Source organism: Centropristis striata, chromosome 1 (genome assembly GCF_030273125.1).
Source record: "Centropristis striata isolate RG_2023a ecotype Rhode Island chromosome 1, C.striata_1.0, whole genome shotgun sequence".
Lineage (NCBI taxonomy): Eukaryota > Metazoa > Chordata > Actinopteri > Perciformes > Serranidae > Centropristis > Centropristis striata.
The window spans coordinates 45847970-45920058 of NC_081517.1; the positions used below are offsets into that span (position 1 = coordinate 45847970).

Genomic DNA, 72089 nt, shown 5'->3' on the forward strand with positions numbered 1-72089 from the left:
TACAGAGATCTACCTGCAGGTCTACCGATCTACTGACTGCAGCAGCTGGATCAATAGTATAGACACCGACAGATTTTCACAGAAATAGGTAAACATTAACAAGAACTGTGTAAATAACAGCAATAGTGTTTATCCCTTCAAAAGAAAGGGCTTCACATTTTCTTTTTGGTGGATTAAGATGCCTGAAAAGACCAAAACCAACAATGCATTTTGATTCTGAGAACCTTCTTCCTTTCCCAATCTGTGTCACTCAACCCAAACCCTGTTCATTCCTATGAAAAGCTTCAATCTGGTTCCATTCTTTCAAATGTTAACTTGGGTAATACACCGTGGTTTAAGAAGTATTCAGATCCTTTACTTCAGTAAAAGTACTAATACAACACTGTGAAATGACTCCACTACAGTAAAAGTCCTGCATTCAAAACTTACTGAAGTAAAAGTACAAAAGTATCAGCATCAACATGTACTTAAAGTATCAAAAGTAAAAGTACTCGTTATGCAGAATGAACCCAACAGTAATGTAAACAGCATATTAATTTTCTCAAGGTAGAGCTCATTTTAACGACTTAATATACGATTATGAGGTTTCATTTAAAAAGATGTCTACTCACTTTAAATTTATCATGTTTTTATGTTTAATCTCGACCTCAAAAGTAACTAAAGCTGTCAGCTAAATGTAGTGAAGCAGCAGAAGTACAAAGTTACATAAAATGGAAATACTCAAGTAAAGTAAAAGAACCTCAAAATTGTACTTAAGTACAGTACTTGGGTAAATGTACTTAGTTACTTTCCACCACTGGTAATGCATGATCCCTGATTTCCTGTTTTATGAGTTCAACCTATAAAAAACAAACTCGTCCTCGTTTCTCAGAGACATTAAAGAATAAAAATGCAGCTTTTCCACAAATCTGCACCAGTTTATTACCAACGACTGACTGGAAGTTTAGACCCCAGCTCAGTACACAGAGCATCTGAACAGCAGTAGTAGTAGTAGTAGTAGTAGTAGTACTGGACACATACCCGGTCCTTCATCCTCCAGCTCTGGGCCAAGGCCTTGGAGCCCTCAATCTTCTCCGAGTGGCGTTTCTTCATGAAGGCCAGAGGAAGCTTCCAGTCGTTCATGTCGGCCTCCTCTTCCTCCGCCAGGCCGACGGCCGGAGAGAGAAGCAGGTCGGAGTCCATTTTCATCAGGACCCTGCAGAGAAACGCTGTTAGTACCAGGCCAGGTTTACTGCAGTATCTATAACACAATGTATCAAGTTTACCAGGATGTGACGTAGTACTGGACGCCACAACAACACGCAACATTTGTAAAAGCCGGCAAAGCAGTGTTGCCAACTTAGCAACTTTGTTGCTATATTTAGCAACTTTTCAGACCCCCTTAGAGACTATTTTTCAAGAAAGCGACTGGAGACAAATCCAGAGACTTTTTCTGGTGTTATTGGAGACTTTTGGAGACTCGTTCTTACTCTTCTTAACGAATCGTGGGGGCCGGAGACTCTTCTTAACGAGCCGCGGGGGCCGGAGGCTCTTCTTAACGAGCTGCGGGGGCGGAGGCTCTTCTTAAGGAGCCGCGGGGGCCGGAGGCTCTTCTTAACGAGCTGCGGGGGCCGGAGGCTCTTCTTAACGAGCTGCGGGGGCCGGAGGCTCTTCTTAACGAGCCGCGGGGGCCGGAGGCTCTTCTTAACGAGCCGCGGGGGCCGGAGGCTCTTCTTAACTGATAATTCTGAATTTGATTGATTGATTTTTGATTGATATGAGAATCTGAAAAAACACAGCTTTGCTATTCCCTGGTTCATGTGAGTCATGTTTCATGAATGAAAATCACAACAGAAACCACATACACACACACACACACACACATACTCACACACACACACACACACACATACTCACACACACACACACACACACACACACACACACACACAGCTGCCTCTCTCTGCAGGTAACTGTCACCTGCATGACATCATGCTGGGCTAAAGCTGGCCACGTGAACACTGCTAGAGGTGTGATGAGTCTGAAGTCATGTAAACACTGCGGTACACAGACACACACACACACACACACACACACACACACACACATATAGACACACACACACGTGAACGCTGCTAGTTGTGTGATGAGTGTGTGTGTCGGAAGTTATGTAAACACTGCGGTAAACACACACACACACACACACACACACACACACACACGACTCCCAGCTGGTTTCTCTGTTAGCATAGAAGCGGCTGCAGCTAGCTGTTAGCTGCTAGCAGCTAGCTGCAGCCGGTTGAATGCTAACAGTAACCAGCTGGCTGCAGCTAGCTCAGAGCTAACTAGCCTAGCCGCACTAACAGAGCGGCAGGGAGCAGTGGTAATGTGGCTAACAGGAGGTGCTGCTGGAGCAGGAGGAGGTGCAGCGGGGTGTGTGGGAGCAGACCTGGGGCCGGTGGGGGGGCCGGGGACCCGGGCCGGAGCTCCTCTGCCTCTCCGGACCAGCAGGGACACGGTGGCGCACAGCAGCCGGGTGAGGAGGTGGTAGGGGAGGCTCCACAGCCGGGACAGGAGGAGGTGGTAGGGGAGGCTCCACAGCCGGGACAGCAGGAGGTGGAAGCCGTCGAGGCCGAGCTTACAGGGGGGGAACCCTCCGCGCTGCGCTACGGAGAGCAGCTGGATCCGCTGCAGGAGACCAGGAGGAGCAAGAGGAGGAGGCCCATCTTCACACGGACAGTCTGCCACAGCCACTAGAGACCCAGGGACCAGGAGGAGCAGGAGGAGCAGCAGGAGGAGCAGGGGGTTCTCCTGCAGACCACAGACCCTGCAGGAGGATCTGGTGAACCGGTTTCTGGAGGATCTGACTCAGTCCCGAGGAGAGAGGACCTGCTGCAGCACTACTGCAAGGGCGCCGCCATCTTGGGTTGCACCCACAATGCAACTGTTGAGGGAGGGGGGGGGGCATGACGTCACCGCAGCGCTCCTGTCAATCGAAGAATACACACACACACACACACACACACACACACACACACACACAGACACACACACACACACACAATGCAACTTTGGTCGGACTGTTCTCATGTCTTCATGATGTTTTATGTTATTATGAAAATAAGAAGTGTCTTCAGTATTTAGTACATTTTTTTCATTTTATTGGGAAAATATTTTATTCATAAGCAAAAATGTTCAGCCTCGAAGCCAACCTTTCCTCATTTTTTGGTAGAAATTAATTAATTTTATAAATCCTTAGCCCTGGTTATAAATAAAAAGAATACACAATTTTTATATTACTATGAAAATATATTTGATGTACCCTCTGGCATTTTATGACATAATGATATTTTATTAGATATTAATATTTATTTATTTATTTAATTTTTTTGTTTTTTTATTATTTAGGTTCTATCGTATCAGAGACTTTGGGAATATAAATTCATTTATTTTATTTATTGACTTTTTGTTTTTGTATTGTATTATGTGTTAATGTTTGACATCATTTGTAAATTGAATATTTAAATAAAGTTTTTTTAAAAAGAATACACACACACACACACACACACACACACACACACACTCGAGTTAAAACAGCATATAAATTATTTTCATCATTCAGTATTCCAAGTTTTCCTTAATTAGTTTGTTTTTGATCATCATACATCCTAATTTTTATGTTTTCATTTCTTACTTTTTGAATAAAAAACATTTTTGTATCACTACGCTTCTAATGCACAACATGGGTCAAACATTTCATTATGGTGCATAATATAAGGGAAAAAAATGTAATGAATTTTGGAATAAGGCTGCAACACAACAAAATGTGGAAAAAGTGAAAATCTTCCAGATCCACTATATGTGTGACAAAATGATACATAAACATGTTAAATATATTAAATATATGAGTGTTTGGCCCCTCTTACTGCTACAGTAACTATTTGAAACAAATTATTATTATTATTATTATTATTATTATTATTATAGTATTAGGTCCTTTCATTAGGGCCTCGGGGCAATCTCCCCAGCACTGGTCCCATCCAGCAATATCTGTAGGGACCAGTGCTGCACTACTGTTATACTGTGGATTTCTTCTTCTTCCTCTTCCGGACGCAATTTCGTCCCGCTACTAGTCCTACAACTTGAAGAGTTGCAGGACAAATTATATATCAAAACGTGCGGTTTGATCGGGATCAGTGTGAAAAAAGACACAAAAAAGACACAAAATGACTAAAAAAGAGACACAAAATGACCAAAAAAGACACAAAATGACAGAAAAAAACGAAATTACTTAAAAAAGACACAAAAAAGACACAAAATTACCAAAAAAAACCCCACATCATAAATATGTTCTGCGTGGTTCACTTGGTCTGTGATATATATAACTTTCCTTTACGGATAACTGGCTCTGGGTTCTTATGGGTTAAGTATAAGTATTCCTAAGTAGTAATAAAGCTGTAAATGCTGCCTTGAACAACATGAGTTGACGTGTTGTTTGCTGGTTGCTGCTGCACCAGTCGAGTGTTGCAGAGATTTGTCCTCAACATCCTTTGCTGTCAGACTTCACACTCATTTCTCAAGCAGCAGGAGCTAAAGGTTTGTTTTTGAAAGGAGAGTCACAGAGAGAAAAGGAGTCCCATCTGTCCACAATCACAATCTCACATGTTCCCAGCCGGCCCTGACATCACTGAGAGACTTTAATTGGGGGACAACAATCAACATGTTGACCAGTTTCTGCTGGTCAACAGAGAGATTAGCTCTGGGCCTTTATGGTTTAAATCAAGAACAACAGCCTGCCTGGACACAGAGCAGGACGATGCTGTGCTGAGATGACTAACAGCTTTCTTTGGGCTGTCAGCTCATCAGAAAACATGAAAATGCTCCACCAGATGGATGGAGCAGGGAAATATCCCTCTCAGAGCGTTGGCCAGAGCAGCAATCATTGCCGGGCGCTCGGCTGGGAAACCAACAGCAGCAATCTGCTGTTTAACGTACAGAGGAACATCCGACTGGATGTGTTCTCTGTCCACCAGCAGGAAACAATCCAATCTCAGGCTGATGGAGGTGGAGACCCGGGAACAGACGGAGGACAAGAAACAGAAGATTAGTCCAGTTTCTCCTCATCCGCCCTTTTCCTCATGTTGGGAACAAGGTGACAGGATCCTGGAAGCTGCAGCTCAAATCAGACAGAATCCTGTTTTATGGATTGATTGCAGCAAAGCAAGAGAAAGAGACTGATGGATGGATTTAAGAAAGAGGTTAACCCTTTGATGCTCAACATATAAACACCTTCTAACGCACAACATGGGTCATAAATGACCCGCATTCATTAGGGCCGAGCACTGGTCCCTACAGCAATATCTGTAGGGACCAGTGCTGCACTACTGTTATACTGTGGATTTCTTCTTCTTCCTCTTCCGGACACAATTTCGTCCCGCTACTAGTCCTACAACTTGAAGAGTTGCAGGACAAATTATATATCAAAACGTGCGGTTTGATCGGGGTCGGTGTGCTATTACTTTTCTCTACGGAATATGAATTTTTCACGACGTAAGTCGCGAAAAACTGCCCAAACTTTTGCATTGAAGTGAATGGGACGGCCGAAAGAAAATGAGCAAAAAAGAACAATAATTGGAGATTTTCAAACGTCTTCTTCTCCGGCATAATTTCACCTAGAGACTCCATTTAAACTTTAAACAGTAGACACAAGTCTTGTGTATCGGTGTATTAATCCACGTTTTGATAGGTCATATAGTTTTTTATCAATCCCTGTTCAATGACCATGATCATTTTTGGAGAAATTCTGAGATTATAATGGGTGTGTATTGCACGGAATGTTCGTGTCACAGTGTGTGACATCATCGCCAGAGTGTAGAGGGAGAGAAAAAACTGTCAAAAAATAAATTTGAAAACTGCGCTCCAGGCCGCAAATTCCACTCTACAGAAATAATTTATACATAGAAACGTAGGAAAATTAGTCTTCTCCCTCACAATCCTCTGGTAAAGCTGTCAGAGTTATAGTTTGGGCGTAGGACGCACAGATGATCCACCAACACCACCAACAGCCTCATTGGCTCCCATATTAAAAACGCAGGAAGATTTCTGAAAAAGGGAGATGGAACAGTTTTTTTAAATCGCTCTAACAAAGCAATTTTTTTGTTTTATTTAAAAAAAAAAACATATGTAGACGTTCAGGAAGAACTCAGGACGCTCAAAGTGAAGTCGGATCAATGATAGGTATTATGGTTTTGCCAAAAATGCTTTCTGTTGGAGGCCAGAAATTCCAGTCTGTCCACCTCTGGCTGCTGTCACTGTTCAGGAACATTCTACAGCGGCAGTTAATTCTGTTGATTGCTCTGCTCTGATTGGTCGACCACAAAACCTTTGATCCTTTGATGCGATTACAGTTACACACACATGCACACACACACACACACACACACACACACACACACACACACACACACACACACACACACACACACATTTTGAGGTTAAAGGTCATAGGTTGCTGTATAATAAATACTTGTAAAGGAATGCTTGTTGTAGGTGTGCTCCTTGTATTTTATATAGTATCATAACATTACTAGTATTAATTGTTATAAATCTCTGAAGAATCTCATCATAGTGTACACACACCGGCAGTAGTGGCCCTTTCACTATTTACCCAGAGGACATTTTCTAGTACCCCATGTTATTTCATGCTGGTGTGTGTTTGAATAACTTTTTTTTTTTATTACAACCGATCATTATATCCATTTTTCCTTTCATAGTTTATGAAGAAACATAGTTTTTGTATTATTACATCGAGTTTACACACATTGGTCAAAAATGACCTCGTGCATTAGAAGCGTAGTGATACGAAAAGTGATTTTTCTGTCATTTTGTGTCATTTTTGGGAAATTTTGTGTCTTTTTTGGTAATTATGTGTCTTTTTTGGGAAATTTTGTGTCTTTTTTGGTAATTATGTGTCTTTTTTTGGGGAAATTTTGTGTCTTTCTTTAGTAATTTTGTGTCTTTTTTTGGTCATTTTGACACTGCCTCCGGCGGCCCCCAGGTAATTTGAGTTAGAGACCCCTGCTTTAGAGCATGTTGTGCATCAAAGGGTTAATGACGCGGATCTTTTCTATCATGTGATCCTCCAACAGGACGCAGATAGACAGAAAGAAAGTGGAGACGAGCTGAGAAGAAGCATTAATCCACTTCTCTTGCTCTCATTTGTCATAAAGACGCGTGTTTTACAGGAACTTTCTCACTCAGCAACTTCTTTTTACTCTCCGCTGTCATCAATCAAGTTCAACAAGAATTAAAATGTTTTAGAGTTGGACACATTGAGCTGAAATCTCTCTTTAAAAAAAACACTCATTCAGATTCTTGTGAGAAAGTGTGAAGAGAGATAAAAGGTTACTGTGAACTTTTATTTGGATTCTGCTCTAATCATGCGTCCCGGTGCTGTAGTTTACAGTAGATGGATAAAAACTCTGCTGCTGCAGTGATTAATGCTTTGTTCTCCATTGCATAATAATGATCAGTATTTACTTTCTGAGCAGCTCCAGTGAAAGCCTCAGCCTTCATAACTCACACTCAAGGTTGACTGAGGATATGAATTGTAAATCTATCAAGTCCCCAACGGAGGTTTGTAGTGTGATTGCTGCAGTGTGGGCTTTAAATGCTGTTCACTAGAGGTTGATGGGTAGATACACATCACATCACTAGCCTGGCTGTCAAGCTGCAGGTTTGAGTTGAATCTGAATCTGAATCTGAATCTGAATCTGAATCTGAATCTGAATCTGCAGCTGAAGCTGACTGATGGCTGCAGGACATCAAGAATAAAGAGATGGCCGTCCCTGGAAGATGCACTGCAAAAACAACTGACAAAAAATAATAAATAAGTTACTAGAATGAAGCAAATACATGCTGGTCAAAGTCAAATTATCTGCCAGTGCAGTAAGTAAATGTTTCTTTGTAAGAATTCTTTAAATAAGTAAAAATATCTAGAAACTGGAAAAACAATGATGTCTAGAAATAAATACAAATGTTCTTATTTTGAGCAATTGGGGCTTGAAAAGCCCGACTGTAGTAACATTAAAATAAGCCAGAAATTAACCAAAAAGAAACAAAGAAAAACCAACGTAAATGTGATCTTGTGTGATCCTCTCATCAACTCTGGTTTTTATTCTAGTGGGACTCCATTTTATTTGGGTCTTGTGTGTTTAGTCTAACAAATTTAGTAATTTTGTGTCTTTTTTTGTGATTTTGTGTCTTTTTTGGCCATTTTGTGTCTTTTTTGTTGTGCCTTTTTTTGTTATTTTGTGTCTTTTTTTAGTCATTTTGTGTCTTCTTCTGTGGGTTTTTTTTGGTCATTTTGTGTCTTTTTTTAGTCCTTTAGTCCAACATAAAATATGATTTTGAATCTTTTTTTAACTTTCAAAACATTATCATGCTTAATAAATAATTTTAAATGTTTCAAATGTGAACAAAGGTGTCAAATCTACCATATAAGAGGGTTCCATCCAGTTCTATCATTTGATACTAAATCTATTTGAGCTTGTCTCCAGTTTTACTTGGTATATCATCATCAAACTGAAACTGGCCTCATGGAGTTTACAGCCAGAACTTTAGAGGTAAATGTACAGTAGGGCTCCACGCTGCTTTGTTTTCTAGTCTGATGGAGGAAACAAGTCTGGATTATTTGGAGCTTTTGGACTCCACAGGGTTAAAACTGAAGCGACCACTGTGTAAAAAAAGGAAGTGAGCTCTGTTGTGAGTGTGTGTTTATAACAGTGTATCACTCTGTTTCCTGGAATGAATCAGAGGATGAAGCCCTCCTCCCCCTGATCTCAGACTCAGCCAGCCCCTCGTGTTTCCTGGTTGCCTCCCCTCCAGATCTACCAGTGGATCGGGGGCGTGACCACCATGCTGCTGAGTGCCAGAGCTGTGAACACATGTTGTTTAGATCAGAGCTCACACTAGTTTCACTTCTCAGGAATAGAAACTGGGACAGTCGCTGCCTTTGAGAGGTGAAATGGCGCAGAAAGGAGTTCAGCTGGACCAGAAAACTTTCTCCTGTTCAATCTGTCTGGATCTCCTGAAGGATCCGGTGGCTATTCCCTGTGGACACAGCTACTGCATGGGCTGCATTAAAAGCTTCTGGGATGAAGAGGATCAGAAGAAAGTGTACAGCTGCCCTCAGTGCAGGCAGGCCTTTGCTCCGAGGCCTGTCCTGCTGAAAAACATCATGTTAGCAGCTTTAGTGGAGCAGCTGAAGGGAACTGGACTCCCAGCTGCTCCTGCTGATCTCTGCTATGCTGGACCTGGAGATGTGGCCTGTGATTTCTGCACCGGGAGGAAAACGAAAGTCTTCAAGTCGTGTCTGGTCTGTCTGGTCTCGTTCTGTGAGCAACACCTCCAGCCTCATTATGACGTGGCCAAGTTAAAGAAGCACCAGCTGGTGGAGCCCTCTGAGAAGCTGGAGGAGAACATCTACGCTGGTCAAGGTGAGGTGATGAAGATGAACACTGCAACAACCAACTGACAACAAATGAGAAATAAATAACTAGAATTAAGCAAATACATGCTCGAAACAAGTAGAAATTATCTGCCAGTGCAGTAAGTAAATGTTTCTTTGTAAGAATTCTTTAAGTAAGTAAAAATATCTGGACACTGGAAAAACAATGATGGCTTAAAATAAATCCAAATAAACTTATTTTGAGCAATTGTGGCTTGAAAAGCCCGACTGTAATAACATTAAAATAAGCCAGAAATACTAGAAACAAGCATGTTTGTTTTTCTCATTTCAGTATCTGTGGGTGGATACTGGTCGTAGAAAATGCTTTTTAATTAGCGTTCTACATGCAACTAAAACTCTCAACTGGAGCCAATATTTTAGGTAAAAACTCACCATATTCAACAGTTGAATAGATTGAAAAGCATGAAAAAGCTCACAATGTCAATCCTAAAAACAAGTCTTTAAACAAGACTGAAATCCCTGTGAAGAGGTTATTCACTCATTTTAGTTACAAAAAGACACATGTTCTTAAAATAAGCACATAAAGCTATGGTCAGTAGGTAAATTATAATCCAAACAAGGTAATTAAGATACTATTACTAGATAGAAGAAGACAATAATTGGTAAGCTTTATGTTTTTTTGTTTTTTTTGTTTTTTTCACAACGTCTCAGGAGCTGCAGCAGGAGTTTCAGTGCCACAGCCCACCACCAGAGCCGGATTCAGACAATATCTATGTGAAATCACAATGGATCCAGACACTGTCCACCCGTTACTGGTTTTATCTGAGGGGAACAGAAGAGCAGCAGTGGTAGAAACAGAGCAGCCGTATTCTGACCACCCAGACAGGTTCATGGGCTACCAGCAGGTCCTGAGCAGACAGAGTCTGACTGGACGCTGTTACTGGGAGGTGGAGTGGACTGGGACAGCAGTTGATGTAGCGGTTACGTATAAAACCATCGGGAGAGCAGGGAGGTCGCCTGGATGCAGACTTGGAGCCAACGACAAGTCTTGGGCGTTGAATTTGGACTCAGACGGCTACAGGTTTTGGCACAATAATCGTATTGTATTACATGTCCCAGGTCCTCTGTGCTCCAGACTGGGAGTGTACCTGGACCACAGTGCAGGCGTTCTGTCCTTCTACAGCGTCTCTGAGACCATGACCCTCCTCCACAGAGTCCAGACCACGTTCACCCAGCCGCTCCACGCTGGACTCTGGCTTGGTTCTCATGGAGACTCTGCTGAGTTGTTCACAAGCAAGTAGACTGAAGTCTGACTGACTTTACAGCTTGTCTTTGTTGCTTTGGTACATTTGTCAGATCAGAATTTAAATTCTCAAAGTCTCTTGTGTAGATGATAGAAACTATTTTTCACCCTTTTGAACAAATTGCAAGTGATCCTGCTGTTTCCTGCATTATTACACTGTAAAAAAAGGTGTTTAAAAACCAGATCAAACAGTAAATCTGAGGAAATGATCTTGCTGCATGGACAGATAATTGACCTTGACAAGATTTATTAAATTAAGATTATTAAATCTAGAAATAGGCATGTTGAACACTTAAAATAATAAATTAACTCTTAAAACCAGATAAAGTAAAGCTGCCAGCAGTGATGAACTGGCCCGAGCAGAGTGACCTGATGATTATTTGGTTCTTACCAAGATAAGAAAAAACTTTAGATTTAGAAGTGTTAGATCATTTATCTTGTTTGATCTATTTGGTCTGGTTTAGTTGGTTTAGTTGGTTTGGTTTAGTTGATTTGGTTTAGTTGGTTTGGTTGAGTTAGTTTGGTTTAGTTGGTTTGGTTTGGTTAAGTTGGTTTGGTTTGGTTTGGTTTGGTTTGGTTTGGTTGAGTTGGTTTGGTTGGTTTGGTTTGGTTTGGTTTGGTTGAGTTGGTTTGGTTTGGTTGGTTTGGTTGAGTTGGTTTGGTTGGTTTGGTATCATAACATTACTAGTATTAATTGTTGTAAATCTCTGAAGAATCTCATCATAGTGTACACACACCGGCAGTAGTGGCCCTTTCACTATTTACCCAGAGGACATTTCCTAGTTTATTTTCTTTGTGTTGTATTTTTTTTAGTTATTTCAGATATAAAAGTCTCATGGGAAATACTCAATAATGTCTTAGTTGGAATTACTTAAAAAGATAAATACAAATTGTTACAACTATTTTTTAAGTTGAGCCAGAGTAATTTTGTCAGAATGAAGAAGTTGACGGAACGGTCAACGTTGCTTCGTTTTACATCAGGACATGATGAAGCTCTGTCATAGACTCCAGACGGTTAAATCCTGTATTTTGTTTTTAAACTTATTTTGTCTCCTGTTTGTTGCTTTGACATCTTCTCATTAGTTGATATATATTTATATAATTGTATGTGCTGAAGGCCGTGGCTGCTCATTATAATGTTTGTTTACCTGAAGCTCGTCTCTCTGCATGACAATATCAACTCTGAATGTTTGATGAATATTAATATTGATGTGTTTGTGTTCTGTGTTTCCAGTGCAGGAGTCCTTTATTTAGTCCTTTATTTAGTCCTTTAGTTCCAAGAGAAACTATAGAACTGTAACGATCAGGATCATAATCAGTGATGTAATCCTTATCAGAGAACTGATAATATGTGAAAATACTGAAGGTTTATACAATAAACAAGGTTTTTTCTTTCTTCTTCTTTGAACAATATATTTTGTTATTTTCTTCATTCATATCATACAAAGCTGAAGGAGAAAACGTGAATCTATTATGAAATATAACTGAGGCAGTTTCCATCTAAAGTATCGATCAATATCAGACACACAGACATTAATAATTATAATAATAATACTAATTATACTGTTAACTCTGTGGAGTCTTTTGTCCATTTTTGAATCCTTTTCATGTCTTTTTTGGTCATTTTTTGTCATTTTTTGTAATTTTGTGTCTTTTAATGATTTCTTTTGTCATTTTGTGTCATTTTTTAGTAATTGTGTGTCTTTTTTTAGTAATTTTGTGTATTTTTTTGGTCATTTTGCGTCTTTTTTAGTCTTTTAGTCCAACATAAAATGTGATTTTGAAAATGTGATGTGATTTTTTCTTTCGATGGTACAATGTGTGGAATAATGACATCATTGGTGTTTAAATTGGTTTCCTATAATCTGATTTTACTACAATTCTGTTGATCAAATGTGAGCTGCAGGAGAATAAAGGTTCATTTATAACAGAAGGCCGTTCCCTATGAGTCGCTGCTGTTCTTATGAAGGTAATAAAATAATAACAGACACATTATTTCTCTTCTATTCTTCCTCAGTAGAAACCTTGAAACTCTGACGGAGGTTTGGAGGAGAGACGACATATTCTAGATCTCTGAACACGACTACTGCACTGTAAAAAATATAAAAAATGTTGTTTTTAGGGTAAAAACCAGCAGCTGGTTGCCAGAACTTTACTGTAATAAATACGGTGCAACTTTTTCTAATATTACAATAAAATGATATTAACACTGTTGATTTCACGTTTAAGATTGTCATTTTATTTCATATTTTACTGTAAAAAATAAAAAGTTTTTCCATCAATAGAAACGCTGTTCTGCCATATTATTGACCAGAAAATACTTTATAAATGCTGCATAAATTAAAGATTTTACCATTAAATATTACTGTATATTTCTGCTAGAGATATGGTGTTTAGTACATTTAACAGTGAGAAATAAAGTGTTTTTACAAAAAATAAATGCAAAAATTACAGTGGTGGCTTGTATATATATATATATATATGTGTGTGTATATATATATATTACAGTATATTTTTTGCTACAAACACGGTGTCAGGTCAGTGTATTTGACAGTGGAGTAACTTATTTAAAAAAAAAAAAACCTAGTAATTTTTTGTGTCTTTTTAAAATTAATTTTACAGCCTTTTTTAGTCATTTGTGTCTTTTGCTACAAACAAGGTGCCAGAGTATTTTACAGTGGAGTAATGTCTTTAAAAAAAAAATAAATGTAAAAAAAATCCTGTTTTTACTGATATAAACATTTACAGTGTTTCATTGTTACTGAAACTGAATTAACTCATTTATCATTTTACGTCTTTTACTGTCATGGTTTAACAGTTTTTCACCGTTAAACCTACATTTAGACATTTTTTACAGTGTGGCATTCGGAGCGTTCAGCTCATTTGCTGAAGTTGCTGTTCCTGCAGCTGGTTGCACTGATTGTAAGTTGCATCAACTAAATGAATGTGATGCACATGATGACTGTGAGTATTTCCTCCACATGCAGAAGCAGCTGAAGTCTTTAAAGCAGCTTTTAAATCTGGCCTGTCTCCAGTTAGAATAAAGAGTCAGAGAGAGAATTAAATGTGAATGTGTTCTGTGATGTTCTGCAGCTTCTGCTGTCAGCAGGATCGATGGTTCTTCCACAGCAGCTGTTCATTCATGACGCTCGCATGGAGCCACCAGCCTCCTCCAGCCTCCTCCAGCCTCCTCCAGCTGATCAATGATCAATGGCTTCATACGACTCAGGCAGCTGATGAACGAGGCGTCCACTTTATGTTCCTCACTGCAGAATAAATGTTGTTGAGAAGAGAGATGAGCTGCTTCAGCGTCAGCAGGTCAGAACAGGAAGATTTTACCAAGAAACAACAGTTTAAAGCTCACGTTCTTCCTTACATACTGTAAGATCAACTTTTTCCTCTTTTTCCTCCTTCTACAAGAAAAAAATGACAAATTTAAGAGAAAAAAATCTCAAAATTACAAGAAAAAAAATGGCAAATTTAGAAGTAAATTTTTTTTCAAATTTACGATCAAAAATTTACAAATTTGAGAGAGAAAAAAATCACAAATTATATGAGAAAAAAACATTAATTATGTGTGAAAATGTATGAGAAAAATACAAATTTACGAGAGAAAAAAATTAAGAGAAAAAAAATAAAAAATTTAAGAGAAAAAAATCTCAAAATTACAAGAAAACCCACCCCACAAATTTAGAAGAAAAAAAATTCTCAAATTGACGATCAAAAATTTCAAATTTACAAGAAAAAAATACAAATTTATGATGAAAAAAATCTAAAATTTATGAGAAAAAGACAAATTTACGAGAAAGGATACAAATTTTAGAGAAAAAAATCCAAAAATTAGGAGAAAAAAATCTATAATTTACAAGAAAAACACCCACAAATTTAGAAGAAAAAAAATTCTCAAATTTATGATCAAAAATTTCAAATTTACAAGAAATAAATTACAAATTTCAGAGAAAAAAATCACAAATTATATGAGAAAAAGATCACATATTTACAAGAGAAAAATACAAATGAATGATGAAAACAATCAACAACAAATTTATCAAAACAAAAACAAATTTATCAGAAAAGACAAATTTTATGAGAAAAAAAATACAAATTTAAGGGAAAAAAACCTCAAAATTACAAGAAAAAAATCACAAAAATACAAGAAAAAAAAATCACAAATTTAGAAGAAAAAAAAAATTACAAATTAACGATCAAAAATTTCAAATTTACAAGAAAAAAATTTCAAATTTAAGAGAAAAAAAATACAAATTTAAGAGAAAAAAATCCAAAACTTAAGAGAAAAAATCTCAAATTTACAAGAAAAAAATCACAAAATTTTCTATGATTTTTTTAACACATTTATTCCAGTTCACCCCCTTGTGTTGCCTGGACCTTTAGGAGACCTTTTCCTCTGAGCTGAGCTCAGTACAGCCTGTTTTTAACGGGACTCTTCTACCGTCTACTGTGGCCCTGGTGCAGGTAGGTAGTGGGGGGGGGAGGGGGGAGAACCAAAGGTCAAAGGTGACTAATTTTAACTTGCATATGTAAGTTAAGTTACATAACAAAGGTTCTCATCTGAACCTGAACCATGATAAACCATAAATAAACCCAACAGAGTGATGGTCTGAACAGACTGGAACCAGAAAACCTGACTGGCTCAAAATAAATAGATACTATTTTTCAAGATTAGATTTTTTTGGCAGGAAACCAAACTGATGAACTTTCCTGAAACATTCAGCATCAATACTTTAATTACCAACATTTCCTGATTATGTTAATAGAGAATATAATTCATGCAGCATTAATTATCAGCTGTAAATGAGCTGAATATAAAAAAGGTCATCTCTAGGAGACGGTCCATGTGTTTCTACTGGGAGATAAAAAACAAGTTTACCAAGTATTTTCTTCTTCTATCTAGCAATAGTATCATAATTCTCTTTAGAGTATAATTTACCTACTGACCATAGCGTCATGTGCTGATTTTAAGAACATGTGTCTTTTTGTAACTAAAAATGAGTGAGTAACCCCTCTTCACAGGGTGAGTAACCCCTCTACACAGGGTGAGTAACCCCTCTTCACAGGGTGAATAACCCCTCTACACAGGGTGAGTAACCCCTCTACACAGGGTGAGTAACCCCTCTTCACAGGGTGAGTAACCCCTCTACACAGGGTGAATAACCCCTCTACACAGGGTGAGTAACCCCTCTTCACAGGGTGAGTAACCCCTCTACACAGGGTGAGTAACCCCTCTACACAGGGTGAGTAACCCCTCTACACAGGGTGAGTAACCTCTCTACACAGGGTGAGTAACCCCTCTACACAGGGTGAGTAACCCCTCTTCACAGGGTGAGTAACCCCTCTACACAGGGTGAGCAACCCCTCTTCACAGGGTGAGTAACCTCTCTACACAGGGTGAGTAACCCCTCTTCACAGGGTGAGTAACCCCTCTACACAGGGTGAGTAACCCCTCTTCACAGGGTGAGTAACCCCTCTACACAGGGTGAGTAACCTCTCTACACAGGGTGAGTAACCTCTCTACACAGGGTGAGTAACCCCTCTTCACAGGGTGAGTAACCTCTCTACACAGGGTGAGTAACCCCTCTTCACAGGGTGAGTAACCCCTCTTCACAGGGATTTCATTCTTGTGTAAAGACTTGTTTTTAGGATTGACATTGGAGCTTTCTCATGCATCAAAACAATCACAAATTATGTGAGAAAAAAATCACAAATTTAAGAGAAAAAATACAAATGTATGATTAAAAAAATACAAATGCATGATTAAAAAAATCTAAAATTCATGAGAAAAAACAAACTGAAGAGAAAAAACTAAAAAAAAAATACGTGAAAAAAATCACTCATTTAAGAGAAAAAATATATTAAAAAATGAAAAGAAAAAAATCTCAAATTTACAATAAAAAACTGACAAATTTTATGATAAAAACTGTCCATGTCCCAGGTCCCGGCGCTGCTCATCCAGCTCCACTAGCTGCCTGTCGGGTTCTATGTGTTTCTATCCACCACTGGGTTCTACTGAGGTTCTCCAGCATCTCAGACTCATTCAGCTTCATTAGCTTCTATCCGTCACATGCAACATTTATCTGATGATCAGCTGATCTGAGAGGAGAACAAGATCTGATCCAGCTCACAGGACGGTTTCATACTCAACAACTCATTTACATCAACAAACCTCACATTCCTTCACAACCAGAGAGAGAAACAAAGAACCAGGACCAGGAGAGCTTCAGAGAGGAGCTCCTGGAGGAGGAGGAGGAGCAGGAGGAGGAGGAGCAGGAGGAGGAGGAGGAGCAGGAGGAGGAGGAGGAGGAGCAGGAGGAGGAGGAGGAGGAGCAGGAGGAGCAGGAGGAGGAGCAGGAGGAGGAGCTGAGAGAGTGAAGTGGCCTTGAGAGAAAGATGTTTCAGCGTTCAGGCTGATTTAAAGAGTCGAAAGCAGAAAATACAACCAGAGATCCATCAAATCTGCATTATAGTGTAAAAATGAGAGAAAATGTAACTGGAATCGGCCCATTCTGTTATAATATTGTCTTAAGAATAATATTATTATTTTTATTTCTCTAATTTTGCTACACTGGAACAAGTTGCTGTTTTATTAATAATAACTTTTGGATGACGACTATTTCAGTTGCACAATTTTATTGGAGTGAATAAAAATGTAAAGTTATTTTATATCTGATCCAAGATGAAAGATTGAGGAAAGATGGCAAGTGTAATCTGAAGATGCATTATTTATGTGTACCAGACGTATGCAATATGTTTGTTAAAATGTTCAATAAAAAGAATGCAAAAAAAAAAAAATAACAATAAGTTGTGAGAATGAAAAACATTGTGCTAATTAAACTGGTAACAATCATCAGTTAACCCTTCGCTCCTCTATTATTAATGTGTCGTTCTTTGCTGCTCCTCATTTGTTGCATATAAATAAACTGAGATCTCAAAGCTTTGCTCCGACATTATGAATAATTCACACATTTGATGTGAAAATGCACTCAAAGAAAATGTGAACAATGATGATACTTTAATGATACTTTAATGTAGCATCTCTGCTAACAGCAACACAATCAACTTCCTCTGAAGAAAAGACTAATTCATCACCAACATTCAGAAAACATGAATCTGACAAGAAATGTGTGACAATTACGTCCCGATAACTCCCCAAGCCGTTTAAAAACATTTTCCTGTCTACCTCTGAATGTTTTCACTACCATCAATCACACATTTAAGAGAAAAACTCACAAATGTGCAATAAAAAAAAATGAAAGAGAAAAAATCTCAAATTTATGAAAAAAAAATCACAAATTTATGAGAAAAAATATAAATTTAATAGAAAAACAATTAAGAGAAAAAAATCACAAATTTAAGAGAAAAATCTCACACATTTCTGAGAAAAATATCACAAATTATGTGAGAAAAAAATCACAAATATAAGAGAAAAAATACGAATTTTAGATAAAAACAATAAAAAAAATTTGAGAAAAAAATCACAAATTTAAGAGAAAAAATCTCAAATTTATGTTAATTAATTTTAAAGCCTAAATTTGGTTCCTCTCACACATTCTAACGCCACTATTCCATCTGAATCATTGCATATTTTAATGGATTATTGTAAAGGAGAATAAGATTCTTCTATGTTTTATTTAAAGCTCTTATTTTGACAGTCTTAGTGTAAATTCTGTGGTGGATTCTGTAAAAAAAAGCGGTTTGATTTATTTTGAAGTCTCTAACACGTTCTTACCGTAACGCCTCATGGTTTTATATTAACACTGAAGGTCAGAACTTGAAAGTCGGAACAAAGATGAAAATTCTGACATTCGTGTGGACCTTGAACGCACCATTAGCCGCCGGACTTTTTAAGGTAAACACCAACAGAACTTTACCGTAATAAATACGCTGCAACTTTTTCTAATATTACGGTAAAATGATATTAACACTGTTGATTTCACGTTTCAGATTGACATTTTATTCCATTTTTTACCGTAAACATAAAAAAGTTCTCCATCAAAAGAAACGCTGTTCTGCCATATAATTGACAAGAAAATACTTTATAAATGCTGCATAAATTAAAGATTTTACCATTAAATATTACAGTATATTTCTGTTAGAGATATGGTGTTTAGTACATTTAACAGTGAGAAAAAGGATTTTTACTAACAATAAATGCAAACATTACAGTGATGTATTGTATATATATTACAGTGTATTTTTGTTACAAACACGGTGCCAGAGTATTTTACAGTGGAGTAATGTAGATACGCAAAATGACAAAAAAAGATGAAAAAAAACCTGTAAAAAAACAAAACCTGTTTTGTCTGATATAAACATTTACAGTGTTTCATTGTTTCTGAAACTGAATTAACCCATTTATCATTTTACGTCTTTTACGTGACCACAAAAAGACACAAAATAACAAAAAAAGACACAAATTGACCACAAAATGACAAAAAAAAAGACGCAAAATGGCCAAAAAGACACAAATTGACCACAAAAAGACACAAAATGGTCCAAAAAAAGCCAACTGTAAAAATCCTGTTTTGTCTGATATAAACATTTACAGTGTTTCATTGTTACTGAAACTGAATTAACTCATTTATCATTTTACGTCTTTTACTGTCATGGTTTAACAGTTTTTCACCCTAAAATCTACAGACATTTTTTACAGTGTTTTGTGTTTTGTGATGAAATGTCTGGTCTCTGTAAACTGGGTTCTCTTCAGCCTGAGCCAACATTTAATCTCCTTTAGGGACGAGGGCAGCAGAGAGGACTGGGACTTGTGCTTTACAAGGACTCTTTGGTCCTGATGTAATAGAGAGACTCTCTCTCTGTCTGTTAGTGAGTTCTGCTGCAGATCTTTACAGGTTTCATCTCCGTTATTGAGTCCTAAAACACAGCTGCTCCCTGAAACACTAAACTCTGAGTGGTGACTCTTTAAGGCTGAGAGCTCCGAGGGACCTGGTGCTGCTTTAAAGCTGCACAACGTTTATTATTATTATTATTATTATTATTATTATTATTATTATTATTATTATAACGCTTCAGCTTTATTTCTGTCTGGATGGTTGTAGAAACCTCACAACCTCTCTGATCCATCCTGCCTGTATTCACCAATAAAACATGTTTAAATACCATGTTGGTATATTTTTCACCTATATGACCTGATAATAATAATAATTGATGTTTTATTCTGACTTACTGGATCAACATTTAGAACCAAAAAGAAACAAAGAAAAACCAACATAAATGTGATCTTGTGATTGTGTGTGATCCTGTCATCAACTCTGGTTTTATTCTAGTGGGACTCTGTTTGATTTGGCTCTTTGTGTTTAGAGGAACAATTTGGGTCATTTTGTGTCTTTTGTTGTGTGTTTTTTTGTCTTTTATAGTCATTTTGTGTCTTTTTTGGTCATTATGTGTCTTTTTTAACCATTTTTTAGTCACTTTGTATCATTTTATGTCTTTTTTTGGTCATTTTGTGTCTTTTTTGTCATTTTATGTCTTTTTTAAGTCATTTTATGTCTTTTTTGGTAATTTTGTGTCTTTTTTTAGTCATTTTATGTCTTTTTTTAGTCATTTTATGTATTTTTTTGGTCATTTTGTGTCTTTTTTTTAGTCATTTTGTGTCTTTTTTTAGTCATTTTGTGTCTTTTTGTCTCTTTTTTAGTCATTTTGTGTCTTTTTTGTCATTTTATGTCTTTTTTAAGTCATTTTATGTCTTTTTTGGTAATTTTGTGTCTTTTTTAGTCATTTTGTCTTCTTTTGTGTTTATTTTCGTCATTTTATGTCTTTTTTTAGTCATTTTATGTCTTATTTTGTCATTTTGTGTCCTTTTTTGGTCATTTTATGTCTTTTTTTAGTCATTTTATGTCTTTTCTTGGTCATTTTGTGTCTTTTTTAGTCATTTTGTTTCTTTTTTTTTAAATGTTGTGTCTTTTTTAGTCATTTTGTGTCTTCTTTTGTGGTTTATTTTGGTCATTTTGTGTCTTTTTTTTGACATTTTGTTTCTTTTTTTAGTCATTTTTTAAAACACTATCATGCTCAATAAAGAATGTTAAATGTGTCAAATGTGACCAAAGGTGTCAAATCTACCATATAAGAGGGTTCCATCCAGTTCTATCATTTGATACTAAATCTATTTGAGCTTGTCTCCAGTTTTACTTGGTATATCATCATCAAACTGAAACTGGCCTCATGGAGTTTACAGCCAGAACTTTAGAGGTAAATTTATAATAAAGATAAATGTTTTCTAGTCTGGATGATTTGGAGCGTTTGGAGACTTTAGAGGGTTAATAAAGACTCGGCAAGGAAAAAAAGTGATCTTTGCAGCTCTGAAACAACTTGTTGTGATAAAGTTACAAACCTCTCTGCTGCTTCAAATGTTTTATTAATGTTTAATGGTTTTTAATGCTTTAAATGTTTTATGAATAAAGTCCATCTTTGCAATAAAGTGAGATGTTGAACAGGGTTGTATAAATGATCTCCCCCTCGTGTGGATGTAAACCAGAATGTTAGAGATGAAAAACTTAAAAAGGATATTAGGCCATCTCATATTCACCAAATGCTTTACATTGAACAGAGGTGTCTGTAAACATGCAAATTAAAGTGCATAAATATAATAACACACATATATTAGTGAGTAATTACTTTAAAAAATCATCCAAACCACATTTGCTCTACATCCACCATCAAAAAATACACATAAAATATTAGTTTTTACTGATTCACGGCGATATATAATAACATTATAATATAATGAGACGACCAGTTACTTTGTAAAAGTCTCTAAAAGTGTGAGTGAGTATTTGATTTGGTTCTCAGGGTTCTAGGATCTAGATTATGTCCATTATTGCACCTGGTTCCAATGGGAAAGAAATGTTTAACCAACTGCTGGCAGCCATTTTTAAAAATGGCTGCCATGGCAACCAGGGTCAGAGTTTGTGATGGTCCAATATCCCGTTTTGTTCCCAATATAATCATCAACACATCTGGCAAATTTGGTGTTTTTATCACAAAATGAACTGTTGGTATGATATATTGAGCTCTGCTGCTCCATAGATAACCTATTGTTCATTTTGTGATAAAAGCACCAAATTTGGTACATTTATAGATTAAAATATTTAGAAAAAGTCTGGATGTTCACATTCTGATGACCACATTCAGCTGTTACCAGCAGATAGAACCTGCTGGTCACGTGTTTACAACAACACAAATTTAAGAGAAAAAATCTCAAATTTATGAGAAAAAAGACATTATATGAGAAAAAAACAACTACTTCTGTCACTTTAGGTGTAAGCAACAAGAACAGCATCACTAATTCTCTCTGTCAACACACACGAGAATTATACGTAGAAGCATCGATGGATTACTGAAAGGACTCCAGAGACCAAATACAAACTACAAATCAGACCACAAACACACACAATGAACAAAACAACCTAAAAGAGACACAAAACCACTACAAAGAGACACAAAACCACTACAAAGAGACACAAAACAACCTAAAAGAGACACAAAACAACCTAAAAGTGACACAAAACAACCTAAAAGAGACACAAAACCACTTTAAAAGAGACACAGTAACCACAAAGAGATTCACAATGACTAAAGAAAAACAAAATGAGAGGAAACATCTACAGACAAAAAACAAAAAACTGCAAAAGTCAAAAATAACTAAAATTGGACTCAAAATGACTCAAAGATACAGAAAACAACTACAAAGAGACACGAAAGGACTTTTTCATATCTGTTCTATGGGCCCATTAGAGTCACATTGGTAGTGTGTCTGTGGTTATCTGGTGACTATAAATCTTCTACCTGCAGCATCTCAAAGGAAGTGGTCAGACTTTTCTTTCCTCCTGTTCTTCCTGCTTCGCTCGTCTCGTCTCGTCTTCTGTCTTATACTTTAAAAGACTCTCTCCAAACTAAAACAAAGCATGGCTTTGATCAACTGGTCTCTCAACGCAGGGAGAGGTGGAGAGTCATGTTCCTGGTGGTTCTCTCTGTGGAGGACATAGAAGATCTCTATCTATAAAGAACCTTGATAACAGGGTTTTTACTGATTGGATCAGGCTTTGCTCTGGTTTATCGAGATACACAGTAAACAGTGACAGCTGTCCAAAGCCCCATCAGGCTGCTGAGATGATTGATACGATGGGCAGAGCTGTCAGAACTCAGACTGTGGTCACAAACAGAACTTTGGATAAAATCTTGGAGCGACTGATCGCCCTGGAGAAGCAGTCTGGACATTATGGACAAGATGAGTAGCAGAACATTGCATGCTCCCACTTTCGCCTAAATGGTAAATGGACCTGCACTTATCTAGCACTTTTCTAGTCACTTTGCGACCACTCAAAGCTCTTCACACTACAGACTGACTCATTCACACATTCATCCTGGTGGCAGAGGCTGCCCTAAACCTGCCACCAGCAGGAATTCATTGATGAACGCAGCATCAGGAGCAATCTGGGGTTCAGCATCTAGCTCAAGGATACTTGGACATGTAGCTGCCATGGTCGGGGATCGAACCACCAACCCTCCGATCACTGGATGAATGCTCTACCAACTGAGCCCAAATCCCCCCCCCCCAACCTCCCACAGACACCTGTTGACTGTCTGCTGCTGTCTGGGGGCTAGCAAGGTTGTCTCCATAGCAACCGCTATGTTATCGCTTTTTGTCATTCTGATTTTTGACATTCTGAGACGGGACTGGTTAGGTTCTGGACAAGGTGGATCTCAGGCTAACACACTCGAACTCCCACATATATACAGATACGCACACTGTTCCTGTTGTGAAGTGTATTATGTATGTACGTGTTTATGTTGCTGAGGTTTTTTCTTTGTATTTTCCTCCTTTCCTCTCCTCACATTGTCCTGTATTTCCGTTTCTTCATCTCTGTCTTCCTGTCCTCTTCACCTCTGTCGTATTGTTTGTGTGTTTTATACGTTTTGGACGGGTTGATGGCAAATTTCGTTGTACTAATACTTGTTACTATGTGCAATGACAACAAAGGCTTCTGATTCTGATTCTGATTCATGTTGGTTTGTCTGTTTGTCAGGAGGATTCAGGAACAGATCACTTCTCCTGAAGAAAAAACTTTTTCAAGTTTTTGTCTGTAAACTCTGAGTGCCCTTCTAGTTAATAATGCAAATACTTTTACACTCAATAATATGAGCAACAAATAACATTTTTCAACTTGTGACTTGCCCTATATTGCTAAAGACTGAATGAAGCCTTTAACATCATCAAATCTATCTTTGGATTCTGTTTAAATCTACAAAATGAATCTATGAGCCGTATGTGTTCACTTCTCTCCCCACAATGATTCAGCACAGTAAAACACTGGAGCATCCACACACTAAAACATCTCAAATCTTTCATCCAGGCCTGAGAAACACAATCATTCCACTCCCATGTTAACCCACTTCCACTTCTGGACACATTTTGGCCGCAAACTCGAGCAGGCGAGAGTCTAATGGGGAGGAAGTTGTTTCTGGAGGGAGTCCAACGAGGCCAACACAAGCTGCTTGATAAACAGCGCTGTCGTAGCTCGCCGTTAATGTGCAGGCTTTGGAGAATTATGATGAGGTTAGCTTAGCGCCTAGTGGAACACATAATGCCACCAGTATTTGTTTATGTCACTTTAGGTTTTAATGAGAGGGGGATAAGTTAGTGAATGACTCTCTGGTGAGGCTGGACATCAATAAAACAATGTTCCAGTCTGAGAAGTTATGAGCAATAGATTACAGAGCTAAAGGTCGAGGCCGAATCACTCACATCTACATACATGGACACGGTGAGGGCAGTAATGGCTCCAGATGAAGCCGTCTGCAGAGTTTGGTCAAACTGCTGCTGTGTGCTATCTGTCAGGTCGGGCTCTTTAAAATCTCTTTATTCAAAAATACAGCAAGGAAAACCTCACAGTGAAAGAAAAGGGCTATGAAACTCCTCCCTCTGAGTGGAAATCTAACAAAGAAACGTCGCTTCTAAGGAGGAAAAAACACTGAAAACTATCTACACTAAATAATATTAATCTAAGATAAGGGGAAAACTCTCAAGGGGAAAACGATAAAATAAAAAAAACCTACAAACGATAGGCGCTCCAAAAGGGAGGAACAAAACCTGATAGGAAAAAATAAAAGATTCTACACGTCACACAATATGATCGTCTGTACGCTTCAATGGGAGTACAATGTGATTGGCTGTAGTCGTAGCAACCGGCTGTAGTCATAGCAACGATTGTCTGTGGCGAAACCGACGTTCAAGTTCTGCGTATTTGTCTGCTAAGCAGCAATAAACTGCTTTTTATTTTGACTATAAGGGTGTGTGGACTCCTGTGAATGTACATAAAAAAAGAATAATTGTGTTTTTGTTGGATATGTGTGTATAAATACACAAATACACAGACAGATAAGTGAAAAATAGCTTACAAGTATATATATACGTTGCTGTACATAACGTTTTTTGTGATGTAATCAGTAGCAGACGAAGGACCCCGAGCCGGCCTGGTAACCAGGGCCGGCTCTAGGCGACATAGGCGGTCGCCTAGAGCGCCATCTGCTGGAGGGACGCCGCCAGTCACCATCGAGGGAGACAAAAAACAAAAAACAAAGCCCTCCCTTCGTGTTCTGTCTTGAAAATAATAAATATTAACAAAATAAATAAATACATAAACAATGACATTTTCTCACTTGTGGTGCTGAGTCACGTGACTTGTGGTCATTGCCTTGCCCCCCTTTAGACGGTCAGATCAGCCCCCCTTTAGACGGTCAGATTGGCCCCCTTTAGACGGTCAGATTGGCCCCCTTTAGACGGTCAGATCGGCCCCCTTTAGACGGTCAGATTGCCCCCCTTTAGACGGTCAGATCGCCCCCCTTTAGACGGTCAGATCCCCCCCTTTAGACGGTCAGATCAGCCCCCCTTTAGACGGTCAGATCGCCCCCCTTTAGACGGTCAGATCCTGTCTCAGAGGTCCGGTCCAGTGACACGTTATGTTTTGATAAATCTTCAAGATGAAACACCGTCAAAGCTCTCCGGTGCTCAGTATCCAAAGAGAAGAAAAGAGGAGGAGAAGAAGTCCCAATCTTTTTTTAAATGCCGTTTTGTGTGACAACGTTTCATTTGTATTAGCTTGCTAGCTAGGTTGAAATAAAGCAACGCTAACTTAGCACAGTTAAGCACATTTTTTGCGCGGTTTCCACTTTCATCGTCTCTCTTGTCTCTAACTTTGTTAGCGTCTCCTGCTGTGATTCTTTGAGAATTGACTTGTCAGTTGATAATTATACAGACAGACAGTTGTATTATATAGCTGGTTGGCTCCATGGGCAAACACAAACAGGAGTTCCCTCCATGAAACAGCAAGCGGAGCTGTTCAACACCAATGGATCTGGTCTAGAGCACCAGATGTTCTAGAGCCGGCCCTGCTGGTACCTCCACCGTCCCGTTCTGTGATTGAACTAAGAATCGGCCATGGACACCATGCCGCCCTGCAGATCCAAACCAAATCTAGGGTGCAAGGCATCATGGGTAAACCCAGGCCAGCTGTGTGCATGTATAAATGGATAAACTCCTTCAGATTTTCCTGCTCTTCTTCCTTCCTCCTCTCCTCCCTCTGCTGTCTCCAGAGGAAAACATGCAGAGCAGCAGCTGCTCGTCTCTCAGGACCATGGTCCTCCTTACTCCTTCATCTGGTCTCCCTGGGACGCTTCAGATGGAGACGCTTCAGATGGAGACGCTTCAGGTGGAGAAGCTTCAGATGGAGACGCTTCAGATGGAGGCTCTTCAGGTGGAGAAGCTTCACATGGAGACGCTTCAGATGGAGGCTCTTCAGGTGGAGACGTCAGTGTAGCAGAGCTTCAGTTTCCTTTCCTGATTCCTGCAGTGAGCAGTGAAGTGTGCACAGAGGGAGAATAGAAGGTCTGAGCCAACACAGAGGGCAAGTTAATAGGCTGAACAATTAACACTGCAGGTCCTTTGAGCTGTAAAAATAAATAATAGAACAGGATTGTGATAAAGAAAAGCAGGATAGAGCTTTTTTATGTGGTGCACTGCAGAAAACGTGTTTAAAAACCAGATCAAACAGTAAATCTGAGGGAAATGATCTTGCTGCATGGACAGATAATTTACCTTGACAAGATTTATTAAATTAAGATTATTAAATCTAGAAATAAGCATGTTGAACACTTAAAATAATAAATTAACTCTTAAAACCAGATAAAGTAAAGCTGCCAGCAGTGATGAACTGGCCCGAGCAGAGTGACCTGATGATTATTTGGTTCTTACCAAGATAAAAAAAACTTTAGATTTAGAAGTGTTAGATCATTTATCTGGTTTTAAGAGTTAATTTATTATTTTAAGTGTTCAACATGCTTATTTCTAGATTTAATAATCTTAATTTAATAAATCTTTTCAAGGTAAATTATCTGTCCATGCAGCAAGATCATTTCCCTCAGATTTACTGTTTATCTGGTTTTAGACTAAACACCTTTTGCAGTGAGCAGCAGCAGTGAATATAAAAAACAACAAATTATAGTAATATATGTGAGACAAACCATCTCTCTCTCTCTCTCTCTCTCCTCTCTCTCTCTCTCTCTCTCTCTCTCTCTCTCTCTCTCCCTCTCTCTCTCTCTCTCTCTCTCCCTCTCTCTCTCTCTCTCCCTCTCTCTCTCTCTCTCTCTCTCCCTCTCTCTCTCTCTCTCTCTCTCTCTCTCTGTCTCTCCCTCTCTCTCTCTCTCTCTCTCCCCCCCCCCCCCCCCCCCCTCTCTCTTTCTCTCTCTCTCTGGATAAATAAGCAGCAGTTTGCTGCCAGCGTGTGAAATTGTTCTTATCTATCTCTGCCATTAGAGAGTGGGTTCTATTATAAAGCTTTGCATTATTCAGTGAGCCAGAGAGACTGATCATTATGGATTTCAGCCTTTTCCTCTGCAGCCCCCCAGAGTCCAGCTGGGCCCGGCGGCCGGTTCGTAGATCTGACCTGGTGCTCGCTGAGCGCTGAACGCCGGCGTGGAGCAGGAAGAGCTCAGCGCCGACTGGTTCCCAACATGCTACAGCAGGATTACACTGGCAGGAAACAGCACGTCAACACTTTGACATGACCTGGGTTTCTGCATTCATTTGTCATGAAACGTGATCTTATTTGCATCTAAGTCCCAAGTAGACAAACACAACATGCTATAACTAAAACCACACAAACTATTATCATATTCCATGTCTTTATTGAACACATCCATTAAACATTCACAGTGATTGTGTGGTATTAGGTTAACCATTTGATAAACAACATATTGACCCCTTCTAATGCCCAACATGGTCTAAAATGACCCTCATTCATCCCCCATGTGATTTAATGTTAATCTTTTTATGATTGAATATTCCAAGTATTCTTTACATTTCTTGTTTTTGATAACAACAGATCATTATTTCCATTTTGCCTCTCATACTTTATGAAGAAAAAGAGTTTTTGTATTATTACATAGCTAACTACTTGACTAAGTAGCTTGCTAAGCTAACTACTTAGCCAAGAAGTTAGTTAAGTAGTTAGCTTAGTAAGCTGCTTAGCTTACTACTTAGCCAAGAAGTTAGCTAACTAGTTAGCTTAACAAGCTACTTAGCCAAGAAGGTAGCTAACTAGTTAGCTTAACAAGCTACTTAGCCAAGACGGTAGCTAAGTAGTTAGCTTAGCAAGCTACTTAGCTAAAAATAGATATGGGTCATTTTTGACCCATGTTGTGCATTAGAAGAATAGTGACACAAAAAGGGATTTTATTCAAAAATGAATAAAGGAAAACATAAAATTAGGATGTATGATGATCAAAAACAAACTAGCTGAGGAAAACCTGGAATACTGAATGATGAAAATAATTTATTGCAAAGATATAGAACATAAAAACTCATACATATTGGGTCACTTTAGACCATGTTGTCCATCAAAGGGTTAAGAACGTTGTGTTTGTCTCTACTTGGGACTTAGATGCAAATAAGATGAGGTTTTATGACAAATTGATGCAGAAAACTGGGTAATTGCAACGGGTTCACAGATTTTTCTTGCCACTGTAAGCCAAACTATGGCTGCAAATGACCAAGTCCCACCTGCAGACTTTCAGGAAGACAGAATGGGTTTGTTAAAAACAATATGCCTGCATGAGGGCCACAGTTTCCAAAGTTCCTTACAACAAATGAGGTTAGTTTCACTCTGGGAAGCTCAGTAAAAGCTGATTGACATCTAATGCAATTTTTCTCAGCGTTACAGCAGACTAAGTGGCAGGCACATGGTGGGAATGAGAGGAAACATGGCTGAGCATATGGTGCTGCAGCTCTGTTTTTATACGTAGGATTGGAGATGAATATTGAACAGATACAGTATATGTGACAGCTGCTACTCTACTGTAGGCTGACTGTCTGCACTGCAAAAAGGTGTGTCTAAAAATAAAGATAACCAGTAAATCTGAGAAAATGATCTTGCTGCATGGACAGATAATTTACCTTGACAAGATTTATTAAATTAAGATTATTAAATCTAGAAATAAGCATGTTGAACACTTAAAATAATAAATGAACTCTTAAAACCAGATAAATGATCTAACACTTCTAAATCTAAAGTTTTTTTTTATCTTGGTAAGAACCAAATAATCATCAGGTCACTCTGCTCGGGCCAGTTCATCACTGCTGGCAGCTTTACTTTATCTGGTTTTAAGAGTTAATTTATTATTTTAAGTGTTCAACATGCTCATTTCTAGATTTAATAATCTTAATTTAATGTTAATCTGTCCATGCAGAAAGACCATTTCCCTCAGATTTAGTGTTTCATCTGGTTTTTAGACAGCTTTTTACAGTGTGGGAGGCTCTGCTCCATCATTAACGTTACATTCTGAACACAGCTTCATTTGCTAAACGAGCGTTGTGCTGCTGCAGATAATGAACGAGCCGGCTGGTTGATCCGTTCAGGCTAATGGTAAGTATTGCTTGGTTTTTAATGGTCATGTGCTGAGTTAAGGAGAATTTGTTGCATGCCTGTCTTGGGCCTCGGCAATTAGGCTCTGCCATTAACCATTTGTTATATCCGCTGTTTCTTGCCTTCAGCGTGGCACCTTGCTGATTACAACGCCCCGGATCGATAATTAAACAAATTAAAGCCGACTGCCGGGTCAATTTTCATCCCATCTTAGCCAGCGGCTGCAGCGACGCCACGCAACTCTGAGAAATACAACAGGACAAAGAGAAAGCTGCTAATATGCTGAGGCTGCACATTTGTTTACTGGACTCTATGTGATGGCAGTTTTCTGCAGCGTTCTGCCACTCGCTGCAAAAAACATGAAGCGTACCAAGTATTTTATTCTTATAAATAGCAATAGTATCATAATTATCTAGTTTTAAGTATAAAGTATATACTATAAAAGTAAACTACTGACCATAGCTTCATGGGTTTATTTTTAGAACATGTGTCTTTATGTAACAAAAATGAGTGCGTAACCCCTCTTCACAGGGTGAGTAACCCCTCTACACAGGGTGAGTAACCCCTCTTCAGGGGGTGAGTAACCCCTCTACACAGGGTGAGTAACCCCTCTTCACAGGGTGAGTAACCCCTCTTCAGGGGGTGAGTAACCCCTCTTCACAGGGAGAGTAACCCCTCTACACAGGGTGAGTAACCCCTCTTCAGGGGGTGAGTAACCCCTCTACACAGGGTGAGTAACCCCTCTTCACAGGGTGAGTAACCACTTATCACAGGGTGAGTAACCCCTCTACACAGGGTGAATAACCCCTCTACACAGGGTGAGTAACCCCTCTTCACGGGGTGAGTAACCCCTCTACACAGGGTGAGAAACCCCCTTATCACATAGTGAATAACCCCTCTACACAGGGTGAGTAACCCCTCTACACAGGGTGAGTAACCCCTCTTCACAGGGTGAATAACCCCTCTACACAGAGTGAGTAACCCCTCTACACAGGGTGAGTAACCCCTTATCACAGGGTGAGTAACCCCTCTTCACAGGGTGAATAACCCCTCTACACAGAGTGAGTAACCCCTCTACACAGGGTGAGTAACCCCTCTTCACAGAGTGAGTAACCCCTCTTCACAGGGTGAGTAACCCCTCTACACAGGGTGAATAACCCCTCTTCACAGGGTGAATAACCCCTCTTCACAGGGTGAGTAACCCCTCTACACAGGGTGAGTAACCCCTCTTCACAGAGTGAGTAACCCCTCTACACAGGGTGAGTAACCCCTCTTCACAGAGTGAGTAACCCCTCTACACAGGGTGAGTAACCCCTCTACACAGGGTGAGTAACCCCTCTACACAGGGTGAGTAACCTCTCTTCACAGGGTGAGTAACCCCTCTACACAGGGTGAGTAACCCCTCTTCACAGGGTGAGTAACCCCTCTACACAGGGTGAGTAACCTCTCTTCACAGGGTGAGTAACCCCTCTTCACAGGGTGAGTAACCCCTCTTCACAGGGTGAGTAACCCCTCTACACAGGGTGAGTAACCCCTCTTCACAGGGTGAATAACCCCTCTACACAGGGTGAGTAACCCCTCTACACAGGGTGAGTAACCCCTCTTCACAGGGTGAGTAACCCCTCTACACAGGATGAGTAACCCCTCTTCACAGGGTGAGTAACCCCTCTTCACAGGGTGAGTAACCCCTCTACACAGGGTGAGAAACCCCTCTTCACAGGGTGAGTAACCCCTCTACACATGGTGAGTAACCCCTCTACACAGAGTAAGTAACCCCTCTTAACAGGGTGAGTAACTCCTCTACACAGGGTGAGTAACCCCTCTACACAGGGTGAGTAACCCCTCTTAACAGGGTGAGTAACTCCTCTACACAGGGTGAGTAACCCCTCTACACAGGGTGAGTAACCCCTCTACACAGGGTGAGTAACCCCTCTTAACAGGGTGAGTAACCCCTCTTCACAGGGTGAGTAACCCCTCTTCACAGGGTGAGTAACCCCTCTACACAGGGTGAGTAACCCCTCTTAACAGGGTGAGTAACCCCTCTTCACAGGGTGAGTAACCCCTCTTCACAGGGTGAGTAACCCCTCTTCACAGGGATTTCAGTCTTATTTAAAGACGTATTTTTAGGATTGACATTGTGAGCTTTTTCATGCTTTTCATAAGCCATAAAAAGATTAATAATAACGCGTCTTCACCTCCATCAGCTGTGAGAAGGGTTGACGTCTAAACTGGACATGGCAACGTATTAAACAGCTGACAGCAGAACTCCACGCTGCAACGTCATGATCTTGTTAAGTGTTAACACCTCCTCCTGCTGCAGGCAGAGTGGGAGACAACAGCTAGTGGGCTGATCCAACAATAACAGAGTAGAGTAAAGTAGAGTAGAGTAGGGTAGGGTAGAGTAGAAAGGCCCTGAGCCAACAGACTCATGTCCAGGCTAAGGGCTCTGGGAGTCGTGAGTACAGGAACAAGACAACATCGTAAACCCTCAACCACATTTTCCGGCGTGAGGATGTACAGGAGGAGGAGGAGGAGGAGGAGGAGGAGGAGGAGGAGGAGGAGGAGGAGGAGGAGGTGTGGGGACTCCGACCGTGGGACAGACTCCTCTGAAGATGGGGAGCGGATCCATTTAAGGTGGACCAATTCATTCCACAGAACCATTTAAATAAACCCAGTGAGTCCTCATAGAGTCATACAGAACATGTAGGTTTACTCTCTACACTGTAAAAAATATGTTTCATTTACGGTTAAATACCGGCAGCTGTGGTCGCCAGAACTTCACCGTAAAATGTACGGTGCAACTTTTTGTAATATTACGATGAAAGGATTTTAGCACGTTTAAGATTGACATTTTATTCCATATTTTACCATAAAAAAATAAAAAGTTTTTTCATCAAAAGAAACGCTGTTCTGCCATATAATTGACCAGAAAATACTTTATAAATGCTGCATGAATTAAAGATTTTACCATTAAATATTACAGTATATTTCTGTTAGAGATATGGTGTTTAGTACATTTAACAGTGAGAAAAAGGACAGTTTATTTACAGTGGAGTAATGACGCAAAATGACCACAAAAAAAGACGCAAAATGGCCAAAAAAGACACTAATTGACCACAAAATGACAAAAAGATGCAAAGTGGCCACAAAAAAAAGATTTAAAAAACCAACTGTAAAAAAATCCTGTTTTGTCTGATATAAACATTTACAGTGTTTCATTGTTACTGAAACTGAATTAACTCATTCATCATTTTACGTGTTTTACTGTCATGGTTTAGCAGTTTTTCAGCCTAAAATCATTTTTACAGTGTGCAGGCTGTGTGTGTGTGTGTGTGTGTGTGTGTGTGCTCTAACAGTCAGGACGACCTTAAATGAGCAGAAGGGGGCTGGACTCTCTAGGTGGAGCAGAACCTGCTGCCTCCCTCGCTGATGCAGTGATCTGCCTTATGAACGCTATATAAAGCGCGCACAGCGAGCCGAGCTCACAGCTCCAGTGGACAGCTCCGTGGTGCTGATCTCAGACACCACCACACACACACACACACACGGACACACACACGGACACACACGCTGCAGGACCGGAGCCATGGACGGATTCTCGTGGAAACTTTTCTTACTTTCTTGCCTGCTTGTTTTGGGATGCAGCTCTGCGCAAGACTTCGGACAGACGCAGTTTATTTGCACGTCGGTGCCCAAGGATATGGACCTGTGCGCCGCCACCATGCAGAACAGCGGGCCGGCCGAGGACCTGAAGACCACGGTGATGCAGCTGCGGGAGACCGTGCTCCAGCAGAAGGAGACCATCATGAACCAAAGGGAGACAATCAGGGAACTAACGTCCAAGTTGACGCGCTGCGAGAGCCAGAGCGTCCCGGTGGGGGCGGCGGGGCCCGGGGGGAGGCGGCCCGGGGCCAAGAACACCATGGGGGACGTTTCCCGGGGCACCACGGACACTCTGGCACAGCTGGGACAGACTTTACAGGCGCTCAAACAGAGACTGGAGAACCTGGAGGTAGGGTCCGGGACCAGGGGCGCATCAGTCACTTAGTGATTAGAGTTAGACTTTAATAGAGTTATAGTTAGTTAATATAATTAGTTATAGAACTAATATAGTTCATCATGTGTTGGTGTCAGAGGAGCTTCATGTAAAGTCAGGACAGCAGAGCAGAGCACTAACTAACTGAGTCAGGAGACACACAGAGGACACAATATGACAAAAAAGAGGCAAAATTGCTAAATTGCAAAAAAAAAAAAAAGACACAAGTTGACCCACTAAAAGACAAAATGGCAAAAAGACACTAATTGACCATAAAATGACAAAAAAGACACAGAATGACCAAAAAAAGATACAAATTGACCACAAAAAGCCACAAAATGGCCAAAAAAGACAGAAATTGACCACAAAATGACACATAAAGCTGCAAAATGGCCAAAAAAAGACAGAAATTGACAACAAAATGCCAAAAAAAGACACAAAATGGCCAAAAAAGACGCAAATTGACCACAAAATGACACACAAAATGACAAAAAATACGCAAAATGACAAAAAAAGAGAGGAGGGGGAGTTCAGGGGTTGATCAGTTAGTTATTGATTAGAGTTAGACTGATATAGTTATTAAATCATGTGTTTGTGTTAGAGAAGCTTCATAATGTGGCGCAGAGCAGAGACCTAACTAACGGAGTGGAGCAGAACCAGAAACAGGTTTTCAGGGAGTTTCAGAGGACTCAAAGTGTCCCTGTAACCCAGAATAATAATAACTAACATGTCCCTGTAACCCAGAATAATAATACTAACATGTCCCTGTAAGGCATAATAATAATCCTAACGTGTCCCCCATGTGTCCCCGCTGCAGCAGTACAGCCGGGGCAACAACACGGCGCAGGCCAACAGCCTGAAGGACCTGCTGCAGAACAAGATCGACGACATGGAGAAGCAGGTCCTGTCCCGGGTCAACACCATCGAGGAGACCAAGCCGGCCTCCAGGAACGACACGGAGCAGCGCAACAGAGTGGAGACCACCCTCACCTCGCTGCACCACCGCATCACCGACCTGGAGAAAGGTGAGCCAGGTCCTCATAGACCACAAAGACACACGCACCACCTCCACATACAGGAAATACAGCAGGACATGGTTTCAGCTGGTGAGAAGCCTCACAGGCTTTTAGTTTCTGGAAAAAAAAAGAGAAGAAATCTCCGGTTGCAGTGCCGCAACCAGAGAGAGAGAGAGAGAGAACAGAGAGAGAGAGAGAGAGAGAGAGAGAGAGAGAGAGAGAGAGACAGAGAGAGGACAGAAAGAGAGAGAGAGAGAGAGAGAGAGAACAGAGAGAGAGAGAGAGAGAGAGAGAACAGAGAGAGAGAGAGAGAGAGAGAGAGAGAGAGAGAGAGCTGCATTGCTTTGCATATCTCAAGACCTGTTTGCACTTTTTTATTTATTTGTGGCTTCGCTGAGTTTCTGTTTTTCGAAGCCAAAACCTGACGGACTGAATGTAAATGCAGCTGGAGGTCACAGAGAGAGTTCAGCAGGACGCTGATAGAAAACCAGATCAAACTGTAAATCTGCTGCATGGACAGATAATTTACCTTGACAAGATTTATTAAATTAAGATTATTAAATCTAGAAATAAGCATGTTGAACATTTAGAATAAGGAATGATTTTAACACAAGTTCATTTCTTAACTTGTGTCTTTTTGTGTCTTTTTTTGGTCATTTTGTGTCTTTTTTAGTCCTTTAGTCCAACATAAAATGTGATTTTGAATCTTTTTTTTACTTCCAAAACACTATCATGCTCAATAAAGAATTATAAATGTTGCAAATGTGAACAAAGATGTCAAATATACAAAATAGATAAATTAAAGCAGTGATGAAGATCATTTCCCTCAGATTTACTGTTTGATCTGGTTTAAAACACCTTTTTTATCACTGCAGAAGAAGTTGAGCAGTGAGCCTCCAACAGACTCACAGTTCTGTTTCTGAGCAAATATCAAGGCTTGTTTAGCTTGTTCACACGTGTAAATGCGCCTGCGTAGGCAATATTTGAGAGAGAGAGAGAGAGAGAGAGAGAGATAGAGAGAGAGAGAGAGAGAGAGAGAGAGAGAGAGCCCTCCTACACAGAAAACCATGTAAAAACAATGTTTCACATTCAATTTTGTGGAAATAATGTATCATTCTTTGTCTTTTCTTCTGTTAAATGACTTGATTTTTATATGATAAAAATCAAGTGATGAGGTTTATAGTGTGCTGAGGTTTAATGTTCCTCTGAATCCCTGAATAAATAATGAAGAGCTGCCGTCTGGTCCCCAGGTAAAGACACTCGGCCCACAGATAAGTTCCAGCTCACGTTCCCCCTGAGAACCAACTACATGTACGCCAAAGCCAAGCGGAGCCTCCCTGAGATGTACTCCTTCTCCGTCTGTCTGTGGATCAAGTCCAACGCCTCGCCCGGCGTGGGGACGCCCTTCTCCTACGCCGTGCCGGGACAGGCCAACGAGATGGTGCTGATCGAGTGGGGCAACAACCCCATGGAGATCCTCATCAACGACAAGGTAACGAGTCATTATCTTTATCAGGGAGGAAACGTCCACAAAATAAGAAATAAATCACTAGAATGAAGCAAATACATGCTGGAAACAGGTTACTCACCCTGTGTAGAGGGGTTACTCACCCTGTTTAGAGGCGTTACTTGCTGTGTAGAGGGGTTACTCACTCTGTGTAGAGGGGTTACTCACCGTGTGTAGAGGGGTTACTCACCCTGTGTAGAGGGGTTACTCACCCTGTGTAGAGGGGTTGCTCACTCTGTGAAGAGGGGTTACTCACCGTGTGTAGAGGGGTTACTCACCCTGTTTAGAGGCGTTACTTGCTGTGTAGAGGGGTTACTCACCCTGTGTAGAGGGGTTACTCACCCTGTGTAGAGGGGTTACTCACCCTGTGTAGAGGGGTTGCTCACTCTGTGAAGAGGGGTTACTCACCCTGTTTAGAGGGGTTACTCGCCCTGTTTAGAGGGGTTACTCACCCTGTTTAGAGGGGTTGCTCACTCTGTGAAGAGGGGTTACTCACCCTGTGTAGAGGGGTTACTCACCCTGTGTAGAGGGGTTACTCACCCTGTTTAGAGGGGTTGCTCACCCTGTGTAGAGGGGTTACTCACCCTGTTTAGAGGGGTTACTCACCTTGTGAAGAGGGGTTACTCACCATTTGAAGAGGGGTTACTTACCCTGTGTAGAGGGGTTACTCCCCCTGTGTAGAGGGGTTACTCACCCTGTGAAGAGGGGTTACTCACCCTGTGTAGAGGGGTTACTCACCCTGTGAAGAGGGGTTACTCACCATGTGAAGAGGGGTTACTCACCCTGTTTAGAGGGGTTACTCACCCTGTGTAGAGGCGTTACTCGCTGTGAGGAGGGGTTACTCACCCTGTTTAGAGGGGTTACTCACCCCGTGAAGAGGGGTAATTCACCCTGTGTAGAGGGGTTACTCACCCTGTGAAGAGGGGTAATTCACCCTGTGTAGAGGGGTTACTCACTCTGTAAAGAGGGGTTACTCACCATGTGAAGAGGGGTTACTCACCCCGTGAAGAGGGGTTACTCACCCTGTTTAGAGGGGTTACTCACCCTGTGAAGAGGGGTAATTCACCCTGTGTAGAGGGGTTACTCACCCTGTGAAGAGGGGTAATTCACCCTGTTTAGAGGGGTTACTCACTCTGTGAAGAGGGGTTACTCACCATGTGAAGAGGGGTTACTCACCATGTGAAGAGGGGTTGCTCACTCTGTGAAGAGGTGTTACTCGCTGTGAAGAGGGGTTACTCACCCTGTTTAGAGGGGTTACTTACCTTGTGAAGAGGGGTTACTTACCTTGTGAAGAGGGGTTACTCACCATGTGAAGAGGGGTTACTCACTCATTTTTGTTACAAAAAGACAAATGTTCTTAAAATATGCACATAAAGCTATGGTCAGTAGGTAAATTATACTCAAAACAAGATAATTAAGATACTTTTGATAGATAGAAGAAGAAGATAATTGGAAAGCTTCATGTTTTTTGCAGTGTGTGAACATCTGTTTCTCTTCAGGCGTCATCGAGGCTTATTGCATTATGTTCATGTTAATATGCAGAACTCACAGGGAGCAACAGAAGGAGGAAGTTATAATACTTTGGATGAATCAGAGTAACCTGACATCTTCTCTGAGCCAGAAGTGAAAATGGAATAAAAATAGGTGCGAAGGTGTTCAGCAGAGGCCTTTTATAGAGGAGCAGATCTGTGACAAAGGATGTGATTCAGCAGGAAGAAGAAGAGAAGGTGTGGAGGAGAAGCTTCCCAGGCAGGAGGGACTACTGCTACTAAAGTGTGAAGGAGGGATTGTTCACAGGACAGAATATACAAAGATGTGATTTCTTCACTGTGTCTCACCTGCAGGTTGCCAAGCTGCCGTTCCTCATCAACGATGGGAAGTGGCATCACCTGTGCATCACCTGGACCACCAGGGACGGCATGTGGGAGGCCTTCCAGGACGGAGTGATGCGGGGCAGCGGGGAGAACCTGGCTCCATACCACCCCATCAAACCAGAGGGGGTCCTGGTGCTGGGGCAGGAGCAGGTGGGTCTTCACCAGGGCTATTAGAGTTAAACAAAACTGATGTTTTTATCTTGGTGAGAACCAAATAATCATCAGGTCACTCTGCTCGGCCAGTTCATCACTGCTGGCAGCTTTAATTTATCTCTTTTGTAGAGTTTTTGTCTTTTTTGGTCATTTTGTCACCAAAAAAAGACACAAAATGAAAAAAAAAGACACAAAAAAGAGACAACCCCCGAAAGGACCAAAAAAATACTAAAAAAAAAGACACAAAAGACCAAAAAGGGTTCATTTCATCATTGTGTCTTTTTAGTGGTCAGTTTTACATCTATTTTTGGTCAATTTGTGTGTTGTGTGTAAAATAAAAAAATAACTCTTAAAACCAGATAAATGATCTAACACTTCTAAATCTAAAGTTTTTTTTTATCTTGGTAAGAACCAAATAATCATCAGGTCACTCTGCTCGGGCCAGTTCATCACTGCTGGCAGCTTTACTTTATCTCTTTTGTACATTTTTTGTCTTTTTTGGTCATTTTGTGACCAAAAGAAGATGTAAAAAGACACAAATAAAGACACAAAAAGACATAAAATGACCAAAAAAGAAACAAAAGACATAAAATGACCAAAAAAAGATACAAAAAAAGTTTTTTTTTATCTTGGTAAGAACCAAATAATCATCAGGTCACTCTGCTTGGCCAGTTCATCACTGCTGGCAGCTTTAATTTATCTGGTTTAATCTTGTTGTTAGTGTTTTATCTGGTTTTTAACAGTGTTTTTTACAGTGTACTGATTGAAGTGTTTCTCCTCCAGGACACGCTGGGCGGAGGCTTCGATGCAACACAAGCTTACGTTGGTGAACTAGCGAACTTGAATATCTGGAACAGGAAACTTTCTATCGCTGAGATCTACAACTTGGCGACCTGCAACAGCAAAGCTCCAGCCGGCAACGTGTTCTCGTGGTCGGAGAGCAGCATCGAGATCTTTGGAGGAGCCACCAAATGGAACTTCGAGCCTTGCCGTTCGCTCAACTGACTGAACTGAAAGAAGAAAGAAAGAAAGAAAGAAAGAAGGAAAGAAAGGAAGGCCTCCCTCTCTGTGTTTCTGAGCTTCTGTCGTTCTCGTCTTCATTTGACGTTTGTTAGAGACGATTTGAGTTGTTGGTTCAAAGCTTCAATCTGGGATTTCTATCATTCTTAGGTATTTATGTGCAAAAACACTTTTCATCTTGAGGAAAAAAATGTGGGAATCCTCGGTGAGAAAGTATCGTATCTGTTTTTATCCCTCCGGTTCTTTCTTCTCGACGTTCAGTTGAAAGTTAAAAGCTTTTTCCTTTTGGCTTGTTGGGACTCTGACTGGCAGCTGGAGATCTGAGCCTCCTTATGGTCGGACCATTCACCATCCAAGAGAGGGATTACATCACCGCTCCCCCCCCCTCCTCCTCCTCCTCCTCCTCCTCCTCCTCCTCCTCCTCCTCCTCCTCCTCCTCCTCCTCCTCCTCCTCCTCCTCCCTCTCTGGAAACCAGGAGATTATTCTGTCCATCCAAATCCTGTCAGTGTTTGGAGCTGTGAAGTGAAGTCTGACGGTACAGCTCCCTGCAAACCCCCCACCCCACACCTCCTCCTCCTCCTCCTCCTCCTCCTCTTCCTCTTCCTACACCCCAAACCTCCTCCTCCTCCTCCTCCTCCTCCTCCTCCTCTTCCTCTTCCTACACCCCAAACCTCCTCCTCCTCCTCCTCCTCCTCCTCCTCCCCCTAAACTAAGCATTTTCCACAAAACTAACTGAATTTGAAAAGAAAAATTCACAACATTTCACAACTATTCTAACCTTGCTCCTCCTCCTCCTCCTCCTCCTCCTCCTTCTCCTCCTCCTCCTTCTCCTCTCCTCCTCCTCCTCCTCCTCCTCCTTCTCCTCCTCCCCCTCCTCCTTCTCCTCCTCAAGATTATTATAGTTACCGAGCTAACGAAAACTAGAATTGAAAATACATTTTCGTTAACTGAAATAAAAATATAAACTATTTTTTTAAGAAACGATAACTAACTGTAACTGTATTTTGTGGTTACAAAACTCCTCCTCCTCTAGATTATTATAGTTCACGAAAACTAACAAAATAACGAAAACTAGAATTGAAAAAACATTTCCGTTGACTGAAATGAGAATAATAAGTATTCTGACCTTGCTCCTAACCCTAACCCTAACCCAAACTTTTATCCTTTTATCATGCTTTTATTTATGACTATCTATCGAATGTATTTAATTATTTAAGTAGTATTATTTTATTTTTTAAGTATTTATTACTCTTATTTTTATTTTTTATCTTCTTAAAAGTCTTATTTATTTTATTTTATATTATCCCTGACTCCCGATGTGTGAGAAATACGAAAAACAAACCAACAAGTAGCGGGAGGTAGATTTTTAACACCATTAAACAACAACACAACCTTCTCAAATTAAAGACCCCCTAGGGAAATAAAAGAAATAAAGGATAGTTGCTCCCCACACAAAGTACATAGGGGAAGCTGTCCCCTCCTTTTATTTCCGTTTCTTTTAATTAATTAATTTATTTTATATTCTTTTATAACATAAGTAAACATATTTTTAATCGCAAAAGGAGCTGTTTTTACCACATGATGGAGTTTTACATGATTTTAAGAAATAGCCTGTGCCAGTGCATGGGGCAAAACAGTTTATCTGTTTTGCCACCACTTTTCCCTCAACAAAACCTAACCCTAACCCTAACCTAACCCTATCCTATCCTAATCCTAATCCTAACCCTATCCTAACCCTAACCCTAACCCTAACCTAACCATAAACTAACCCTATCCTAACCCTAAACTAAACCTAATCATAATCCTAACCCTAACCCTATCCTAACCCTAAACTAAACCTAATCATAACCCTAACCCTATCCTAATCCTAAACTAACCCTAACCCTATCCTAACCCTATCCTGATCCTAATCCTATCCTGATCCTAAACTAACCCTATCCTTATCCTTATCCTAACCCTAACCCTAACCTAACCATAAACTAAACCTAATCATAATCCTAACCCTAACCCTAACCATAAACTAACCCTATCCTAACCCTAAACTAAACCTAATCCTAACCCTAACCCTCCCTCCGGATCTTGCACTGTGACTGAGGACCTCCAGGAGAGAGAGAGGAGGTGAATGTTGAAGGAGAACAGTCGGTCATGTTGTAGTCGTTGTTTGCTTCCTTCAGTGTTTTTCTGTGAGAATGTCGTTACTTGCCAACATTGCTAGAAGCCTGGGTGCCTTGGGCTGGTTCAAACATTCAGCACATTATTATTACAGGAGGTTTTCAGTTGCTTATCTAATGTTTCTGGGTTCCTGTTTTCCTTTCTGAGCTGGTTTGAGTTCTCTTGTTTCTCTGGTAAATGTAATTTGATCCTGTTTGTATACTCTGTATTAGAATGTTACAGTGTGTGTTTAGTAACAGCATGAATGACAGAGTGCTGTGGAAGCATTGTTGAAATCTGCTTTACTATCTTTTCTGGGTCTGGGTTTTTTACTGTATTGTTATATGCTCCAAGCATGGCAAAACTGAGAGATGAAGAATTTAATTTTTGTAATAAATTGTGATACTTGATGTCACAGTGCGTTCCTGGCTTTTTGTTGTGTTTGAAGGAAGAAGAATCGCTGATTAGATATATAATATTTAACCCTGTGGAGTCTCCAAAAGCTCCAAATACTCCAGACTTGTTGCCTCCATCAGACTAGAAAACAAAGCAGCGTGGAGCCCTACTGTACATTTACCTCTAAAGTTCTGGCTGTAAACTCCATGAGGCCATTTTCAGTTTGATGATGATATACCAAGTAAAACTGGAGACAAGCTCAAATAGATTTAGTATCAAATGATAGAACTGGATGGAACCCTCTTATATGGTAGATTTGACACCTTTGGTCACATTTGACACATTTAACATTCTTTATTGAGCATGATAGTGTTTTGAAAGTAAAAAAAAGATTCAAAATCACATTTTATGTTGGACTAAAGGACTAAAAAGGACACAAAATGACTAAATAAAGACACAAAATGACAAAAAAGACACAAAATGAGCAAAAAAGACACAAAGTGACTAAAAAAAGACACAAAATGACAAAAAAGACACAAAATGAGCAAAAAAGGACACAAAATGACTAAAAAAGATAGAAAATGATTAAAAAAGACACAAAATGACAAAAAATACACAAAACGACTAAAAAAGATACAAAGTGACTAAAAAAGACACAAAATGATTAAAAAAAAGACACAAAATGACTAAAAAAAAAGACACAAAATTACTAAAAAAGACACAAAATTACTAAAAAAGACACAAAATGATTAAAAAAGACACAAAATGACTAAGAAAAAGACACAAAATGACTAAAAAAGACACAAAATGACCCCAAATTGTTGGTCTAAACACACCAGAGCCAAATCAAATGGAGTCCCACTAGAATAAAAACCAGAGTTGATGACAGGATCACACACAATCACAAGATCACATTTATGTTGGTTTTTCTTTGTTTCTTTTTGGTTCTAAATGTTGATCCAGTGAGTCAGAATAATAAATCAATTATTATTATTATCAGGTCATATAGGTGAAAAGCCCAAAAACTCCAGAGTTACCAGTGAAACAGTGATGAGAAGAAAACTACAAGAGATATCCAGTGAAGGTCACAGAGAAACAGCCACTGTGTGTGTGTGTGTGTGTGTGTGTGTGTGTGTGTGTGTGTGTGTGTGTGTGTGAGTGTGAGTGTGTGTGTGTGTGTGTGTGTGTGTGTGTGTGTGCTCTGACTCTTTTCAGCTGATGCAGTAGATAAACCTCTCGCTCTTTGTTGTTGTGAGATGCAGCGCTGCACTAAAGACAGAAAGTGCTTCGTCATATCAGCCTTCAAACGGCCAGTTCACCAGAGAGAGCACAAACTAAATAACACTTTAAACTCTAAACTTTAAACTTTACACTTTAAACTTTAAACTCACATTATCAGTTCATTCACTGACCTGTTGCTGCACACTGCTAAAAGGTGTTTAAAACCAGATCAAACAGTAAATCTGAGGGAAATGATCTTGCTGCATGGACAGATAATTTACCTTGACAAGATTTCTTAAATTAAGATTATTAAATCTAGAAATAAGCAGGTTGAACACTTAAAATAAGAAATGAACTCTTAAAACCAGAATAAAAACCACATAAAACTAGAATAAAACCACATAAAACCAGAATAAAACCACTTAAAACCAGAATAAAACCAGAATAAAACCAGTTAAAATCAGAATAAAACCACTTAAAATCAGAATAAAACCACATAAACCCAGAATAAAGCCACATAAAACCTGAATAAAACCAAGAGATTTCTTAAATTAAGATTATTAAATCTAGAAATAAGCATGTTGGACACTAAAAATAAGAAATTAACTCTTAAAACCAGAATAAAACCACATAAAACTAGAATAAAACCACATAAAACCAGAATAAAACCACTTAAAACCAGAATAAAACCAGAATAAAACCACTTAAAACAAGAATAAAACCACATAAAACCAGAATAAAACCACTTAATTTAATAAATCTTGTCAAGGTAAATTATCTGTCCATGCAGCAAGATCATTTCCCTCAGATTTAGTGTTTGATCTGGTTTTAGACCTTTTTGCAGACGTGGCTGTTCACAGTCCTGCATTTAAATCAGACAGAAGTGATAAAAAGCAGAATAAATGAGAATGAGAGTTTCTTGAAGACGTCCCAGTAAAGCTGCTCTCAGTGGGCAGCTGCTATATTTGTTTTTATGTATTTTAATCATTAAGAAAAGCTCCAGATTCTCAGATGTTTTATCATGTCATGTCGTGCTGAATAATTTCTGCTCATCTTCACCATGTTTTGTCTTATTATCACATTCTGTTTCATCTAAAGAGGTTCAACTCCTCCGTGCTCTGCTAATGAATACATTCATTCAGCCTCGTCTCAAATATTACTGGGGAAGTTGGAGGTCCTCGCAGGTTTACTGCTCCACTCAGTTCTGTTTGAGGCTTCACTAGCACAACAATATGTCATTTAACCCTCCAGAGTCCAGGAAACTGCTTCACCTGGTCCTGACAGAAAAACCCTTCAAGGTATTGGTTTGACACTCTATATATTTGGTATAAAAACAAAAAATAGATGTTAAACTTGCAAATTCACAAGATTAAAATGACAAATCTACAAGAAAAACCTTGCAAATTTACGAGATTAAAGTGGCAAATCTACGAGAAAAAACTAGCAAATTTATGAGATTAAAGTGGCAAATCTACAAGGTATACCTACGAGAAAAAACATCCAAATTTACGAGATTAAAGTGGCAAATCTATGAGAAAAAACTAGCAAATCCAAGAGATTAAAGTGGCAAGTCTATGAGAAAAATCCCACAAATTTATGAGATTAAAGTGGCAAATCTACGAGAAAAAACGTTCAAATTTACGAGATTAAAGTGGCAAATCTACGAGAAAAAACTTGCAAATTTACGGAATTAAAGTGGCAAATCTACGAGAAAAAACTAGCAAATTTAAGAGATTAAAGTGGCAAGTCTACGAGAAAAATCCCACAAATTTATGAGATTAAAGTGGCAAATCTACGAGAAAAAACTAGCAAATCCAAGAGATTAAAGTGGCAAATCTACAAGAAAAAAATAGCAAATTTAAGAGATTAAAGTGGCAAATCTACGAGAAAAAACTAGCAAATCCAAGAGATTAAAGTGGCAAATCTACAAGAAAAAAATAGCAAATTTAAGAGATTAAAGTGGCAAATCTACGAGAAAAAACGTGCTAATTTACGAGACTAAAGTGGCAAATCTACGAGAAAAAACTAGCAAATCCAAGAGATTAAAGTGGCAAGTTTACGAGAAAAATCCCACAAATTTATGAGATTAAAGTGGCAAATCTACGAGAAATAAAATTGCAAATTTACGAGATTAAAGTGGCAAATCTACGAGAAAAAACTAGCAAATCCAAGAGATTAAAGTGGCAAATCTACAAGAAAAAAATAGCAAATTTAAGAGATTAAAGTGGCAAATCTACGAGAAAAAACGTGCTAATTTACGAGACTAAAGTGGCAAATCTACGAGAAAAAACTAGCAAATCCAAGAGATTAAAGTGGCAAGTTTACGAGAAAAATCCCACAAATTTATGAGATTAAAGTGGCAAATCTACGAGAAAAAATTTGCTAATTTACGAGATTAAAGTGGCTAATCTATGAGAAAAATCCCACAAATTTATGAGATTAAAGTGGCAAATCTACAAGAAAAATCCCACAAATGTATGAGATTAAAGTGGCAAATCTACGAGAAATAAAGTTGCAAATTTACGAGATTAAAGTGGCAAATCTACGTGAAAAAACTTGCACTCTGTATGGCACGCACAGAGACTAAAAACAAAGCCTTTTAACAGGCCAATTTCATCTTAAGTGACTCAGGCCTGTCAGGTGAAAACCACTAAGTAGAATCAAATACAAAAAATACAAAATTTAAAGCAAACACTACACCAGAAACCAGAAGCCAGGTAATTCCTCAAACATTAGAAATGCACTAGTTTTGCACTTTTGTGTGTTTTTTGTGTGTTTTTATCTGTTTTATGTGTGTTTTTTGTACTTTTTTGTGTTCAAAATGTTGATCCAGTAAGTCAAAATGAAAATAATAATCAGATCATATAGGTGAGGTTGTGCTGAAAACAATGACATCAATGTTGATGTTTAAGTGGTTTATATACAGGCAGAATGAAAAAGAGTCAAAAACCCACAAAATATCCCCAAACTCCAAAGGATTAAGAAACTATCACCTCTGATCAGTGTCTGCTCCTGCGGTTTGCAGCAGGATTTATTATATCATATTGTGGTTTATGGAATGAAGCTTCACTCCTCGACGTGGTTAACACATGAATAAATGCATTGAGTCTGGACTGAAACATGATTGGTAAAAGGAAGAGTTGTGGGTCCTTGCGGCACTTTTTGTTGTAGATATTAAGTTTGACCTTGCAGAGGGTTTTCTCTCTGTGAGAGTCTGCAGCAGCAGCAGCAGATTAATCTGAATGAAACCCAGCAGCCTGCAGGGTCAAGAGCATTCTGAGAGAGAGACAAGACATTAATACAAGCCATCAATACGAGTCCTGTCGCTGCATTAAACACACAGAGCAAGAAAACAATTTATTCTGTTCCTTCGCCACGCTGGCAGATGGATCCTGAAACACTTGAGCCAATTACATTTATAGAAACGCCAGAACAACTGAAGGATTACTGAGGATGTTGGCCAACGAGGCTGTCAGAGGAGAAGAACTCTACTAAACAATTCAGGATTTATCTGAAAGTTTTCAATAGACAAGTGCACTCTGAAAGTCTTTAACTGGTGACGGTGATCAACATATTAAAAGAATCCAGTTTTTTTCATATCAGACTTCAGACCAGCCGGATATTCTAATAATTTATACATAGAAACGTAGGAAAATTAGTCTTCTCCCTCACAATCCTCTGGTAAAGCTGTCAGAGTTATAGTTTGGGCGTAGGACGCACAGATGATCCACCAACACCACCAACAGCCTCATTGGCTCCCATATTAAAAACGCAGGAAGATTTCTGAAAAAGGGAGATGTAACAGTTTTTTTAGATCGCTCTAACAAAGCTATTTTTTCATTTTTCTTCACAAAAAACATATGTAGACGTTCAGGAAGAACTCAGGACGCTCAAAGTGAAGTCGGATCAATGATAGGTATTATGATTTTGCCAAAAATGCTTTCTGTTCGAGGACAGAAATTCCAGTCTGCCCACCTCTGGCTGCTGTCACTATTCAGGAACATTCTACAGCGGCAGTTAATTCTGTTGATTCCTCTGCTCTGATTGGTCGACCACAAAGCCTTTGATGCTTTGATGTGATTACAGTTACAGATACATACACACACACACACACACACACATGCACGTAAGCGCGCGCACTCCTCCAGATACACATGCTTCACACACACACACACACACACACACACACACACACACACACACATTTTGAGGTTAAAGGTCATAGGTTGCTGTATAAATAAATACTTGTAAAGGAATGCTTGTTGTAGGTGTGCTCCTTGTATATTATATAGTATCATAACATTACTAGTATTAATTGTTATAAATCTCTGCAGAATCTCATCATAGTGTACACACACCGGCAGTAGCCCCCGTGGTCCTTTCACTATTTACCCAGAGGACATTTTCTAGTTCATTTTAATGTCTGGTACAACTAAAGGAACATTTGTTTGTACAAATATAATGATAAAAACAGAAATATCTGATGAGAGTCTAATTTAAGAGCTGATATCTGACATTTAACATGTTTTCTTTATGTTGATTAGCTGTAACGGCTCCATAAAGCCATGACAGAAACTCTGAGTTAGCCACGAGACTGAAAGACACTAAAGGGTCTGAGTAGTTTTTAGTTTCTCTGCTACAGTACATCTATTGTTTTGCTAGCGGAGCAGATATATTCTAGGCCAGCTCCTCACCTGCTGATGTAAACAGATACGGAGAAGATGTCCTACTTTATTTAAAGACATCACCTTATATCTGTAGCTAAAGTTTTCCACAAAACTCAGAGTCTACATCCATGTATATAAATGGATTTATTTTGCAGACGGTGGTGTTGCTCCTGCTTCCTGTTCTAAAGAAAGCAGGTTTAAGACATTAAAGCTTTGGCTTTACTCATCAGGCCAGAGGTTGGTGCTGATGCTAGAGCTGCTTTTTCAGAATATAGTCGTGTTATCATTGTTATTATCAAAATGTCCCGAGCTATAATAAAAACCTCTTTGACTACTGTTGTAAGAGCAGCTAACCTTGGGACCAATAGAGCGGAGAGACACAAGGAGTCCAGAGTGTCCTCATGAAGGAGAAGCAGACCATAAATATAAAATAAAATAAATAAAGACATACAATGTAAAATGAAAAACAAGTCCACAAAGAGCTGTTACACACACACATTAACCAATCTGAAGCAGTGATTGATGTGGTTCTGATGGCGATATAAGTGGGTCCACTGATTTATTCCTGTTTCTTTTATTGCGGATGTATATCTGTCATAACAAAGAGAAGGAGAAGTCTTTTTAAAGACGAATGGAGCCACCTGAGACACACCAGAATCACGCTGATACGTTATATTAAATCCACTATGGAGGTTGTTTTTTTCTCGTGGAGAGATTGAGTGGATAAAGACGTGACATCTCTGCTGACATCTCATTAATTCATAAGCTGTCCCCAGTGGCACCGCACAGACAGGAATAATGTTTCAGCTCACAACTGCAGCGATTCCTCATGTTAACATTGTGGTGACAAAGCAGCAGCGTGTAATGAGAGTTTTGGGGGGAAGAAGCCGTGCTCGACTAACAAAACAGAGCAGAACGCTGCTGGAAGTGTGTTTGCTCCTCCAGAGATCAGTGATGATGATGATGATGAAGTCTTTAGACGTCATTCAGGTCCAGGACTGGAGATGCTCTCATGGATCTGACTCACAGCAGAAGCCTGAAATGGATCCAACCAGGCGGCAACCTCCGGGTCTGAGCAGGAGGCCAACCAGGAAGTGCCTTCAGCTGCATTCTACTGAAAGCTCCAGCAGGGGGCGCTAAGAAAAAAATCTGTCCATTCATTTCAATGCAAAATGAGAAAACTTGTCACTTGATTTATTAGCTCAGAAATGTTTTTCAGGACAACACTATGGTCTCAATCACTAGTAGAACACTTCAAGACAATCTGATGTTAATAGTTCTAATAATGGCCCCATTTAGAACCACCTAAAGGACCCGTAGAACCACCTTAATGACCTGTATAGCCACCTACAGGACCACAAGAACCACCTAAAGGACCTGTAGAACCACCTACAGGACCACAAGAACCAACTTAAGGACCTGTAGAACCACCTAAATGACCCGTAGAACCACCTAAAGGACCACAAGAACCACCTAAAGGACCGTAGAACCACCTAAATGACTGTAGAACCACCTAAATGACCCATATAACCACCTACAGGACCCATAGAACCATCTACAGGACCACAAGAACCAACTTAAGGACCGTGGAACCAACTAAATGACCCATAGAACCACCTAAAGGACCGTAGAACCACCTAAACGACCTGTATAACCACCTACAGGACCACAAGAACTACCTAAATGACCCGTAGAACCACCTAAATGACCCATAGAACCACCTAAAGGACCCGTAGAACCACCTACAGGACCACAAGAACCAACTTAAGGACCGTGGAAACAACTAAATGACCCATAGAACCAACTAAATGACCCATAGAACCACCTAAATGACCGTAGAACCACCTAAAGGACCCGCAGAACCACCTAAATGACCGTAGAACCACCTAAAGGACCCGCAGAACCACCTAAATGACCGTAGAACCACCAAAATGACCAGTAGAACCGCCCAAAGGACCCATAGAACCACCTAAAGGACCACTAAGCATAACTTTGACCCTTCCACTGTACTTTTACTTTACTTTCTGAGGCCAGTAACAACACTTAAACTAGCATCAGTTAATGCTCCAGTTAATGCTAAGGACCCGTAGAACCACCTAAAGGACCCGCAGAACCACCTAGATAACCCGTAGAACCACCTAAATGACCCGTAGGACCACCTAAAGGACCTGTAGAACCACCTAAAGAACCTGTAGAGCCACCTAAAGGACTCGTAAAACCACCTTAAGGACCCGTAGAACCATCTAAAGGACCACTAAGCATAACTTTGACCCTTTCACTGTACTTTTACTTTCCTTTCTGAGGTCATAAGCAACATTTAAACTAGCATCAGTTAATGTAACATGAGTGAGTCAGGTTGAGGTGTAGAGAGGCTGTAGTCAGAGATCAGATCCTCTCCTCCTCCACACTCCAGATATGGTCTGATCCCCGGATCAGATGGAAACGAGTGGAACACTGAACTGATGCTTCCAACGGGACACAAACCAACCAGACGTCACCACAAACATTATTTAGATACAGTCTATGGTTTATTATTCATATACAGTCTATGGTTTATTATTTATATACAGTCTGTGGTGACAACGTCATGGTTTTCCTCAGAGGAGAAACAAAAAGAAAGAGTCATCTTCGTCCTCAGCTCTCCTTGTTCCCCGTGGTGAGACTCCCTCAGACAGCAGGGATGGAGCTTGTGGCATTTACTCACCAGCAGCAGCTTCCGGTGAGTCTGCAGGAGGATAATGAGGCTTCCTGGGCAGTCTGGGATCAGGAGAATGTAGGCCACGACTCCGTGGTCAGGACTCACCGTGGGACAAAACTCCTCTAAATGGAGAGCTGTGTGGACTCCTGCAGAGAGGATCCAATCCTTTTACTACTGTGAACAGAGAAGGTGTTACTGTTCCTGTCTATATTTAGACTGAATATCACACATCTCGTCTCAGTGGGCTTCAGGATCAGCACTTCACAAACCAGGAGGACAAAGAAACAGGATCCTCTGAAATAACTTGTCCACATGTGTGATAATGTAAAACGCCTCAGGAGGAGAAAGTCACAGAGAGACGTACAGATGGAGGAGGAGCTCAAGGAGCAAAAACCCCACAAGGAAACATGAAACAACTTGAAACATTTTAATTTGTTAAGATGAGGCCAGACGATCACACAGAGCAGCAGAGAAGTCTAGAACAGGGCTCTCAAACTCTAATCACTTGACAGACAGAAGGAAAAGGAGTCAAAAACCGAGAAATAGTCCCAAACTCTGAAGGGTTAAGCATTGGAACTTTACTAACTATGTTCCCAAAGAAATGAAATGAAAATATAATTAAAAACTAATTTAAATGTAAAATATAATCAACTAAAAGAGAAAACATGAAAAAAAGAAGAGATGAATACAGTTTCTGTGCAGTTACAGTGCAGCCTGCATTAATAAAGGGCCCAGAATTACAGATGAATAAAAAGTAGAGAAGAGAAATTAATCCATCAAAGAGAAAACAGTGTGTTTGATTTAAAAGTGGTTCAATTTGGAGCACATTAAAGAGCATCAGGAGTTCTGGTTCATCATTATTTCATCCTGTCACAGCGTTTATTTGTTGACTCGATTGAAGTTTTTCACCTCAAACTATTCTGTCACGCTGATTGTGTTTTTTTCTCATTAACACTCTATTTATTCAGCATGAGGGGGAGCTGCTGCCTCCCTCATTTAACCCTGCGAGTCCATCTATTTCACATGTTTTATTTACAGTAATAACTTTATTTATATATCATATGTAGACGAGCTGAGAAAGCTAGTTAAAAGTGCAATCATGGGAGCTTTCAAACAGCGTGACATTTCTGCTGTAGACCATTTTTAAAATGTGAATATTCCTTTCTACAATGAATTACAATTTTTTTTTTATTTACATACAAAAAGAACGTTTTATAGTTTTATTAATTGTTATTTCTTATGCTGTTTTTGTGTGTATAGATCATCTGCTGGAGGGGCGCCACCAGTCATCCTCGAGGGGAAAAAAACAAAACAATAATTTTAGATGCACATTGTCGCCCTCCCTTCTTGTTCTGTCTTGAAAATGATAAATATTAACAAAATAAAGAAACAGATAAACAATGACATTATGTTGCTTGTGGTGCTGAGTCACGTGATGTGTGGTCATTGCCTTGCCCCCCTTTAGACGGTCAGACCCCCCCCCCCTTTAGACGGTCAGATCGGCCCCCTTTAGATGGTCAGATCGGCCCCCCTTTAGATGGTAAGATCGCCCCCCTTTAGATGGTCAGATCGCCCCCCCCCCCCTTTAGACGGTCAGATCGGCCCCCCTTTAGACGGTCAGATCGCCCCCCTTTAGACGGTCAGATCGGCCCCCCTTTAGACGGTCAGATCGCCCCCCCCTTTAGACGGTCAGATCGGCCCCCCTTTAGACGGTCAGATCGCCCCCCTTTAGACGGTCAGATCCCCCCCCCCCCCCCCCCTTTAGACCGCCAGATCGGCCCCCTTTAGACGGTCAGATCAGCCCCCCTTTAGATGGTCAGATCGATCCTCGAATATTCTCTAGGGCCAAAATTTGGAATTTGCAAGTATTTTGATGAGTGCCCTATTAAGGGTTAAGCACATTTTTTGTGTGGTTTACACTTTGATTGTCTCTCTTGTCTCTAACTTTGTTAGCGTCTCCAGCTGGGCTTCTTTGAGAATTGACTTGTCAGTTAATAATTCTATAGACAGACAGTTGTATTATATAGCTGGTTGGCACCATGGGCAAACACAAACAGGAGTTCCCTCCATGAAACAGCAAGCGGAGCTGTTCAACACCAATGGATCTCACCGAGGAACCAGATGGACTAGAGCCGGCCCTGGTAAAACAAATTGGTACATTTCCATAGAAACCTGTGTCTTTTGTTTGCATTTTGGGTTCCTGGCAGCTTTATACTTTTAATTAAAGAAAGAAGAAGAAAAATGTGACTGAAGATGAACAGAGACAGAAATTAATGCACAGGAAGTTGACAAATTTGAACCAAAATCTTGTGGCCTTGAGAGGTTTAATAATCCATGAGCAACCTCTCTGAAGAAGAAATAAACATTTCTTTGAGGTATGAGTATCTACAGTGTGAGAGCTCGACGTCATCCCAAACCAGTCTGGACAATCCTGACAATCAGACCTTCTCTGAGCTGGCGAGGCTGTTTGAAGTGAGTGTTTGAAGTGAAACCCTGCTGAGTTTGAACCAGCAGTCCTCAGATGGAGGCTCTTCCTCTGCTGCAGGGTGTTCCCTCTGTCTGCATCAGGTGAGTTCAGATCACTGGACCTCTCTCTGCTCACTCATTCACATCAATGAGGCTTAAATAAGCCTCCATTGATGGGAAATCCCACTTGATTCAATCATTCTGAAGTTTGTTTTCCACCATAAATGCATGAATGGTTCACTGCAAAAAACATGAATCTCACCAAGTATTTTCTTCTTCTATCTATCAAAATTATCTTAATTATCTTGTTTTGAGTATAATTTACCTACTGACCATAGCTTCATGTGCTTATTTAATTATTAGTATTAGTATTATGTGCTTATGTAATTATCTTATTGTGTAAAGACTTGTTTTTAGGATTGACATTGTGAGCTTTTTCATGCTTTTCAATCTCTTCAACTGTTGAATATGGTGAGTTTTTACCTCAAATATTGGCTCCAGTTGAGAGTTTTAGTTGCATGGAGTTTAAATGATATTTAAAAAGTATTTTCTATCCACCAAAACGTGTTCGTTTCAAGTATTTCAGGCTTATTTTAAAGTTACTACAGTCGAGCCATTCAAGCCACAATTGCTCAAAATAAGTATATTTGTATTTATTTCAAGACATCATTGTTTTTTTAGTTTCTAGATATTTTTACTTATTTAAATAATTCCTAAAACTTCCTTTAAAAATGCACTGGCAGATGAATTCTAGTGATTTATTTCTTATTTTTAGTCAGTGTTGAGTTTCGTTCAAGCAAAAAAGTGAAATAAAAGCAGTTTGATGCAGCTCAGCTCCGGTTGCCATAACAGCACCAGCTCTGTATGAACCCACCAGGCCACTTCCATCAGCTGTGATTTATTAATGTGGCGAGCTCTAACCTGCCCGCCGCCACACGCCCCTCGCTGGATCAACATCAAATATGTATGTTTGACGCACGACAACAGGAAGTCAAAGAGGGAGCAGGAGGAACGAGGAGGAGGTGAGGAGGAGGAGTCAGGAGGTCTCAGTTAAAAGGTCGAGGCAGGTCAACTCCTCAGAAAACATCAGACTGTTAGACACACACTGTAAAAACTGTCGTTTTTAGGGTAAAAACTGTTGTTTTTAGGGTAAAAACTGTTGTTTTTAGGGTAAAAACCAGCAGCTGGTTGTCAGAACTTTACCGTAATAAATACGGTGAAACTTTTTATAATATTAAGACATTGGCACTGTTGATTTCACATTTAAGATTGCCATTTTATTTATTTTGCTCATTTTAACTACTTAATATGATGTTATGAGGATTGATTAAAAAAAAAAAAAAAAAGTCAAATCACTGTAAATTGACCATGTTTTTTATGTTAAATCTCGACCTGGTTACTACTGGTTATTAAACATCGCTTTTTAACCCTTTTATGTGTGTTTTATGGACATTTTGTACATCTATTTATGTCATTTGTATCTATTTGTAGCTGTTTTGTTCCCCTTTGTCATATTTTTATGTATTTTTTTGGCAGTTTTCAGCATCTTTTTTATAATCTATATCTCTTTCTCATAGTTTTATGTCCCTGAATAGACATTTTGCACATTTTGCATAGTTTTGTGTATTTTTAATCTTCTTTTCATGTATTTTTTGGTTGTTTTTGGTTTTTGTTGCTGTATCATTGTTTTATGTATAAATTGTATATAAATCATATTTTTATGTTAAATCTCGACCTGTAAAGTAACTAAAGCTGTCAGATAAATGTAGTGGAGTAAAAAGTTCAATATTTACCTCTAAAAATAGTGAATTAGAAGTATTAAGTTACATAAAATGGAAATACTCAAGTAAACTAGATGTACCTCAAAACTGTACTTAAGTACAGTACTTGAGTAAAAGTATTTAGTTACTTTCCACCTCTGCTACCAACCAGATCTGACCAGACTAGTCCTGATTAGCACATTAACTTATTTTAGTGTTAAACTCTGAGTAAATTATTCCTAAAGATGATTATCTTTTGTTGTTGCTGCTTATTGAGTCATGAATATTTAATGTTATAGAAAATACTTAGCCGAAGATTTAAAGCCACATTTTCAGGAGCTTTAATGGCTTATAAGTGATCTATATAGAATTAGGAAGAGATTTATGAAGTCATCATAATAAAGCCATTAGTTTTAACCTCTGCAGCGTTTATAAAGGGCGGAGGTCCAGATGTGGAGGTGGAGGAGTCACTGCTGATAAATGTTCCTCTGTGTTCACGGCCCCGTTTATACCAGGCAAAAAACACTCAATATTTCATGTGAAGTGCCTTTCGTTTAGACGGTGACGGTGTTTTTGGGTCTTAAAAACGTTAAAATGTGCCTCCAGCCTCCAGAGTGTAAACTTAGATCCTCTCCTCCGGAATTACCTCCATCACATTCTGGATGCAGCGATTGGTGGGAGGAGCCAGACGGCTTTGGAGGAGACCTGGGAGATCTAGTGATGGAGGAGAACTTTGTGGAAGGAGTAGCTGATGAAAATGTGTGCCGTGAAAACTTCCACATGGCCAAAGATGCTCTTATGGCTTTAAGTGATGCTGCCAGGCTGCATACCTACGGTGGCCCTGAAGTGCAAATCACAACGGCAAATCAAGAAACACAACAACAAAACAGAAACAACAACGACATTAACCAAACCGGAGAAGGTTGGTACCCTTGGGCGACATGAATGGTCGCTGATTGGACTGGTGGTCCGTAGCCAGGGCCGGCTCTAGGTATAGAGGCGACATAGGCCTAGAGCGCCATCTGCTGGAGGGAGAAAAAAACAAAACAATCATAATTTTCGATGCCCATTGTCGCCCTCCCTTCATGTTCTGTCTTGAAAATAATAAATATTAACAAAATGAAGAAACAGATAAACAATGACATTTTGTGACTGTGACGTGTGGTCATTGCCTTGCCCCCCTTTAGACGGTCAGATCCTGTCTCAGAGGTCAGGTCAGTAACAGACACGTTATGTTTTGATAAATCTTCAAGATGAAACGGCCAATCTTTTTTTAAATGCTGTTTTGTGTAAAGACGTTTCATTTGTATTAGCTTGCTAGCTAGGTTGAAATAAAGCAACGCTAGCTTAACACAGTTAAGCACATTTTTCGCGCAGTTTGCACTTTGATTGTCTCTCTTGTCTCTAACTTTGTTAGCGTCTCCAGCTGCTTCTTTGTGAATTGACTTGTCAGTTAATAATTCTATAGACAGACAGTTGTATTATATAGCTGGTTGGCTCCATGGGCAAACACAAACAGGAGTTCAAACCTCCATGAAACAGCAAGCGGAGCTGTTCAACACCAATGGATCTGGTCTAGAGCACCAGATGGACTAGAGCCGGCCCTGCTGTAGTCTTTGAACCAGAAGGACGTGGCTAACCTGATTTATAAATATGAGCCGATAGTGAAAACGTACGCGCTGCTATTAAACAATAATTTGATGCAGGACATGGATATGACGTGAAACTCTTTTCTGGTTTGGTTAATGTCGTTGTCATTTCTGTTGTGTTTTTTGATTTGCCGTTGTGATTTGCACTTCAAGGCCACCGTACAGACCACATAGCCAATCACATTCACACACTTTAGATCACCGTATCAGCAGATTTCCTCCTGAAAACGCTTGTCTAAATGAGGAATAAAAAGTGATGACGAGATGCCACTTTAGGTCTTCTGTTCAGACCGTCACCATGGAACTCTCTCTCTCTCTCTGTCTCTCTCTCTCTCTCTCTCTCTCTGTCTCTCTCTCTCTCTCTCTCTCTCTGTCTCTCTCTCTCTCTCTCTCTCTCTCAGATTGTTTCTCTCCTCCTTCATCCTCTTTATTTCTCTCTGTGAACTGAACTCAGCAGGCTTTTTTTCTTTATTTTGCCCTCGCTCACACTCAGCCTGACACATCCTCTCTCTCATGTTCCCTCGCTCACTGCCTTCTCCCCTCTCTCTCTCTCTCTCTCTCTCTCTCTCTCTCTCTCTCTGTCTCTCCCTCTCTCTCTCTCTCTCTCTCTCTCTCTGGGGAGCCAGTTACAGCCGATATCTCAAAGAATCGGGGCCTCCACCAGAGGAGGCCACTCATTTCCATAACAGGGAGGGGGGGGGGGGATCTGCTGCATTGATGAAACCTACGAGAAATAAAAAGGGTGTGGAGAACAAGATCACACTGTAAAAATTGTGTTTTATCTAAAAACCAGATAAAAGAGTAAATCTGAGGGAAATTATCTTGCTGCATGGACAAATAATTTCACACAAAAAGACACAAAAAAGAAACAAAAAAGACACAAAAAGACACAAAAAAGGAAACAAAAAAGACACAAAAAGACACAAAAAAGAAACAAAAAGACGTAAATTGACCAAAAAAGACATAAAAAAGACAAAAATCTAAATCTTGGTAATCATCAGGTCACTCTGCTCGGGCCAGTTCATCACTGCTGGCAGCTTTACTTTATCTGGTTTTAAGAGTTAATTTCTTATTTTAAGTGTTCAACATGCTTATTTCTAGATTTAATAATCTTAATTTAATAAATCTTGTCAAGGTAAATTATCTGTCCATGCAGCAAGATCATTTCCCTCAGATTTACTGTTTGATCTGGTTTTTTACAGTGTACAGAGAGGAGACAAAGTGAAATCTTCGGTGATAAAGAAAGAAAAGCAGCTACCTGGAGACGAGCAGGTCAGAAGGTGTGAAAACACCATTTGGATCATCTTCAGGTCCTGGTGAGTTCCCGTCCGTCCCCAGAGGAACCAGAGGAGGACGAGCTGTAAATGGGACGATGTAACCTCCCACAGGGGTTAATGACAGGAAGTCATCACATATTCAAGGTCAGCACTATGAACATGAAGCTCACCAACTATTATCTTCTTATATCCAGAAATAGAATATTAACCCTTTAGAGTTTGGGGCTATTCGACTCCTTTTCATTCTGTCTTTAGAACCACTCCTCGTTTTTTTCAGCACAACCGATATGACCTGATCATTTTTTCATTTTGACTTACTGGATCAACATTTTGAACACAAAAAACACAAAAAATGACAAAAAACACACAGAAAAACACACTAAAAATACATAAATGTGTAAAAAAAAAACCCACATAAAAACCCACTCAAAAACACATAAAAACACACAAATAATGACAAAAACACATAAAAATACATCAATACACAAACAAAACATAAAAACACACCAAAAACACTTAAAAATAAAAATAAAAACACACAAAAAAATGCAAAAACACATTTAAAAAAACACATACATTAACAATAACATTAAAGACAAAAGATGACATCAAAAATGCTGAATGCACACTGCAGAATTTGAAAATATTTGGAAAAAAAGGGAAAAAAACACTTGGTCGAGGTGTTTTTTTTTTCTTTGCTGAATAAAGAGTTGATGCACTAAATTGGACATGGAAACTTGTGGAAAAGCCAAACAAAAAAGGGACACCACACACAAATCACAAAGTAAGGGACTCTTTTCCAGTGTGGAGATATTTTTTACTTATTAAAGATATTTTTCAAAGAAACATTTACTTACGGCACTGGCAGATAATTTGAGTTGTTTCAAGCATGTAATTTATTATTTTAAGTGTTCAACATGCTTATTTCTAGATTTAATAATCTTAATTTAATAAATCTTGTCAAGGTAAATTATCTGTCCATGCAGCAAGATCATTTCCCTCAGATTTACTGTTTGATCTGGTTTAAAGACACTCCTTTTTGCAGTGTGGCTGCTGTCACTAGAACACATACATATTCCATCTAAAGCTGGAAAATACCAACCAACCACCGCTCTGTTTCTCCCTCCATCGCAGCCTCTCTCTCTCCCTCTCTCTCTCTCTCTCCCCTCTCTCTCTCTCTCTCTCTCTCTACTGCAATATCACTATGAATAATTGAACGAGTCTGAATCTGGATTGAGACTTTCTGTTGCGGTTGTGTCTGCTGGTGCAGCAGGACAAAAACACAATAAAACACACACAAACAGAAAGCCCTGACTGCCCTGTTTGCTTCAGCATACATGTATAAACACACACACACACACACACACACACACACACACACACACACACACACACTATATTGGATGCCATGGAGCTCAGAGGAAGTGTTTGGGGGTTTAAAGCAGATATCAGCTCCAGATGTTCCTCCTCTCTCTCTGTGACATTGAGGATGTTAGAGAGAGAGAAGAGGATGTTTGATATAAATATTCCCGAGCACATTTTATTCTCATCAGCAGGGAGAATCCATCCCTGCAGCAGCGGATCAGTCCGACTGTCTTAATGAAAGTAAAGGACAAAAGTTAGAGATGTTCTGCAGGAGATGTGTGTGTGTTTAATATGTGAGAGGAACGAGAGAGGAGGGCTGCAGAGAGAGAGAGAGAGAGAGAGAGAGAGACAGAGAGAAAGAGAGAGAGAGAGACAGAGAGAGAGAGAGAGAGAGAGAGAGAGAGAGAGAGAGAGTGTGTGTGTGTGTGTGTGTAGGGAAGTACAGAGAGTTGCAGAGGATGTGTGGAGGTGTATGAATAATATGTGTGTGTGACCCTTATGAAACAGGAACACAAACAGCGGTGTACCTCGCCCAGCCTGGGTAAACCGGGGCCCCTCCGGGAGCCAGACCCTGGAGGGGGCCACACAGGCGAGCGTCTGGTGGCCGGGCTTTTGTCCACGGGGCCCGGCCGGGCTCAGCCTGAAGAAACCACGGGAAAGTCCACTCCAGGGTGCTGGAAAGGAGGCTCTGGCCGATTGTGGAACCTCAGATTCAGGAGGAACAATGCAGCTTCCGTCCTGGCCGTGGAACAACGGACCAGCTCTTTACCCTCCCAGACTTCTGGAGGAGTCATGGGAGTTTGCCCATCCAGTCTACATGTGTTTTGTGGACTTGGAGAAGGCCTACGACCGTGTCCCTCTGGGAGTCTTGTGGGGGATACTGCAGGAATATGGGGTACCGGACTCGTTGCTACGAGCTATCCGGTCCCTATATAACCAAAGTGAGAGCTGTGTCCGCATACTCGGCACAAGTTCCCGGTGGGTGTTGGCCTCCGCCAGTGTTGCCCCTTGTCTCCAATTCTGTTGGTGGTCTTCATGGATCTCAAGGAGCAGCCGGGGGGAGGAAGGGATTCGGTTTGGTGACCTTAGAATTACATCTCTGCTTTTTGCAGCTGATGTGGTTCTTTTGGCTTCATCAGACCAGGACCTCCAGCACTCACTGGGGATGAGAGTCAGCACCTCAGCGCCTCAAGTCTGAGGCCATGGTTCTCTGGGTGGAGACAGGTACTGCCTTCTCTGGGTGGAGACAGGTACTGCCTTCTCTGGGTGGAGAGAGGTACTGCCCCCTCTGGGTGGAGACAGGTACTTCCCCCTCTGGGTGGAGAGAGGTACTGCCCCCTCTGGGTGGAGACAGGTACTTCCCCCTCTGGGTGGAGAGAGGTACTGCCCCCTCTGGGTGGAGACTATTTTTCAAGAAAGCGACTGGAGACAAATCCAGAGACTTTTTCTGGTGTTATTGGAGACTTTTGGAGACTCGTTCTTACGAGTGCAAGCGGCACAGTCCTCCTACTGCCCCCTCTGGGTGGAGAGAGGTACTGCCCCCTCTGGGTGGAGACAGGTACTGGCCCCTCTGGGTGGAGAGAGGTACTGCCCCTCTGGGTGGAGACAGGTACTGGCCCCTCTGGGTGGAGAGAGGTACTGCCCCTCTGGGTGGAGACAGGTACTGCCCCCTCTGGGTGGAGACAGGTACTGCCCCCTCTGGGTGGAGAGAGGTACTGCCCCCTCTGGGTGGAGACAGGTACTGCCCCCTCTGGGTGGAGAGAGGTACTGCCCCCTCTGGGTGGAGACAGGTACTGCCCCCTCTGGGTGGAGAGAGGTACTGCCCCCTCTGGGTGGGGACAGGTACTGCCCCCTCTGGGTGGAGACAGGTACTGCCCCCTCTGGGTGGAGAGAGGTACTGCCCCCTCTGGGTGGAGAGAGGTACTGCCCCCTCTGGGTGGAGACAGGTACTGCCCCCTCTGGGTGGAGAGAGGTACTGCCGCCTCTGGGTGGAGAGAGGTACTGCCTCCTCTGGGTGGAGAGAGGTACTGCCTCAAGAGAAGGAGTTCCAGTATCTGGGGGTCTTGTTCAGCAGTGAGGGTAGAACGGAGCGTGAGATGGAGGCGGTTTGGTGCAGCGTCAGCAGTGATGTGGGTGTTGTACCAGACTGTCGTGGTGAAGAAGGAGCTAAGCCTGAAGGCAAAGCTCTCGATTTACCGCTCCATCTACGTTCCAACCCTCACCTATGGTCATGAGCTTTGGGTAGTAACTGAAAGAGCAAGATCACGGATACAAGCAGCTGAAATGAGTTTCCTCCGTAGGGTGGCTGGGCTCAGCCTTAGAGATAGGGGGAGGAGCTCAGACATCCGGAGGGAGCTCGGAGTAGAGCCGCTGCTCCTTCTCCTCTAAAGGAGCAGCTGAGGTGGTTTGGGCATCTGGTAAGGATCCTCCCGGGCGCCTCCCGTTAGAGGAGTTCCAGGTCCAACTGGTAGGAGGCCCCGGGGAAGACCCAGAACACGGTGGAGGGATTATATCTCTCTCCTGGCCTGGGAACGCCTCGGGGTCCAGGAGGAGCTGGACGTTGTGGCTGGGAGAGGGACGCCTGGAACGCCCTGCTTAGCCTGATGCCCCCGCGACCCGGCCCCAGATAAGCGGACGAGGATGGATGGTGTGTGTGTGACTGTGTGTGTGTGTGTGTGTGTGTGAGGGAAGCAGAGAGAGCTGCAGTGGATGTGTGGATGTGTATGAATACTGTGTGTGTGTGTGTGTGTGTGTGTGTGTGTGTGTGTGGAGTACCTGTTTAAGTGGCTGTGAGATGTGGAACAGAAGCGACCCGTGTCTGAGTGTGTATGAAGGAACAGGAGTGTGTGTCCACAGGGTGTTGTCAGGTCGGCCACAGCCACACTTACAGCAGGTGTGTTTCTGTGTGTGTGTATGTGTGTGTGTGTGTGTATGTGTGTGTGTGTGTGTGTGCGTGTGTATGTGTGTGTGTGTGTGTGTGTGTGTATGTATATATGCTCCAGTTCCAGTTCTTAATTGGCCCAAATCTGCCATTCTGTGAGGCTGGTTCCTGCCCCTCCATGTGGCCTTCTGGGAGAGAAGAACATAAGTGACATATTAGACTAGCACTCACACACACACACACACACACACACACACACACACACACACACTCTCACACACACACACACACACACACACACACAGTCACACATACACCTGCCCACTCGCCTCGCCTCCATCTGGGAACAAAGCCAACAGGCAGCAAAATAATTAGGTCATCTGCGAACTGTTTAATCCATATTCACATGTGTATAATATGCACAAACACACACTGATACACACTCCTTCATGACATAATGATTTACATGCATGCGGACCCTGCTGTTTTACTGTTCATTTAAAGTGAGTAGAAGTCATTGACTGCATGAATCACTTTTTTTACATTAGAATTTAGTCATGGGAACTGTTACACTAACACACAGTGGAATATAGACAAATTATTTTTAAAAGTCTTAAAAGTTTACTCCAAGAGTTTAGAACTGCACATCCATAATAAAATAAATGTAGAGGTCCCTCCAGAGAAATACTAAAGGCTCCTATATTCTGCACCGTAAACAGCAATCCTGCAGTTTCATTGGCTGTCATAAAGGCTGTTTCCACTACAGTCCAATACCCAGAATGAGGCGGTCTCACTCAGTGAAACTCCCCTAATCTGAATACAAGCCGTCCTCACTGTGTTTTGTCAGGACTTTTTTCGTTTTCTTCCCTGAAAAAATCCTGGTTGCTGATTGGATAGAACGCTAAGCAGGATGTGACGTAATACTCTGCATGACAACAACACGCGCCATTTGCAAAAGCCGGTGAAGCAGTGTTAACAACTTAGCAACTTTTTTGCTAAATATAGCTACTTTTCAGACCCCATTAGAGACTATTTTTCAAGAAAGCGACTGGACACAAATCCAGAGACTTTTTCTGGTGTTATTGGAGACTTTTGGAGACTCGTTCTTACGAGTCCAAGCGGCACAATCCTCCTGCAGCAGTCTCTCCCAGCTGCAGAGCCGGAGGGGATGTTAACCCCTTAGCGTCCAATAGTTTCTTTTCCCTCTCTGCCAATTTAAACAGCCATGTTTTTATTTGTGAGGCACTTCTGTTATAAATGTGATGCTGGTGACATCATCAGGTTATTTTCCTCAAACGTGCTCTTCTAACTCCAGACCAGGGATCCAGTCCATGATCCAGTCCAGGGGTCCAGTCCAGGATCCAGTCCAGGGATCCGGTCCATGGATCCGGTCCAGGGATCCGGTCCAGAGATCCGGTCCAGGGATCCAGTCCAGGATCCAGTCCAGGATCCAGTCTAGGGATCAAGGCTGAGCAGAAGGTGCAGCATTTAAAGCAGCTCCAGCCTGCAGATGTAACTCTAAATCAGACATCTGTTGTATTGAAATGCTAATGCAAAGCCAACAATTAGGGAAATGAAAGCTGAATCTCTGCTGCTAAACGAGCTTTGCTCCAACGCTGGCTGCATACTAGCAGTTTAATCAAGAGAGGCGAGCCAGGAGAGCTAGCTAGCCCACCAGTGTGATTATAATGCTAACGAATAGCCTCATGGTGATAAGAAGCACGCTGCTGATTACTCATTAGTAGTGAGGACCGGTTGGCTCACATGATTCATCTCTGCAGAAAGCCTTCCTGCCAAGGATATTGTTTAGAGTGTTGCTACTGCAGCAAAAAAACATTACATAATATAACATATAAATAAGTTGGGATTACATAAGCAAGCAGAGAGAGGCAGCAACTTTCTGTTGGATGGGCGGCAGGGGACTGAGAGCTGGCGGATGATGGAGGGAAACAGACAGAACCAAGGAATCAAAGCGATGATTCAGCAGCTGAGTGAAAGCCAAGCAGAAGGCACGAGGCTGGAGCTGACGGTGACAAGGCAAAGAGAGAGGAGACTTCAAATACAGAACCAGGAGGAGAAGACCCGGGTTCTCCTCAGATAGAGGAGAACCATGCTGAGAGACAGGGAGGACCAGAGAGGAGAGGAGATTAAAGAGACTCAGAGAGGAGGAAGGAAAGATGTTAAAGACAGAATACAGGAAAATACACACTCAGTGTTTCCCCCAACATTATATTAGATCTTGTCCTTTTATTCAACAAACTAAATAAGTTTATCTTATTTATCCTGTTTACACGACGGCATGTCATTTCTGTCTCTACATGGTTACATGTTTACCATTCTCCTCTGCTCTCTGTGTTCACATCACGGCCAAGTTCCTCCCCAATACGAACACAAACACACATGCACCAGGGTTTCTATTAATTACAGACTGTGGCGGTTCCTCCGAGACAAATACGTAAATTCATGCTCGAAAAAAGTCAGATTATCTGCCAGTGCAGCAAGTAAGTGTTTCTTTGTAAGAATTCTTTAAATAAGTCAAAATATCTAGACATTGGAGAAACAATGATCTCTTAAAATAAATCTAAAAATACTTATTTAGAGCAATTGTGGCTTGAAAAGCCCGACTGTAGTAACATTAAAATAAGCCAGAAATACTTGAAACGGGCACCTTTTTTTTTCTCATTTCAGTATCTGTGGGTAGATACTGGTGGTAGAAAATACTTTAGAAATATCATTTAAACTCCATGCAACTAAAACTCTCAACTGGAGCCAATATTTGAGGTAAAAACTCACCATATTCAACAGTTGAAGAGATTGAAAAGCATGAAAAAGCTCACAATGTCAATCCTAAAAACAAGTCTTTACACAAGACTGAAATCCCTGTGAAGAGGGGTTACTCACCCTGTGTAGAGAGGTTACTCACCCTGTGAAGAGGGGTAATTCACCCTGTGTAGAGGGGTTACTCACCCTGTTTAGAGGGGTTATTCACCCTGTGTAGAGGGGTTATTCACCCTGTGTAGAGGGGTTACTCACCCTGTGTAGAGGGGTTACTCACCCTGTGAAGAGGGGTTACTCACCCTGTGTAGAGGGGTTACTCACCCTGTGTAGAGGGGTTACTCACCCTGTGTAGAGGGGTTACTCACCCTGTGTAGAGGGGTTACTCACCCTGTGTAGAGGGGTTACTCACCCTGTGAAGAGGGGTTACTCACCCTGTGTAGAGTGGGTATTCACCCTGTGAAGAGGGGTTACTCACTCATTTTTGTTACAAAAAGACAAAAAAGACACGTGTTCTTAAAATAAGCACATGAAGCTATGGTCAGTAGGTAAATTAGACGGACATGCAGGGTGACTACGAGGACCTGAGAGACCTTTGAGTCATAATAATCATCTCCCATTAGAAGAACGCTCCTTAAAACCGCCTGGAGTCCACGAAAGCACCGGAGCGACTTCTTCATGACGTAATGACGAAAAAACTTCAGCAGCATGTTTCCCTGCTGTCAGCTGAACTCTGAAGTTTTGGCTTTTCCACAAGTTTCCATGTCACATTTAGTGTGTCAACCCTTTTCAGCAAAGGTAAAAAAACAAAAACACCTCGACCAAGTGTAAGTTTCTGCAGAAGTTTTTCAAATTTTGCATTTTGCATTCAGCATTTTAATGCAATATTTTGTCTTTAATGTTTTGTTGTATGATTTTCTCTTTTTTTGTGTGTGTTTTTTTGTATTTTTGTGTTTTTTGTGTTTGTGTGTGTGTTTTTGGTGTTTTTTTGTGTTCAAAATGTTGATCCAGTAAGTCAAAATGAAAATAAATTAATAAATCAGGTCATATAGGTGAGGTTTTGCTAAAAACAATGATACCAACACGTCATGGTGAAGATTTTTAAGTGGTTTATACAGACAGAATGAAAAGGAGTCAAAAAACCCAGTGTTAATATTAATGAAACAACAACAACAACAACAGTCCCGTTGCCGTGGTCCTTCAGGGAGGATGTGTGTTTTGACGGTGACCTGATGAAGCAGACAGCTGTATGAGGGCTGAAGGTGGTTTCTCCCAGAACTCCTCACCAATTACTGCTCTGATGTCCCTCAGAAAGACAACTTGATCCCTGCGCACACTGCAGAATCCAGGACCGCCTCTAACACACACAGGGAGCTCAGAGATTCATTAAAAATCCTTCTGCAGCTCTTTTCTCATGTGCACGTCTCCCCTAAGGGACTATGAGAATCTCTTCTCCACTTAACGGAGTCTGAAACTGACCTTCACACTGATGAACCAGCAAAGCAGCAACCTGATCAACGGACACACATTCTGCCATGCTAGAGGTTATTATAGAAACTAACGAAATAACCAAAACTAGAACGGAAAAAACATTTTCATTAACTGAAATAAAAATAAATCTGCGCATGACACGAAATAATTTACGTGCATATGTGTTATCACTCACATGACTTATGACTCAAATATGACGCTGTACTCCATCTTCTGCTTCACTGTGAGGAACACAACTTATAGCATCAGCTGCAAACTCTGGATGAGGTCCAGAATACTCCAACATGGACTATATATATATATATATATATATATATATATATATATAACTTTATTCCTGGAGATAAATGCTGTCATCCAACCAATGCTGGCGTCAGATCAGAAACTGATCACATGGGGACAGATTGCAGCATCATTATGTTTCAAGGACTTGAAACAGACTCAGAAATAATCGATAAATAGAAAATTAATAGAAAATAGGACTTCCATGTTCCTATTTCAAGATACTTTCAACACATTAGCCGTGTTTCCTTTAGGGGGAAGAGTGGCCACCGGGAAAGTCTAAATCCCAGAGAGACTCTGGAGGTGACGTTTGGTTTTCACCATTGCTAACTGTGCACGTCAGCAGCTGATCATAAACAAAGCAGCATGGCTAATTATGCACAGAGTCTCCGCTGATCATAAACATAGTGATGGTGAATTAACGGCATCACTAACTGTGCACAGAGTGTCTGGTGCTTGTTGTAAACAAACAGAGATCGCTAAGCTAACACCTCCTGCAGCAGCAGCACATACACACTGTACTGCTACAGAGCTAACTGTTAGCCTGTTAGCACATACACACTGTACTGCTACAGAGCTAACTGTTAGCCTGTTAGCACATACACACTGTACTGCTACAGAGCTAACTGTTAGCCTGTTAGCACATACACACTGTACTGCTACAGAGCTAACTGTTAGCCTGTTAGCACATACACACTTTACTGCTACAGAGCTAACTGTTAGCCTGTTAGCACATACACACTGTACTGCTACAGAGCTAACTGTTAGCCTGTTAGCACATACACACTGTACTGCTACTGAGCTAACTGTTAGCCTGTTAGCACATACACACTGTACTGCTACAGAGCTAACTGTTTGCCTGTTAGCACATACACACTGTACTGCTACAGAGCTAACTGTTAGCCTGTTAGCACATACACACTGTACTGCTACTGAGCTAACTGTTAGCCTGTTAGCACATACACACTGTACTGCTACAGAGCTAACTGTTAGCCTGTTAGCACATACACACTGTACTGCTACAGAGCTAACTGTCGCTAACGGTGGCTCTTCTTAACGAGCCGGCCCTCCGTCATGTTAAGAAGAGTAAGAACGAGTCGATGGATTTGTCTCCAGTTGCTTTTTTGAAAAATAGTCGCTAAGGGGGTCTGAAAAGTTGCTAAATATAGCAACAAAGTTGCTAAGTTGGCAACACTTCACGTGTTGAGTATTACGTCACATCCTGCTTAGCGTTCTATCCAATCAGCATCCAGGCTGTTTACAGGAGAGAAAGAAGACCCTGCTCTACTACAGGGACGAAAAAACGTCCTGACAAAAGACGGCTCGTATTCAGATTTTGGGCGTTTCGGAGAGTGAGACCCGGCTTGTTCTGGGTATTGTCTGGTAGTGGAAACATCCCTATTGGTTGACAGTTTGGTTTGATCGTCCTTGGAAATGTTAAACTGTGTGAAACCCAGATAACTCTATAAACAGCAGCAGGAGGACACCAGGAGACAGACACAGAGAGGACAGAGTGAAACCTTTCACACAAAAATAATAATTCCCTGCAAGGACTCGAACACTTCAGAGTCTCAGAGGATTCTCCAGCACATATTATTCACCTGTACATGAGCACAGTGTGTCCCGAATGCATCAAAGAGTGTTACCTTCAGTCAGGAAGACACATTAGAGGGAGAGAATTCTTTCTGTACATCTTCACTCTGTATGATGTGATTTGTGTTTAATCTCCATCCAGCTGAATCCACCACAGGTCCAGGTAGACCGGAGCCTCTCCGGGAGGAGACACACATTTAATATTTCATTTCTGTAGAGACGTTCAGGGAACGCATCAAACGCTGTTTGATGGTTCAACCAAGTAGAGTGAGATCAGCTGGAGGAAACCCCGGAGATAAAAGTACTTAGTCTCTTCTTCTCTTGGAAGTCGTTCATCTGAGAGAATGGGAGATCATTCTGGACCACAGGAAGAGGAAATCTGTAGCCAGCAGCATCTGTGACAATGTGTCTGCTCTCTTACCAACACATCCATGATGTGGTTTGTTTCTGTTTTAGATCAGATTATCAAACCGAGCAACAGAAATGGTGAATCCTCCTAGTTGTACAGGATCTGGAACACCATGTTTTGAATGTTTTTTGGTCATTTTATGTCATTTTTTTGTCCTTTTGTGTCTTTTTTTGGTCTTTTTGTATCTTTTTTTTGTCATTTTGTGTCATTTTTTGTCATTTTGTGTCATTTTGTTTTAGTTGCATGTAGTTTGAATGTTATTTCAAAAGCATTTTCAACCACTAAAACGTGTGAATCCTGCCAGCTTTGCAGGATCTGGAACACTTCTGAGAGTTTAAAACTGGGATCTGTTGTCAGCCAAAGCATCACGTCTGATGTTTGATCTGTTAAAACCCTTGACTTGTAAATTAACTTGGATTTGTGTTTAGTTAATTAAGATTTGCCTGGATGTTGTCCATTGACCTGAGGCCCCGTTTACACGAGGTAAAAACCACTAAATATTTTATGTGAAGTGCCTTTAGTTTAGATGGTGACGGTGTTTTTGGGTCTTAAAAACGTTAAAATGTGCCTCCAGAGTGTAAACTGAGATCCTCTCCTCCGTAGCGTGTCGTCTACACTGACAAGACACAAAACTCTGATCTGATCTGCTCACGTCACGTATGTGTTTACGTCACATACATGCTCCAGGACAGGAAATAAAGAAACGTGGGATTATTTCCATGGTGGGACCTTCAAGCTGCTCTGGCAGCTCTAATAAACTTACAGGAGTCTTTCCACCAAATGTCCAGGATATGTACAGATAGTATTAGTGAACAGAGAAGGATCTGGAATTACCTCCATCACATTCTGGATGCAGCGATTGGTGGGAGGAGCCAGACGGCTGTGAACGAGACCTGGGAGATCTAGTGATGGAGGAGAACTTTGTGGAAGGAGTAGCTGATGAAAACTTCCACATGTCCAAAGATGCTCTTATGGCTTTAAGTGATGCCGCCTGGCTGCATACAATCACATTCACACACTTTAGATCACCGTATCAGCAGGTTTCCTCCTGGAAACACTCAATAAACCAGGAATAAAAAGTGGAGACCAGACGAGGGAGATCAGACCGTCACCATGGAAACGAAGCCTTAGACTGGACTTTTCTTGACGGACTTGAGACTTGACTTGGACTGTGTTGGTTGACCTCAGTCTTGACTGGAAGTTGTGTCTTTGACTCGAGGCTGGAGTTGAACATTGATGACTTGAAGTCTGTTGATTGACTTCACGATGGACTTGAATATTATTTGAAGGACTTGAAGTCTGTTGACTGACCTCAGACTTGAAGTTGCTTTGAAGTTGAACCTTTCTTGATGACTTGAGACTTGACTGGAATGTGTTTTGATTGACCTGAGACTGGACGGGAACTTGAAGCATGTTGGTAGACCTCAGACTTGACATGAAGTTGTGCCAACTGATTTGATGCTGAACTTGAAATTTTCGTGAAAGACTTGAGACTTGACTCACCTTGGACTAACTTTAGAGCTGTTTCCACTTGAGTCCAATACCCAGAATGAGGCGGTCTCACTCGCTGAAACGCCCCTAATCTGAATACGAGCCGTCCTAGAGGACTTTTGTCGGGACGTTTTTCATCCCTGTAGAAGAGCAGGGCCTCTTTTTTCCCCTGAAAACAGCCTGGTTACTGATTGGATAGAACGCTAAGCAGGATGTGACATAGTACTTGTCGACATTTGTAAAAGCCGGTGAAGCAGTGTTGCCAACTTAGCCACTTTGTTGCTATATTTAGAGACTTTTCAGACCCCCTTAGCAACTTTTTTTCAAGAAAGCAACTGGAGACAAATCCAGCAATTCCTTCTGACTGCTGCCCAGGAGGTGTTCACTTAGCGATCTCCGTTTGTTTCAACCTGATCTCACCGTGAAATAGCCACAGATTCGCTTAACTCAAAATCCGTGGAATAGCAACGGAATCACTCAAATTTTCGTGAAACTGACACAATGTTTTCCGGTCCTCACTATGTAGGAAGTACAAGAACACACACACACACACACACACAAACGCACGCACGCACATTACGAACCTGGTCTCACAGGAATCCGTGGAATAGCCACGGAATCACTCAAATTTCCGTGAAACTGACACGGATTTGGCTACAATGCAAGTTAATGACAGTCATATCCCGTGGCTATTCCATGGATATTTGTTCCTATTGGTTTGTTCCAAGTCACGTGACTTTCACGTCACTTTCGAGAAATATATGTTTTATTTTCTAAATCTTCACTCAGTGAATGTACATAATCACTTTGTATGTTGGAATAGCCACGGGAGAATTCTGACAGACCTGCTGCTGCATCTGTTCTGGGGTTTTGGAGACTTGATGCTCTACATTCAAGTTATTCACCAACAGTTCTGTCAGATCCTTGTTAGTGTAGTTAGTGTTTGTGATGTTTATCTGGTCATTAGAGGGTAAAACCTGCAGAGCTCTGCTGTTAGACACATTCTGACCAGAATACTTCTCCTTTCTTAGAAAACATAAATTAATAAATTAGTGCCAAGATAGAATGAGGAACCAAGATACAATCTTCACACATTAAACTTCCTCTGTTGATGACCAAGATGTCATCTCCTGTTAACATTAAACTGTGTTCATTTTAAGAAGCAGCTGGTCAGAGACTTTGACAGTTGAGAGCGAGACACCAAGAGAGAAGCACGATGGCTGAATTCAGATGGATTATAATGTCTTCATTTGTGATGCTGCTGTTCAGCTTTAGAGGTAAGAACACAAGTTTAGTTAGTAACGTGGTGAGTTTAGTGAACTCTTGGAGCCAAAGATGAGACTCAGTGCTGCTTCTGGTGCTTTAATGTCTATTTAATGTCTTTAATGTGTATGAATGGTGCTATACAACTAAATGTGCCTTGAAACCAAAGATACACAAACTTATCTCAAACTATCATCACACTACTTATAAACATAACAGACAAATTACTATTTTAGTTCATTTTTTATAATTTCTCAACAGAAGCAGCTGGGCAAGAGTCCTATGTCACTGTCAGAGTTGGAGATGAAGCTACTTTGCCTTGTGAGAATGTGAAACATGATCAGGATAAGTGTGACAAAGTTACCTGGTGGTTCACTGATTCAAGGAAGACAGTCACACTGTTTGATGGTGGACAGATTCACAAAGATGCTGCAACTAAATCAGACAGACTGAATGTTACAGAACAATGTTCTCTGGTTATAAAGAAGGTCACAGTGGAGGATGTTGGTCGTTATTACACCTGCAGAAAGATCAGATCAGGACGAGATGATTATGTTTTCCTCTCTGTTGTCAGCAGTGAGTATTTAAGTCATAAAGTTTAACTGTCTTGTTAGAACAAAATACTGAAATATTACAATGATTCTGATTCCAGTGATGAAGTTAATTTTACTCTTGTTGTCTTTCTCTCACAATATCTCCATCTTCACCAGTCACTGAACAGAAGAACGCTGGTAGAGTCAGCTTGTTGTGTTCTGTGGCTGGTTGGGGGTGTTTCCACCCAGTGAAGTGGCTTCATGAGGGAAATGATGTCACAGACAGAGAGACATCACAGGGTGAATGTTCAGCCAGAGCGACATTTACAACATCTGACTTCAATCAGAAGTCAAAGAACGACTCATTGAAATGTGAAGTGACAGATGATGACAGTGAACAGGTGTATCTGTTC

The 72089-nt window shown here is 40.7% G+C and overlaps 3 protein-coding genes and 1 long non-coding RNA gene across 7 annotated transcripts in view; 2 read left to right on the forward strand and 2 right to left on the reverse strand.

Annotated features, from left to right (window-relative positions):
* rptor (regulatory associated protein of MTOR, complex 1) overlaps window positions 1-2899 on the reverse strand; it is a 234157-nt gene extending 231258 nt beyond the window's left edge. For all 3 annotated transcript variants that reach the window (XM_059343832.1, XM_059343841.1, XM_059343824.1), the window contains exons 1-2: window positions 2429-2899; window positions 1021-1195 (exon numbers count right to left, since the gene is read on the reverse strand). In XM_059343832.1, coding sequence (XP_059199815.1) covers window positions 1021-1188 — 168 coding nt within the window. In that variant the 5' untranslated portion in view covers window positions 1189-1195; window positions 2429-2899. The remainder of the gene's footprint in view (window positions 1-1020; window positions 1196-2428) is intronic.
* A 6073-nt stretch (window positions 2900-8972) lies between these two features.
* LOC131979917 (tripartite motif-containing protein 16-like) lies at window positions 8973-12554 on the forward strand. Its single transcript, XM_059343996.1, has 2 exons — window positions 8973-9476; window positions 10160-12554. The coding sequence occupies exons 1-2, from the start codon at window positions 9005-9007 to the stop codon at window positions 10747-10749; spliced, it is 1062 nt and encodes a 353-aa protein (XP_059199979.1). The 5' UTR covers window positions 8973-9004; the 3' UTR covers window positions 10750-12554.
* A 20666-nt stretch (window positions 12555-33220) lies between these two features.
* Window positions 33221-39696, forward strand: LOC131979907 (neuronal pentraxin-1-like). The gene is made up of 5 exons (XM_059343987.1): window positions 33221-33713; window positions 34558-34762; window positions 36004-36245; window positions 38105-38284; window positions 39071-39696. Exons 1-5 carry the CDS (start codon window positions 33288-33290, stop codon window positions 39290-39292), a joined length of 1275 nt encoding a protein of 424 aa, XP_059199970.1. The 5' UTR covers window positions 33221-33287; the 3' UTR covers window positions 39293-39696.
* Window positions 39697-40940: 1244 nt separating this feature from the next.
* Window positions 40941-41514, reverse strand: LOC131979953 (uncharacterized). 2 transcript variants are annotated; one of them, XR_009395161.1, is made up of 3 exons: window positions 41357-41514; window positions 41147-41175; window positions 40941-41100 (listed from the first exon to the last, which is right to left on the reverse strand). It is a non-coding gene; the product is annotated as an uncharacterized LOC131979953 (long non-coding RNA). The 2 variants fall into 2 exon arrangements; XR_009395162.1 differs by lacking the exon at window positions 41147-41175 and having other exon boundaries at window positions 40941-41027.
* Window positions 41515-72089: the final 30575 nt, after the last annotated feature.

What these genes read in the sequence shown, in the direction of transcription:
- LOC131979917 (XM_059343996.1), top strand. Translation starts at nt 9,005, where the DNA reads ATGGCGCAGAAAGGAGTTCAGCTGGACCAGAAAACTTTCTCCTGTTCA. An exon ending in GAACATCTACGCTGGTCAAG is followed by an intron (nt 9,477 to 10,159) that starts GTGAGGTGATGA and finishes ACAACGTCTCAG; the next exon opens with GAGCTGCAGCAGGAGTTTCA.
- LOC131979907 (XM_059343987.1), top strand. Translation starts at nt 33,288, where the DNA reads ATGGACGGATTCTCGTGGAAACTTTTCTTACTTTCTTGCCTGCTTGTT. An exon ending in AGAGACTGGAGAACCTGGAG is followed by an intron (nt 33,714 to 34,557) that starts GTAGGGTCCGGG and finishes CCGCTGCAGCAG; the next exon opens with TACAGCCGGGGCAACAACAC. An exon ending in TGGTGCTGGGGCAGGAGCAG is followed by an intron (nt 38,285 to 39,070) that starts GTGGGTCTTCAC and finishes TTTCTCCTCCAG; the next exon opens with GACACGCTGGGCGGAGGCTT.